Source organism: Glycine max, chromosome 19, assembly GCF_000004515.6.
Source record: "Glycine max cultivar Williams 82 chromosome 19, Glycine_max_v4.0, whole genome shotgun sequence".
Taxonomy (NCBI): domain Eukaryota; kingdom Viridiplantae; phylum Streptophyta; class Magnoliopsida; order Fabales; family Fabaceae; genus Glycine; species Glycine max.
Window position 1 is genome coordinate 25,091,988 of NC_038255.2, and position 72,089 is coordinate 25,164,076.

At 35.6% G+C, this 72,089-nt stretch overlaps 2 protein-coding genes across 5 annotated transcripts; one reads left to right on the forward strand and one right to left on the reverse strand.

The window, feature by feature from the left end:
- Positions 1-16,818: 16,818 nt before the first annotated feature.
- On the forward strand, positions 16,819-23,907 carry LOC100789161 (ATPase family AAA domain-containing protein FIGL1). The gene is made up of 13 exons (XM_003553798.4): positions 16,819-17,366; positions 18,775-18,913; positions 19,052-19,438; positions 19,865-20,103; positions 20,603-20,730; positions 20,830-20,948; positions 21,031-21,123; positions 21,340-21,441; positions 21,618-21,720; positions 22,565-22,648; positions 22,728-22,823; positions 23,220-23,347; positions 23,429-23,907. Exons 1-13 carry the CDS (start codon positions 16,963-16,965, stop codon positions 23,528-23,530), a joined length of 2,124 nt encoding a protein of 707 aa, XP_003553846.2. The 5' UTR covers positions 16,819-16,962; the 3' UTR covers positions 23,531-23,907.
- A 706-nt stretch (positions 23,908-24,613) lies between these two features.
- LOC100306007 (uncharacterized) lies at positions 24,614-30,512 on the reverse strand. Of its 4 annotated transcripts, none has more exons than NM_001369230.1 (7): positions 30,356-30,512; positions 29,952-30,131; positions 28,387-28,450; positions 27,532-27,616; positions 27,383-27,430; positions 25,980-26,080; positions 24,614-25,111 (listed from the first exon to the last, which is right to left on the reverse strand). In NM_001369230.1, the coding sequence occupies exons 2-7, from the start codon at positions 30,115-30,117 to the stop codon at positions 24,970-24,972; spliced, it is 606 nt and encodes a 201-aa protein (NP_001356159.1). In that variant the 5' UTR covers positions 30,118-30,131; positions 30,356-30,512; the 3' UTR covers positions 24,614-24,969. The 4 variants fall into 4 exon arrangements, with proteins under 4 accessions (NP_001356159.1, NP_001356157.1, NP_001356156.1 ...); NM_001369228.1 differs by having other exon boundaries at positions 28,387-28,522; NM_001369227.1 differs by having other exon boundaries at positions 28,387-28,522; positions 29,952-30,134.
- Positions 30,513-72,089: the final 41,577 nt, after the last annotated feature.

The window sequence follows — 72,089 nt, forward strand, 5'->3', positions numbered from 1 at the left end:
AGGGCAAATGCTTTCCAAGAAGGAGGGAATGATGAGAATCCTAAAACTGTCCAAATACAGGGACCTATGACTAGGAGTAGGACCAAATAGTTAGTGGATACCCTCCAACAAATGGTAGCAGACATACTTAACAAGGCCCAAGTGGAGAAGGATGAAGACCCAGAGGCAGAGGCACTACTAAGAATATTAATTGTTGCTGAAGGCCCAGACTATTTGAAGGCCCATGCCAAATATGTTCTTTTTTATATTTCTATTTTTTTGTTATCGTTTTAGCCCAAATTGATTTGAAGGCCCATGTCTATGTCTATTTTTTGTTTTGATACGCTATATGTATTGATTTCATTTTTAATAAAGGGATTTTTGGCATTTTCCAAATATTTTGTGAGAGCTTCTCTCTGGGTTCCTTGTTGAACCATTCTTAGACTTATCATGGTAATCCTTGTGGGGTCTACCCTGACTTATCTTCCCTCTCTGGAAGTAGCGTCATCCAAAATCTGTGACTTGTATCAAGTGATCTGCTCCTAGTAAGGATCACATCACTACACCACCATTGAGAAGGAGATTATAGCTATTGTTTTTGCTTTAGATAAATTCATATCTTATTTGCTTTGCTCCATGTCAATGTCTTTACTGACCATGGAACTTTGAGGTACTTATTGAAGAAGTCTGATGCTAAACCTAGATTGATCAAGTGGATGCTTCTTCTTCAGGAGTTTGATATTGAGATTAAAGACATGAGTGATGAAAAAAAAATTGGTTATTGATCATTTGAGAAGGATTGAGGGACTTCTTGATTCCTTTCCTATTAGGAATAATTTCCCTGATGAGCATTTGATGCATTTGCATTCATCACATGTTACACCTTGGTTTGCTGACATTGGGAATTTGTTGCATTTGTTGTCCCACCTCATGCATCTAGGTCTCAAATAGATAAACTTAAGAGTGATGCTAAATATTATGTGTGGGATGATCCTTATCTGTGGAGGTTTGGTAGTGACCAACTAATCTGTAGGTGTGTGCCAGATCATGAGATTCAATCTATTCTTCAGTTTTGTCATGGCACACCTACAGGCGGTCATTTTTGTCCTCAGCGGACCGCTAGAATAGTGTTAGATTGTGGGTTCTATTGGCCCAATATTTTTAGAGATGCTCATCTTTTTTCCACCACTTGTGAGTAATGTCAATGAGCGAGAGGGACCATTACACATAGGCCTGAGATGCCTCAACAACCCATTATTTTCTATGAGATTTTTTATGTATGGGGTATTCATTTTATGGGTTCATTTCCTATTTGTCATGGTTTTTCATATATCTTGCTTGCTATTGATTATGTTTCTAGATGGGTTGAAGCTAAGGCCACTAGAACTAATGATTCTAAAGTTATTGTAAATTTTGTGAGATCTAACATTTTTTGCAGGTTTGGTGTGCCTAGAGCGATTATTAGTTGCCAGGGGAGCGACTTCTGTAACAGGTCATTGGAATCCATGCTCAAGAAGTATGGAGTTGTGCATAGAGTTTTACAACTTATCATCCCCAAACTAATGGGCAAGTGAAAGTTTTTAATAGAGAGATCAAACATGTGTTGTAGAAGGTAGTGTAGCCCAACATAAAGGATTGGAGCAAGCTACTTGAAAATGCTCTATGGGCTCATAGGACCGCTTATCAAACCCCTTTGGGGATGTCTCCCTGTAGGGTGGTTTTTGGTAAGGCATGCCACGTTCCGATGGAGATTGAGCATCGTGCTTATTGGGTTGTGAAGAGTTGTAACATGGCATTTGATGAAGCGGGTATGGAAAGTAAGCTTCAATTATAAGAACTTGAGGAGATATGCTTAGAAGCCTATGAGAACTCCAAGATTTACAAGGAGAAACTGAAGAGGTTTCATGACTCTAAGATTCTTAGGAAGGAGATCCATATTGGCCAAAAAGTGATCTTGTATAACTCTCGCTTCAAGCTTAATTTTGGTAAACTTCGATCTATATGGGATGGACCTTTTTTTATTACTAATGTTTTCCCCATGGCACAATTGAGATTAAAAATGAAGTTATTAGCAAAGTCTTCAAAGTGAACGGTCACCAACTCAAGCTTTTTCATGAGAGCCCCAAGTGGTGGAGCAGTTTGTGGCGGACCTCTCTTTGATCTTGCCAATTTTATGTGATGATGTCCCTTGAATGGAACTTGAGGAGTTTCCATCCCCTTCTTTTGTATGTTGTCACTTTGTTTGCCTTTCATTGCATGCTCACATTGAGAACAATGTGCACTTCAAGTGTGGGGGGAAGGGTTTACAAAATTTGTTTGTTGTTTTCTCTATTTCCTGTTTTTTGTATTTGTTATTGTCTATTGTTTCTGTATTATGTTTTAGTTTTTATGTTTATATATGTTTTCTGTTTATGTTTAGTTGTATGTCGTTTCTGTCTATTTTTTGTATCTGTGTGTTTTTTTGTCTATTTTTTTGTATCTATATGTTGTTTTTGTTTTTTTGTTGTTGTCTGTTTTCTATTTTGTTGTATTTGTTTTGTTGTTTTACTGTTTTTACATATAGAAAAATTAAGAAAATTGTTGAATTTAGGCACTTTTTCATATTTTTCATGGGATTTCTAGCTTGTATAAATTGTGAGAGATGTACCATTTTTAGTTGAGAGGTTTCGTGCTTGATGTGAAACCATTGTTGCAATTGTTTAAGTGGTAAGTAGGCTTGGAAAATAAAAATGTAAGGTGGATCATGTGTGATAGAATTATGCCTTGTGAGTTTTCGGGCTTTTGTGGAAGGATTGCACTATTCCATTCATGCTCTTTCATGTATGATTTCACCCTTGTGCTAGATTACTCTAGGTTTTGCCTTGCCTCTCTTGTTATTCCTTGTTGCACATGCATTGATTGAGATGATTTAGGCCTTCTTTCTTTTAGCCACTAGCCAAATAAACCTACCTTGCACTGATATCCATTGTCACCCTCTTTGAGCCTTTAATCCCTTCTTTCATTTTGTAGCTCATTATAGGCCAAAAAGTGGAAAACCATGTTGTCCTAAACTTTATGGAGAAAAGGGGCATTGGAATTGTTTTGGGATTTGGTTTCAAACAAGTGAGGAGGATTTGTATTTTGTTTTTATGAAAGTTCCTTTGTTTTCATCATTTCATTTTCTTGTGACTTGTTGAAAAAAAGAAAAACAAAGAAAAAAAAAAGAAGAAAACAATAAAAGAAAAGAGAAAAAAATGGGAGTATAAAAAGAAAAAGTTCAAAGAAAAAAAATGTACAAACAAAGAAAAGAAGAAAAAAATGCAATAAAAGTATGTTGTGGTTCATTTTCATTCTTACCTGTAAGTTCTTTTTAATTTTAATTTTGTTCTCCACTTTGTTTCTTTGCAAACACAAACCCATACATATTTCATGAGGTTGAGTGTTGTTATTTGAGAGATTTCTATCACCATGGTACATTCTTAATTTTGACTTGACTACTTTTCCACTTTGCATTTTGTGATCATGTGTTCATGGATTGCTTGTTACCTTGATACCACTCTTCCATTTTCCATCTTTTTCACTTTTATTCATTGTTAGGATCCATTGAAAAATATGTGTGTTTTTTTCATTCCTTTCTTTTAGTTGTGGTTTTACTTTAGTTTAATTTTTCTTAGTCTTTCTTTTTGTTTTGCCCAGAGTGCAAAAGATAAAGTGTGGGGGAATTTGATTGAGCATTTTTAGTTTAGTATTTTTCTATTCTTGTTAGCTTATTTGACCTCTTTTGATTCTTATTTTCTCACCTTAACTCAATTTTGGTCTTAGGCAAATGATTGGGCTTAATTGATAATTGTTACTTATTTTCATATTTTTGTGCTTACTTGACCTATCTTCCTTGTGCAGGGCCAATAGGATACTATAGAACTTCAAATGAAGCGTATGAGTAGTCCTGAGAAAGCTAAGAAAAGGAGCTACAACTTTGTTAGAAATAAGCGTGAGCCAGTTCTGCTTTTTTTAGGGTCATTTTAGGCTTGGGAGTCAAAGGCTCTACATTTGAATTTTGGGCTGCGAAATTAGGCTTTGCTTTGTGTAATTAGTTTAATTAGATAGATTAGATAGGCCTAATCAAGGCCCATCCTTCCCTTCTGATTAGTCATAATATATATTAGTGTAGTTAGTTAGTTAGTTAGCTACTTCATTTTGTACAAAAACAAAATTTAGAATCTTGTTGTGTAAGTTTTAGGATCAAACTCTTTTATCTCTTTTTCTCTCAAATGTTCTTCATTTTTCTTTCTCTCTTCAATTTTGTTCTTCTCCTTTCTTGCACGAATTTTGTTGCTCTTCCACTGGTGATGATCATTGAAGCTAAACACTCAATGAATCCAAGGATCCAGTCCAAGGAAGTCTGAATTTGAGTTCTGGTTTAGTATTTCAATCTTTTTTGAATGTTCATCTTCTTCTTCAATCCTATTTTCAATTTTCATGAATATGAATGTGTTTAGTATTGAAAATGAATTAGATTATGGATTCATTACCTAATTTCAAATTTAATCATAGATTGTGTGGAAGATATTTCAATCTGATTTGTGATTTCAATGAATTTAAGGATTAATTTGATTGAACTACCGTTAATGACATTAACTGAACATTCACAATATAATTGTCATTTGTAGAATTGTGATAATTCAAATTGTTTGGTTTGGTGAATTGAATTAATGCTCTTGAATATGTTTCAGAACCTATTTCATAAACTGTCAGTTTCTGCATTTTTGTGTGTTTCTACAATTTTTCATTTATTGTCTGCAAATTGTTTGGAAATTCCTCCTGCTATTTATAAGTGGATTGAAGTCTGAACCAAATGGAACTGTATCTCTAAGTCGGCCTAAGTTATTCCTGTACTGGAGAATTAATCCTAATTTTATTTTGTTGTGGAATGATTCGGCAATCGTTATCAATAGGTTGTTGTTTGTGATGTGCGCAGTTGCACATTGTTAACTCACATGCATTGACAACCACATTAATGCAGATCTCAATAATCCGCATGGGCTCAGTAAGTGATGAGAATCATGAAACTGGCCAAATACAGGCTAAAGGCCCAAGTGGAGAAGGACGAAGGCCCAAGTGGAGAAGGACAAAGCCCCCGAGTGGAGAAGGATGAAGGCCCAGAGGCAGAGACACTATCAAGACTATTAATTGTTGCTGAAGGCCCAAGTTAAATATGTTTTTTAGTTATAATTTTTATTTATTGTAATTTTGGCCCAAACTATTTAGAAGGCCCATGTCTATTTTTATATTTTTGTTCAGATACACTATAAGTATTTGTTTTTGTTTTCAATAAAGGAACTTTTGGGCATTTGATAAAATTTGGTGAGAGTTTCTCTCTGGGTTCCTTGTTGAACCAATATCAGACTTATCAAGGTAATCCTTGTGGCGTCTACCCTGACTTATCTTCCTTCACTGGAAGTAGCGTCTACCCTGACTTATCTTCCTTCACTGGAAGTGGCGTCTACCCTGACTTATCTTCCTTCACTGGAAGTGGCGTCTGCCCGGACTTATCTTCCTTCACCGGAAGTGGCGTCTACCCTGACTTATCTTCCTTCACCGGAAGTGGCGTCATCCAAACCTTCGTAGCCTGTATCAAACGATCCGCTCCTACTCAGGTTCACATCATCTGGTATCAGAGCTTCGGCTCTTGATACAGGTTCTATCCTATCCTATTATTTTTCTTTATAATTTGTCCAGGTTCGTGTTTTGTCCTTGTTCTATTATTTTTTTTTTGTTTGTGTCTTTGTTTCGTTCTTGTTCTTGTTCTTGTCACGTTTTTGTTCTTGTTCTTATTTCTTGTGTCTTTCAGACTTTGTGTAAAAAAAAATTTGTTTAAGTTTTGTTTCAAGTAAAAAAAAATTGCAGAAATTTAAAAAAAAAGAAAAAAAAGAAAGAAAGTGAGTGTTTGATCTTTGAACACGAAATTGAGGCATTTAGAGGTGTTTTTTGGGAGAAAAAAATCGTGGACCAAATTCCTTATCTAGATTCTCCTTTGAATTCTGAGCGTTTTGATATATAGTGGGCCTCAAACGGACAACCGTAACAAAATTTATGAGCATTTGAAGTTTACTTGTCATAGCTATTATCTTATCTGCTATCCTATCTATTATCTTATTTGTTATCATATTTGTTATCCAAATTAAATCTAATTTGTTATCCAAATCAAATCAAATCAAAATTTGTTATCCAAATCAAATCAAGTCTAATCTGTTATCCAAATCAAATCCAATCTGCTATCCAAATCAAGTCTAATATGTTATCCAAATCAAATCTAAATCCAAATCAAGTCTAATCTGTTAACCAAAATCAAATCTGATTTGTTATCCAAATTAAATCTGCTACACAGTCTGTGATAACTAAACTGTCTTTCCTGTTATATACCTTGTGTGTCTAATTTGATTCATCCAGGAACTTAAGAGGGAGTGAGTGGTAAAAGGCAAGAGTGAAAACATCACACAAAAGCCTATATTGAAAGCATCAAACACGAGTGAACTACCATCAAAGAGAGAAACACGTGAGTAGAGTGTGGTGAGGTCCTGAATTTTTTTTTAATTTACAACAAAATTCTTTGTTCCTTAATCATGGCAAGAGCTGGTGACAATGGTGGTGTATATCATCAACTGGACGAATCTCAGCGCTTATTTCTGGACGCATGGACTACACAAATGCAACGTTTGATGAACCATAACAAAGAAGAGCCCTACAGACGAATAGCCAAATCTTCCTCGTTTACTCTTAAACCTCTATCCCATAGAGAAGTGTGTGATGACCAAATCAGAATGAGAGAAAAGAGAGAACAAGAGAAAGAAAATAGTGAGGCACCACAAAGGAATATGAAAAAGAAGAGTGATACACATAAGAGAGAGAGTGATACACATGAGAGAAAATTTAATTATTTTGCAGAGGCGAGTGAAGTGAGGAAAGTGTTACCTGCTCATGAACCACTCAATCTATAGTATTGCAAAGACAGTAAAATTTCTACAGATAATTCTAATGAGTTTACTATTTCTATTTCTCCTAGTGTTCAACCCTTATTGCAGGAATTTAAAAATGTCTTTCCTAAGAAGATTCCTCATGGACTGCATAGAACAACATCCTCACAAAAGCAATCCCCAAGAGACTCAACGTAAGGATGCACATGCCAAAGTTGAGTATGTGAAAAGATTGTATGATCAAGTGAAGGTGCAAATTGCAAAGAAGAATGAAAGCTATGCCAAGCAAGCCAACAAGAAAAGGAAGGAAGTGGTACTTGAACCCGGTGATGATCCTGGACAGTTGAGGACAAATGTTTTCCAAGAAGGAGGGAATGATGAGAATCATGAAACTGGCCAAATATAGGCTAAAGGCCCAACTGGAGAAGGACAAAGCCCCCGAGTGGAGAAGGATGAAGGCCCAAGTGGAGAAGGATGAAGGCCCAGAGGCAGAGACGCTATCAAGACTATTAATTGTTGCTGAAGGCCCAAACTAATTTGAAGGCCCAAGTTAAATATGTTTTTTAGTTATAATTTTTATTTATTGTAATTTTGGCCCAAACTATTTAGAAGGCCCATGTCTATTTTTATCTTTTTGTTCAGATACACTATAAGTATTTGTTTTTGTTTTCAATAAAGGAACTTTTGGGCATTTGATAAAATTTGGTGAGAGTTTCTCTCTGGGTTCCTTGTTGAACCAATATCAGACTTATCAAGGTAATCTTTGTGGCGTCTACCCTGACTTATCTTCCTTCACTGGAAGTGGCGTCTACCCTGACTTATCTTTCTTCACTGGAAGTGGCGTCTACCCGGACTTATCTTCCTTCACCGGAAGTGGCGTCTATCCTGACTTATCTTCCTTCACCGGAAGTGGCGTCATCCAAACCTTCGTAGCCTGTATCAAACGATCCGTTCCTACTCAGGTTCACATCAGTAAGCGATGCGGAATAGTGCGGTGAATAGTCATGATGCAACAGATAGGATGTTGTCGCAGCTGCACACTGTTCACTTACATGCACTAACTTTATTGCCTATCCCTCCCACTTAAATCTCCTACCTAATTTTCCCACCTATGTCTCCTACCTAATCCTCCCACCTAACTCTCCTACCAAACTTTCTCACCCTATATATAATCCCACCATTTGACAATGCATCACACATAACAACATCCTCACAAAAGTAACCTCTATTACTAACTCTCATAGCCTTCCCACTCACATCCCCAAACACCACCCATGGCTCCACCTAAAGAAATATCGGTTGTCATTCACCACCATAGTCAAATTGCAGACAACCTGGTTGACGGATTGACGTACTCATGTGTAAACCCAATATTTTTATACGTGAGTAGGTCTATTACGTTAACACAATTGATTTGGATAATTAACCAATATCTCCTCACTTGGGCAACTGAAATAGCTTTTTAGTTGTTATATCATGTCCCTATTTCATTTTATCATGGCCAAACATGTTTCATTTAAGTACAAATGCATGACAATGATGATCTCAGAGGCATATCGGAAACAATTGTCCAAAATCCAGAATTCAATTTTGTCAAATTGTATGCTATTACTGAGCTTATTCCTTAACCACAACCATCATCTCCACAACCACTGCAATAGACCTACTCACGTATGGAAATATTGTGTTTTCACATGAGTACGCTGATCCATGAACCAAGTCATTTGCAATCTGACCGTGGTGGTGAATGACAACCAATATTTCTTTAAGTGGAGTCATGAGTGGTGTTTGGGGGACGTGAGTGGAAAAGCTATAAGAGTTAGGAATAGAGGTTACTTTTATGGGAATGTTGTTGTGTGTGATGTGTTGTGAAATGGTGGGAGTATATATAGGATGAGAAAGTTTGGTAGGAGAGTTACGTGGGAGGGTTAGGTAGGAGAGTTAGGTGGGAGAGTCAATGCATGTCAGTGAATAGTGTGCAGTTGTGCACATCACAGACAACAACCTATCCATTGTGTCATTACTATTCACTACACTGTTATGCATCGCTCACCGAGTCCATGTGGATTATTGAGATCCCATTAATGTGCTTGTAAGTGCATGTGAGTGAACATTGTGCAGTTGCGCACATCACATACAATAACCTATTTGTTGCGTCATGACTATTGATCGCATTGTTCCGCATCGCTCACTAAGCCCAGGCTGATTATTGAGATCCACATTAATGCGGTTGTCAGTGCATGTGAGTGAACAGTGTGCAGCTCTTCACATCACATACAATAACCTGTTCATTGTGTCATCATTATTGACCGTACTGTTCCGCATCGCTCACCGAGCCTACATGGTTTATTAAGATCCGTATTAAAGCGGTTGCCAGTGCATGTTAGTGAATAGTGTGCAATTGCACACATCACAGACAATAGTTTGCCCATTGCGTCATCATTGTTGACTGCACTGTTCCACAACACTCATTGAGCCCACACGGATTATTGAGATTCGCATTAATGTGGTTTTGAAGCATTTAGGATTATATTATTAAAGTAAATTAAAAATAACAACTGAATAGCATGGAACAATGACAAATACATAATAAAGGCTAACAAATAATTAAAAGTAATATAACAAAAAAATATGTTAAATTATTCATTCTAATTTCAGGGAATTGTCTAGCTTTTGCTCCATCTCTGCCCAGCTTAGGTCATTAACTTGAGAAGGTGATGATGAATTATGAACATTAACTTTAAGTTCCATATTACACTTGTTATATTTGAAAATGTATCGAACATGAACCAAACACCTTCGTCAATAATTTGAATTGCCCTACACTCAATACGACCATTGAATTGGTATACAATACAACGATACCAAAGTGCAGTAATTATAGGTGTAGCATGGTCATCTCTAATTGATGATTGTATTGCAATGATTATGTCTGGCATTATCATTGTTGGATTCAATAGTATTGATTGTGTCTTGTCACTTCTGAAAACTTCATTTGCACATGAACAGGGGATTACCTCACCATTGATATAAACATACACACAAATTGGCTCTAAACTCATTGTGCTTGCTCTCTATGTTTTCTCACACAATTTGATTTGATGGAACTATGCAAAGTCTACGGTGATATGGTGCCTTTATATATACAATCAATCACAGGTCCATGGTTCACGTGATTTGGAATATCGATGCGTGATAGTAAGACAGTTATGTTAACGTGCTTTCGAATCTCGAGGCCTTATAATGAGACAAAGTGTAAACGTGCTTTCAATTCTCGATGCGGTTTATATTATAAATTGATGGGATGTGCATGTCAATACAACATTTTCATCGCCCAACTTCAAATTTTATATCATTTGTATCCGTTTTACCATTAAACATCATTGTCATGGCTCATATACCTCTATTGCATCATCAACATGTTCATTGTTCACGTACCACAATTAACGACTTAATCACTTTATATTACCATACAATACTTGAACCAACACCACAAATTTTACCATTATTATCGTCTACTGTGTTCCAACATATTGCCCTAATCAAATAATGCAAAATTGATCCTGCATTGATCACTGCATTGGTTGAACAACGAAGGACTGAAACACACACCTTTCACCTGCCATGGGTGAGTGCACCATCACACTCGAAAATGTTGCACTGCATCTAGGCATTAGGGTCAATGGTCATGTTGTGATAGGACCTAGCTTCTTACATTGGGATGAGTTATGCGATGAGTTACTAGTTGAAATCCCTCCAGATAATGCACCTAAAGGAGCTGCACTAAAGTTGATATGGTTGCTTAGCATCTTGCGCTCACCATTACCTGAAGAACTAACAATACACCAACTACAATGCAAGTGTAGAGCTTACATAATGTACATGATTGGTGGTGCTTTAATACCTGATAAATTTGGAAATAGAGTTCATCTAATGTATTTGAACCTATTACGTGATTTCAACAACATAAAAAAATATAGTTGTGGTTCTGCTTGTTTAGCAAACCTGTACAGAGAACTGTGTCGGACATCATTAGAGGTTTGTAAAGTTATGGGTGGTTGTGCCATACTATTCCAGTCATGGGCTTGGTACTTCATGCCTTTTATTGCACCAAGACTCCCACGACTTGAAACAACTTATTTGGTCGCTAAAAGGTTAATACAAATAATGAAATCAAAATTTTTAATTTCAATGATGCGCATTATAACATTACAATAAATAATGGTTTTGTTTTGTTTACATTTTAGATGGAGTGGTGGTAGATTAGAACATAAGGGCACACCTCATGGTGACTTGGTCGAGTATACATCTCATATAAATCATATGGAGAGCCATCAGGTACATTACTATCATCAATTGCACCATTAATATGTACATATTAACATTTACTAATGTTGCATTGTTAACATATATTTTAGTTTTCTTGGGTCCCATATAGAGGATTTAAAGAGCACCTACCAAGACATGCATACAGAGATAGGGACATTTGGTCTGCATGTACTGCAATTATTTGTTTTCCCATCATGGAATGGCATCAAACAAACTGGGTCAAGCCACAATTTGAACTACATCAAGATATCCCTGTTGATCCCAAGAATCTTGATCGACTTCACTAGATTGACATGCGAGGCAATCATTGTAGTGACTGAATGAAATATCATGCAGGGTGGATTAATATCTGGAAAAACAAACACAATGATGTTTTAATTGGACAGTGGGTTGAAGGGATAATGACATACACACACCATAGTATATGGAATGGTATAGGCAAAACACTATTTTGTTCTTGTCTATTGCACAACAACTAAATGGTCCACACACAACAATTTCCCATAATGTTGCAGGGACTATAGAAGAAACACATTTCCTAATCGCACATCCTCAATCAATGTTTTGTACTCCATCATCTGTTCATCAAACTTTTGGTCAGACTTGCAAGTCAGTCAATGCAACTAACCACGAATGGATGACCAATTTATTTGGTGTCAAATTGAATTCACCAAATTATGTGGCATCATATTTAGCTTCTTTACAATAGTTTGATGATCATATTCGTTTGGAAAACAAGGACAAATTTCTTAAGCTATAGCAACCCACAGTGAAAACCCTGGGATAGAACAACAACATCATCATCATCATGAGGGAGAACCAGCGATCTAGGAGAGAAGAAATTTGCGACGTAATTGATGTCCACTGTCCTGTGGGACTGGTCATCATCTTGGTCATTAAAGTATAAAATATTGTGATAATGAGATCAACTATGTTTAAGTACCCTTCTAATGTAGTTTTCAAAATTATGTTAAAGTGGTCATGCCATGCTATGTTATGTTTAAGTGATCATGTTATGCAATTTATAAAATTTATGTCAAATACATTAAGAATATATATGCCAAATTTATTTCATAGTTTTCAAGTCAAAGAATAAAGGAAATGGCGTGTAACAGTTTCATGAAGAAGGACCCCAAATTAATAGCAAAAAATTAAAAAAAAAACCTTGTTTTGGACCCTTAAAAAAATTTTAAGTGGCCATGTTGTGCAATTTATAAAATTTATGTCAAATACATTAAAAATATATACGACAAATTTATTTCACAGCTTTCACGTCAAAGATTTTAAAAAAAATAATATCGTGTAACAGTTTCATCAAAAAGGACCTCAAATTAATAGAAAAAATTGTGTTTTCAACCCTTAAAATAATTTTTAAGTGGTCATGTTATGCAATTTATAAAATTTATGTCCAATACATTAAAAATATATTTGCAAATTTATTTCATAGTTTTCACGTCAAAGAATCTAAAAAAATATACCGTGTAATAGTTTCATCAACAAGGACGTCAAATTAATAGCAAAAAAAACATGTGTTTCCACCCTTAAAACAATGTTTAAGTGGTCGTGTTATGCAATTTATATAATTTATCTCCAATACATTAAAAATATTTATGACAAATTTATTTTATATTTCTCACGTCAATGAATCCAAAAAGCATGTGCGAACGATTCTAACTGCTTTTTTTATTATTACTGCTCAACGCACTGACCCTAATCACATCTCGAGGCCATGTGCCGAACAAGCTTAAATGACACCAATGCATGTGACTGCATAGTGAACACCTGCATGCAACCGACAAATTCTACAAATGTCACTGCCAGCTGAAGACATTGGTTGAACCCCTACCACTATGTGTCACCCAATTGCATATGTTTGTTTTTACTACAATGACCAAATCTGCAACACTAATGAGGGCACCACCTTCATTAGTAACAATACAAAAACTTTCATGGTCAACAAGGCCATAAACCTTACACAATTGGTTGAACTTGTTCAACAAAAAATAAACATTGAACCACACCAACATTTCCACTTTTGATGCCCCATATTTGAGCCAAGACAACCAAATATGTACACATGTTTTATTCTAGGAAATGATCATGATGTTCGACAAACGTTCAACATTTTTTACAACAACCCAACACTACCATTTGTGGAGTTATTTACCAAAATTTGTAACAACAATAACCCACCAAACAACCAACATGACTCAACCTCCAATCTTGAGGACTTATTGGATGAATACAAGAGCAGTGCAGATTGTTGGGTTAAAAACCATTGTAATAATAGTGATAGTGATAGTAACATGCCTCATTTCCATGAACCAATATTCTAACGAGGTTGGTAATTTAGGGATGATTTGTGTGTTATTTGTTTCTGCTTTGAGATTTTCCCGTGGTGTGTTATGTCGATGTTCATTGCTTTAACATTATGTCATTGTGAATTTGCATTGCCTACTTCGTTCTGTTGTTGTTGTTTGTAGTAGTACTTACTTTATGTAATGAAATAAATCATTTGTTTTAGTTTACATTAACAACAAAAATAACAACTGACTAAAATGCAGACACTTGAAATTTTTAAGTCTGTGAGAATTAATCAAGTCTTTATTGTTTACAGAAAATTGACATTGAATTGACAACTCACAATTTAAATTTAAGTCTGAAAGTAATAATGGACGTCTGGTGCACCATGTACCAGAGTAAAATGACATTCGAAATTGACAACACTTTTGAAATTTACCCAAGTCTCTGAAAAAATAATAGATGATTCACCAACAAAACTGACATTGAATTGATAACTCACAATTTAAATTTGAAGTCTGAAAACAATAATGGACTGGTACACCAGATAGCAAGGTACAATCATATTTGAAATTGACAACAGTATGGCATTGTATCGATAAAAGCAAAATTGGAATAATGGCATGTCTCAATCAACATTGGATTCCAAACAAGCCTTTATAAAAAAGACAATTCTAATCTTATGAGAATCCAATACACATCAATGGGACAAATATTCAAACAACTATAAATAACATCAAACACCCTCAACACAACCACACACTTCCACACAATATACCTTCACAAACGAAATTCAATCTCAATATTATGGCATTCTTGGGAGAAACAAGCACTCAAACCATTGCTAACTCGAAATTATCATTCATTTTTCCAAATGGATCAATCAAACACAACCAAACTAGTAGTTATTTTCAATGTTCTACTACAATACCAATGCAAGTTCCTAATGAGTGTTCTTTCGAGACACTCATCTATAGAATGCACAATACCCTTCGGCTAATCAATGACCAATTTATGCTTGAAATCTACTACTAACAGTCATCCATAGATACAAATCAACAATCTTTTTTTCATTCTCTGCAATTGAAAAATGATGATGATATTTGCACAATTTTAATGTGCAATGAGCAATACCCATGTGTTGGTCTCATAGAATTATTATGTACCATCAATAGAACACCCGCTAGTATACTCAACCTACTTCAATTCACCATCACTCCTATTCATGATGCAATATTGTATTACAATGGCAAGTGAAAGATATCATGACAAGGCGATTTTTTGGGCTATTCCTTCACTGGAACAAACCCAATAAGATTTAAAATTCCTTCGGGATGTAGCATCAAAACACTCGAGGATGTCATCAAGTAAGTTGCACCTATAGAGGTTCCCCTTATGAAATTCACAAATCACAAGTGGTCAAACAATTGTTCTTTCAACAACTAGGCCATACAAATATTCAGAAAAATTAATCAAATATAAAATAATAGAGTTGAAAAACAATCAACTACCAGAAACATTTTTGTCAAATAGAAATTTTAGCTATTTTTAACAACCAAGTAATCTAACTCTTGAAAGAAGACATGTCTGCTACAAAACACCTTTCAAACTATGACTATTTTTGTCATTTTCATGTTTCAATTGTTATTGTTAGTACATTTCATTACTTTCGTTTTATTATGTTTCCGTTATTTGAGTGTTTTAATTTCTTCATATAAAATAACTAAGATGTGATAATTATATATTCATTATGTTTTTAATCAATCTATTTTTTAATTACTTTACCTTTTTTATTTATTTTAAGACCGTTAATTAATCATTTTAACACTATTAGTAAATTATTAAACCAAAAAAATTCCATTATTTAAAAAAATTTCAAAATATTAAACAAAATTAATTATTCTTCTTAAAAAAATATTTAAAAACAAAGTTTGAAAGAAAGTCGGGTTCTTAACTTAAATTTTCTTCTAAAAAAATAATATAAATAAATTTTTTAATATTATACAAACAAAAATTAAATAATATAAACAAAAAAATTTAATATTATCAATTTTTTAAAAAATAAATAATATAAATAAAAAATTATATTTAATAAAATAATAATATTAAAACATGTAATTATTTTTTAATGCCAAAATAATATTTTGAAAAAAACAAAAGTTTGGAAGTCGGGTTTGCCAACCCTAACTTCTTAACTTTGCGAAAATAATATTTAATTTTTTTTAAAATAGGAGGAGTTGGAAATTGGGTTTTCCATCCCCCACTTCTCTCCTCACTTCAAAATAAGAGTAATTTAGGAAATACTTTTAAAATAGATGTATTTTGTAAGAAAAATGAGGAAAGATATAATTTAGTCTAGGAAAAAAAATCCGACTTCTCTCCTCAATAAAATAACAGTTATAGTTGAGAAAATATTTTTAAAACAGGTCTAATCAGAAAATATTGATGAGAGAGCGTCTGTAGTTGAGTAACAAAAAACATTGAATCAGATGTTACTGACCAGTATTAGTGTATTACATAGTCAAAACCAGTCAAAAAATCAAAATCAATCGGTATAAATCGTATGAGGAGACAGATTTTTAAAAAAATAAAATTGAAGACTCCTAAATATGATGTTCAGTTTAAAATTTCTCCTATATTCTCAAGTCCCGTGCGCGCCTGAGCTGGAACTTTTGTCTCACGCAAGTTGCTATTGCCAACAACTGTTTAACACAAATAAAAAATTAACACCAACCAGAATAGACCTTGGTCATTGGTCCTTGAATTCTCATAGGAGATACTTAACCATTGGGTTATTGTAATTATTTTATAAATATGCTAATATATATATATATATATATATATATATATATATATATATATAATTATTATAATTATTTTATTGCTTACAACAGCTCAAATTATTTAACTAGTGATTTATTGGTTTGATGAGTGACTTAATGATTCATTGTTTCAACAAAATCGATAACAATATGAAATTTATAATTATGATTTTTATGTTTATTTACAATTTACTTTTCTTCTAAATTTATTTTTTCTTTTTAAAACTATTGGATTTATAATACGTAAATATACCTATGTGTCATTTATTGCTTTTATTATCCATTTCATTCAATTTTAATGTTTCGCTTAGCATCATTAGATATCCTTTTTGTTTTTTTTTTAGATATTCACTAGATATCCTAGAATACTAGTTGACATCTTTCTTTTTTGCTCATGTTAAAAACTAATTTTACTAAAAATTAATTTACTAAAAGGTGATTGAATATGATATTTGAATGTTATAAACTCTGATTTCGTGTTTAATTTCGAGGAATAAAAATAAAAGAAAGCTAATCTTGGAATTTAGTAGTAATTTACTATTCTCTCCCGCGGGAGAACACGGAAAAAATGGCGGGAAATGATGGATATCCTAAATCAAATAGAAAAAAAAAAAAAAAAAAAACGCATCCAAAGAAATAACACATCTTCCACCACATTTCATTTTCTTCACGGTGGTTTTTACTTGTTATCGCTGTGCGAAGGTGAAAGAAAAAGAAGAACGATGGAGGAAGCGAAGGAAAAGTGTTGGAGAATGGAAGTGGAGGAGAAGCTGAAGAGGCTGCAATCTCTTCTCTTCGGCGCTGAGCGCGCTCTCGAGAACAATGACTTCTCCTCCGCTTACGTCCTCGCGCTTCGCCTCCTCGGATTCCTCGACGCGAATTCCCACTCCGACGTCGACGAAGCCTTCGTGCAACCGATTCGTCGCGACGCTCTCGCCAAACTCCACTTCGCTCGCCAATCCCTCGCTCCTCAATCTGATCGGTGCGCTGCTTTGATCACACTCTTGAACTTTGGAGTGATTTGGTTGTGAATTTGATGATTTTTGTTGTTATTTTTTAGACTTTAGAGTAATGCTGAAAAAGTTGAAAAAATTAGGTCGAAATTAAATGGTTTCATTAAGAAATTTATCATGTGAGAAGGTTTTGAATTGTGGATGTAGCAGTATCCACAACCGCGTCACACTACAATTGTGGAGTGATTTCTGTTCAAGTGTTACCGCCGTTACGGATAGATGTTGCAACTGCATCAGATTAAGATAAATTGGGTTTCTTTAGTAAGCTAAAGTTTTGCACTTCAGCTTTTGGAGAAGTTAGTGGAGAGAGTTTCTGTAAAAATTAAGTGCATAAGAGGATTTTAGTTTAGAGAGAATCTCACTTTATTTTTCTTTCTTAATTTATTATACTTTAAGTGTGATATGGAGAAGTTTATCAAATAGAGCCTATATCTTTGTTTTAGAATCTTCTGAACTTAAAAATCACAGTTATATTGGTGAAAAGATAAAATTATTTTGCATTGCAATGGCTGCAATTCGTGTTATGCAGCAATTGCAACAGAATTGGCAATTGCAGCCACAATTGAAATAAGGCGATAAGAGTTTGGAGAATGATTATGAGTGACTTTCGTAAGTCCTTAAGTTGTATAAAATTGAAAGAATGCGGTTAGAAATTATTGAGATTTGAGGATAGTTGTTGGATGAATGGATGAGTCAATCCATGGTTAGAAATTATTAGGATTTTTGTTTGCAAAGTCCCAAGCCATGGTCAGGGCAAAACAAATTGAGAGAATTCAATCAGAATTTATCAAGATTCGAGAATTGTTGGATAAGTTAGTGCATGTTTGTTTTTTCTGTTGGTACAATCTCCAAGGAATGTTTGCTCAGAAACACCAAGAGATATGCTTCTCTATTGTTTGCAAATGAAAAATCAGACACACTTAATAGTGTGTTTGGGTTTCTGTTTGCATAGCGATGGTCTGAGCGAAAGAATTGTCTCTGGTATATTTTACTTGATTTTTGTGTTTAAGTAAAAAAACTAAATATGCTATAAGTGGTGGAAACCCATTCTTGGTTGCTTTGAGAGTTGTGATGCAATGTGTGAACTCAAATTTCACATGTTTAATCAATATTCTCAAGGTTTTTAAATCGCACTCGAGGTTGCAGTTGTAGTTTCGTTGCAATTTTTTATATTGCAGACGAATGTGTTGATGCAGCCACAATTGCGGTCACCATACCGGCGGGGAGACTCCAAAAATCTTGATGTTATAGCTGCAATTGTGGTTGCTGATAGTTTTTAAAACCTTGAATATTAGTTTACTCTCTCATCTGTTCTCTCTCGTTTTTCACTTGCTGTCTCCATTCTTCTCAACATTTTGGTTCTTCTTTTTTCTTCAGCCAAGCTTTTGAACAAGCAAAGAAATCTCCAGGACGCATTTTTGGCACTACAGGAGATATTGACATTGAGAAGATTCAGAACTCAAAGTACTTCCAAGCTCTTGTCAAGCAATCTAAAGAAAAAGATGAGAATCAACCCGTAAGACATGCTGACAATCACACCGTATTTAAAATAAATTTATTTATTGTATAATTCAATTTTTTTATTGCTTTTCTGTTGTTCCAGATTCTTGAGTTTATGGTTTGTAAATATAAGATTTCTTAAAAATTAATTCAGGTTGATCACCTGGGGAAACAGGACAAAGCAGGCAGCAAAGCCTCAAAGCAAATGGTGCAAACTAAGTTACCATCCATGTATGGGAAAAGCAGCTTGAGAACTAGCAATGGTCCCAAGAGTTTTTTGAACATGAAAAATAATAGCTCTGAGGACTGCATGATTCTTGATAGGCCTCAATCTCATGCTAGCCATATAAAGGGTCCTGGTTTCTCTTCTATATTGCAAGTTGAAGGAGAAGAAAGAGCTTTTGGAAGCACATTCTCCGCAAAACGTGTACACATGGAAAACAATTGTCCCAGAGTTGGATTTGTGAAGTCACCTTCAAGTAAGGAGGATGTTAACCCTGATGCTTGTGGCAACGGGTTTGTTACTGCTAGAGCAAAACTGGTATAGTTATTTTACCTTATTTGTCTACTTTCTCCTGTTTCTTGTCAATGAGTATGGCAAATAAGGATGGATTGATTTGTTTACTGTTTTTTAGATTACAATTATAAGCATGTCATTTTATTCTGTCAAATTTGGTGCATGTATTCTTAATGTCTTTTTTAGTGCACTTGATTTTTTTCATGTGCACGTTATTCTCCTAATAAGAATGATGTACTTTCTAGACTTAAAACATTCATTCTTTATATGGAAACACCCTTAAAAGGACGAGCACACTCTATTATTGAGTGGCTATCAAGCAAACTTTCTAGCAAGATATATCAGATAACTTCTATCTGAGTTAATATGCCATATTTCTTTTCCTATTCCTTTCTTGTGGTAATTTCTTTGCATGTAGCAATGTTGATGCCCTAAAAATTATTGGGGCAGGAAATGGAAGCAAAGCAGAAGCGAGGAGTAGGTGGTTCACCCAGTGCCTCTGTCTCACCACAATGTGATAACAATTCTGCCAACAGGTTGTATGGTGGAAGATCATATGGTGTTTCACGACGTGGTGTCCGTGGTAATTTTGTTCCCCCCATTAAATCCAATGGGAACAATGCTGGAAATATGAGCGCACGCGTTGCTGGAAAATGTGATGATTCTTTAGATGACTCTACAAAGAAATGGTTAGTACTTAGTAGTACAATCATCATATTACTTTTCAAGTTCTTGCTTCTTGCTCTCTATCTGCACTAACTCTCAAATTCATTCTTTGTGCAGTACATTCCAAAGTCCAAATGACAATATTCTTTCAATTTTTTTTTTCTTTTGTAGACATTGTCTCAAAAAGTCTTTCGATCTTACAATCTGCTCAGCTCATCTAATGGCATGTGTGTATGTTGGGGGGGGGGGGAGATCAACCCTTACCTTAAATGGCTACTCTAGTCTTTAGGTTTTATGTATATATTAAATTTGTGATGTTTTCCTTTATTCCTCATACAAATATTAACAGAATGCTTTTTTTTTCTTTTATTCTAGACTCTTTAATTGTAGATAATATGAGACTAGTCTTTTGGACTTTCCCCACTTTAAATACTCTCCTCTCTTCCCAATAAGTCGTTGATCTCAATCATGATTGATAATTGGTTGGATGATATATGCTTTCACTTGCTAATATGCTTGTAGTCTGGAAATCCTATGTGGTCCTGATGGTGAGCTTCCTGAGAAATTGAGGAATTTGGAACCACGCCTCATTGAACATGTTAGTAACGAGATTATGGATAGAGATCCCAATGTCCGGTGGGATGATATAGGTAACGTAAAAAGCTGTTCATCTTTCTGCTTAGTTCACCAAATTAAATTGGCAGTTTGCATACTTATGAAACTTAGTATGTCGTTTAATGACCATGTAGCTGGATTGGAGCATGCCAAGAAATGTGTCAATGAGATGGTTGTATATCCTCTGCAACGTCCTGATATATTCATGGGCTGTCGTTCCCCTGGGAGGGGTCTGCTTCTCTTTGGTCCCCCAGTAAGTACAAATTCGTCTTATGATGATATAAATTGCAAAGACTCTGTCTGGTCTTTAATCTCTCTTATCCTTTGAATGCTAGGGAACTGGTAAAACAATGATAGGAAAAGCCATAGCAGGGGAGGCGAAGGCAACCTTCTTTTACATATCGGCAAGTTCATTGACTAGCAAGTGGGTAAGTTTGATATGCTTATGATTTAGCTGTTTATTTTGAAAGTTTGCTGATATATTTCTGTGGAAGTTAAATATCCTGTGAATGTGAAGTTTATCAAAACATAGATTAGATGATTTTCTGTAGTTTTAGTTAGGTCGTGTAGCTATAATCCCAGAAACTATTGCAATGTTTCTCAATGCTCTGAAATGGTTCCCCTCTCTGTTATGATAATTGTAGATTGGTGAAGGTGAAAAGCTTGTAAGAGCCCTTTTTGGAGTTGCCAGCTGTCGTCAGCCAGCAGTAATTTTTGTTGATGAAATAGATTCGCTCCTGTCTCAGGTATGCTATGTTATAGACAATAAAGGCACATAAGTTTATTGCCATAGTAGGTTCTGACATTCTGAGCCATAGGCATTATCATCTACAAGGAAGTTCATAACATGCAATTTTACTCGGTGAAAATTTACTGCAACTGCGTCATGATTTTTTTTACTAATGCAAATAACTTTTTGCAGCGTAAATCAGACGGTGAGCATGAATCAAGTAGACGGCTAAAGACGCAGTTCCTCATTGAAATGGAAGGCTTTGACAGTGGTAGCGAGCAAATTCTGCTTATAGGTTATTACTGACTCATTGGTTTCAAATTCCTTTTTTATTTGGCTTTGCATATACAATCAAATTTTAGCTCACTACCTGTTTCATTCGTGATAAGTGATAAATAGGTAGCTTATGCATGGCCTTAGTTCAACAATATTTGTAATTTCATCTTTGGCAGGTGAAATGTTTTTTTAGTAAACTCAAGGCATGTTGCATTTGAGCGTGAAGACAGTTTATATCCACTATCAAGGACAATGAATCACAAAGCATAAGCTTATAATGTGATCATTGTCATACTTTCTCAAGTCCTTCCTTTTTTTTATGTATTTATTGAAAAGAAAGGAAAATTTAGGGCCTATGTGGTTTGAGAAAATGTTTCTGTTTTCATGTCCCGTTTTCACAAATTTCAAGTGGCATTTTTGTAATTATATGTGAAAATAAAAAATGAAAATAGAAAATGTTTTCTCAAAGCCCGCAGCTAGCTTATCTGTGTTCTCAATTGCTTTTGTATTTTGGAAGATGATTGATTAAATGCCACTCCTACACATTTTTCTGTTCCTATACATAATCTAACCCATTTGCATGTTTTTTAGAAATATATATTAAGGGTGTTATCTGTTGGGTCTACTCTGATGTACAATACTTCATTTTATGAACAGGAATCAAGTTTGATCTTGTTATAAATTTGGTCTATGTATCATATGTTAGAAGATATACCGTGGTATTTGTTATCCAAGTAACTTGGGTTTTTTAGGCCAACAAGATTTTCTTTCATAGCGTTTCAATTTGATGGTACTAAGTCTTTCTCACATAAACTAGTGCTCTTATTTCTTATAGAATTTGGGTAAAAATTAATACATTACAGGGGCAACAAATCGTCCCCAAGAGCTTGATGAAGCAGCACGAAGGAGACTTACTAAAAGACTTTATATTCCCCTACCTTGCTCAGGTGCTGATCTCGACTCTACATCTTTTTAAACAAACTCTTATAGTACCAGGTGATTAACATTTTTCTACTGGACATAAAGAGGCAAGAGCTTGGATTACACGTAACCTTCTAGAGAAAGATGGATTATTCAAGCTATCAAGCGAGGAAATGGATATCATATGCAAATTAACGGAAGGTGTGAACTTACATATTTTTTCAAGTTAATTACAGTATCTTCTACATAGCAGTTTGACTATCAGTTTAAATAGGGGTGTGAAAAAAAAAAAAAAGAACTGAACTGTTCATAAACCATACCGAACATATAAAACAACCCGAACCAAACTATAAATGAGTGTGAAATGGATAACGGAACTGAATTAAGTCAAACTGAACAAAAAAAAAAAATTCATTTTGAGAAAAAAGCAAACTGAACTACTTTATATAAACGGTTCGAACAAAACCATTTTTATAGTTGTTTGGTTTAGTTCAATTTTTTGAAAAAAAACTGTTTTTACACAGCCCTAAGTTTTAAAAAGAATTCGTTGGTTTCCGGTGATTGATTTACTTTGCTTTTACTTGGTAACTTTTCTAGGTTATTCAGGATCAGACATGAAAAATTTAGTGAAGGATGCTTCTATGGGACCCCTAAGAGAGGCTTTAGGTCAAGGTATAGAAATTACAAAGTTGAAAAAGGAGGATATGCGACCTGTAACTCTTCAGGTATACAGAATGCAGCGTGTGCCTAAACCTGAAAATTTCTCAGCTTGATTAATTATAAAATGGTTTACTCACTTTGTGTAGGACTTCAAGAATTCCCTCCAAGAGGTGAGGCCTTCTGTTTCCCCAAATGAACTTGTAACTTATGAACAATGGAACAAGCAATTTGGAAGCCTATCACTGTAGTTGCATGTGGTATCACTATATGGAGACTAAGCATATCAACAACTAGTCACAGAGATGGTAGCAACTAGCAATTACATCAGTCAGATAGAGCTGTACCTTAATACCTGCAGTATGGTAATCTTTATGTTTAAATAAACTCACATAGCGTCTTGCATAACCCATTACATATAAAATTCAATTGGTGCAAGCAAGTGGGAATATGATGACCATGTTTTTAAGAATTTAGGTCTCAAGCACAGTATTTTCTTTGTGACGTTGATTATGAACATGTTCAATGATCAGGATTAGCTAGCGAAAACATCTGCAGAACTTTATTGTATTGTTTGTATGAGCATTTGCTGCTCTTTTGCTTGAATCAGAAAATGAAATTTACTAAATACCAATAGTCTTGTTTGTAGCTTAATACTTTAGAAGGACCAAATTTATAATTAGATTGCGCTCTATAATGTTACCGTAAGGAATTGGCTCCTAAGAGATGCTCTCCACAGCTGGGTGTTTGTTTCCATTTCCTTTAAATAAAATAACTCTAAATTCATCTCAATTTTAGGAATGAAGCCAATACACCTTTTCAGGTCGGTACAAATTTTAATAAGCACATAAAGAATTTATTTCATTCTTTAAATAAAAAATAAATTTACACGATAAGAATTGAGAAAAATTTTAGTTATATTTTACATAAATAAAATGAAAATATAAGCATATAAGAACCTTGACCACCACAAGGCATGTGGACTAATCTTGTGAATTATTGGTGTGAAATTGTTGCAACTTAACACCTAATTTCGAGTTGAGTCTTCAATGTGTTAAGAGTTTTGACAACCATAATAATCCTATTCGATTTAAACATAATTATCTAACTATCTCTAATGAAAAGCATGTTGTCTAGAACAAAATAGTATAAGAACCTTGACCACATTTTAACAAAAATATAATAACTAAAAAGGCATTTTCTTTTCTTATTTCATTGGTCTTATTTCACAATTTTTGTTGGACATTAATTTCTACACTTTTATGTGCTCAAATCTCTTCACATAACTTCGTTGCATAATATCCACGACACAAACTTATTCAAAGAACTGGGCTACATGAAATCACGGATATATATTGAAAAGTAGCATCTTTCATATACCTAGATACATCGATATATGGAATTTCTAAACTCAAATTATCATATAATCAACAACACGTTTTCAAAGTCATTTAAAAAACCTTGACTTCATCGTTAATATAAAAACACATTTCAATACGAAGAAAAACCAAACTCTTCATCAACTACCAATCAACTATCAAGTGTTTTTATTCAAGGTAGCCATTTCCTTGCATCCCTTTAAACCGAAGACATTATGAAATCCAAAATTACCAAGAAAAAAGCAACTTAAACTACTCTGCACTCTATTAAAGCAGTACTATAACACTAGCGCCAGTAAGGGGCGCGTGTATTACTGGATAACTTGTATCCAAATGCGATTGTTTTGGCAAAACGTTCCATTTTTTGCAATGTATGCATTCATTGCTTGAGTCCTTGAATTGAAACGTACTGTGGCCAGTTTAATGGGATCCGCACCTGCCGTACCTCCGGGCCTGAAAAGAAGCAAAATCCAACATTTTGAGACAATCATAAAATCAAGAAGTTTATATCAAGGTATCAAGAAAAATTCTCCGAGCATATGTAGCTTGTGTTGCCTTTTCCTAGAGGTTTCAAGGCTTTAATAAATTATAAATCTTTCACCAAAAAGCAAAAAAAAATATTGGAAAAGTGTACATGAAAATATCACATTTCTCCTGTTTGGTACAAATTTTGCAAAAACATTCCTTGAAATGATTGATTCCCAAGAATATAAATGATTCATATTTGTGTTACTTCTTATTCCCGCAGTGAAAGATGGGTAATTCGTATTCTCATGAGAATAGAGGTTATTTTCTACAATACTTGCCTATCTCCACTTCATTCTTCCACATTCCTTTTTTTATTTTTTAAATTTTTTTCTTCTGAAATTATTAATATCAAACAAACATGTTCTTATAATTATAATTATAATGTAAAAATGTTTTCTTCTGAAATTCTTAGGCATAATATCCTTGGGGATGAGATTCTTGGGAATAAATTTTATACTTTCAAACAAATGTCCCCTTGGGTTAAGCAAGATCTTAGTCCTTATAATTATAATTATAATGTAAAAATATTTGCTTTGAGGCTCTCAATAAAATTATCTCTTTTTGGTCCCTCGTTTATGAAAATGTGTGAACCTTGTCCTTCACAAAAATTCTTCTTTTTTTTCACTTGTATATGGAAATAGGGACCACACATGACACATTTTCATAGATGAGACCGAAAGAAAATGATTTTATTGGGACTAAAACCAAAAATTGTCTTATTTTACAAGGACTAAAACCATATTTAACCCTAAAATTAAATATAAAATATATTTAAAGTATACTTGATGTTAACCTTAAAAACAAGCTAATGGAGGAGGAATCAAATTCAAAACCGGAGAGGATGCGTCCTATATCTTCATATGTACCTGCTCGAGGCATTCCTTGAATTAAAATCTGAAAAAATCACGCAGTTAGATGCATCAGTGGTTAATAGAAGCATAACACTAATAAAATCTTTTATGGGATTCAAACCACAATCATAGTCCTTCCATAGTGAAAATCTAATTAATCTGCTGATTTATATATAATGCATTCAATAAGTCACGAGCATAAACTGAAACAATTTGATGTTGCAACCTCATACTTTTATGTTGTTCAAACAAATGTACCGAGACTTGGAAGGTTATGAATTCAAAATTAGAACCTTAGAAAAGCTCTTGCCAGTTGCCATGCAACCGTTGTGGCATATCATACGTAAGATTGCAATTACCAGACACTTTTATTAGCAAAGAATTTTCTAAAAGCATGTTCAGCCAAGTACAATAACCTGAGAATGCATAAGAATGCAATGCCTTAAATAGCTTGGTCCTGACAAAAACATTGACAACTTCCAAAATCTGAAGGGAAGAAATTTTTGGTTTAGATGGTACATGTTTAACATTTTTAGACATTCATGAATTATTCTGATTTTCCTGTTCCACACATTCAACAAAATTACTTTCTCAGATTCTTTTTTGTTATCCTTGGTATTTTAATTTCAGAATTCTTGTAAAATGTGCACAATAAACATTCCTTAATTATATATGTCAACAAAATGATTCAAAGTTCAAACTTTTCCATTTATCCAGGGAAAAATAATTAATAAAAAAAACAATACTCCACATCTTAAGAATTAAAGTAATAAAAGTAGGTCTTCCTTAATAGATTATTTTTTTAAAGATTTTTACCTCCAAATTAGTGTGATCACTATTTATAAATCAAGCTATAACAAAATCTTATAGTTCTGGAGGAAAACTGTATTACATCATGATCCCTATTTTACTCAATCAAAATTTTCTAAATAGTTCTAATGCCTATGCATTGACGATGCAAAACAGTTTTGCATTGTCATTCAATCATAAATCACTGTTTGAATTACTTTAAGATAATTATTTAAGTCAACAAACTTATCATACATGATGGGTTGTGATGGGATGACTGTGTAAAACTTTTTACCCTGTCAATGTATAACCCTTTTTCTCTAGTTCTATATGTAAACTTTGTAAAAACAATTGGTTCCATGTTGATATAAATTTCTAAATGTGTTGTAATAAATTTGATAGAAAAAACATTTGAAACGTAGGCTTTGATTAATAGGCTTCTTAGAATTTCAATATTTGGTTATTTCAAACATATGACAAACCATCAAATTTATTACTAATTTACTACTCTTCTAAAAACAAGATAACCGAAGATAGGTAAAGAATCTGTACTGACAGTTTTTCCGTCATATGGTTTTACTTGGTCCCATTGGTGAAGATTAACCTGATATCAATAAAAAGAAACAAAATATCAAACATTAGCCAATTCAAAATAAATAAAAAACTTAGTTTTTTTGCAACAGATATACATGTAGAGCAGCATACCCTGTCCAATTTGTACAAGCGACCCTTCTTTAAAATCACTTTTACAGCATGGTCAAAGGAATCACGAGTAGGGAATTGCAACAACCTGATAATACCCAAGACTTTCATATAAATGATATCTTCAGGTATGCAGTCTAAGATGAGAAACATTTAGTCAAATACAATGATAATCCACTTACAGGATGTTAGCTATGCTAGATTACATGGAGAGAGTCATGCAGAAGAGCTGAGAATATAATGGAATGCTGATGTGGCAATTGAGGAAGAAAAAGAGAGGGGAAATAAGCTAGAATAAAAAGGGGGAGAGGGAAGGAAAGAGGAAGGCAATAATTGGATAAGGATTAAGAAGGAATACGAGCAGACCCTCAAAAGGCTACTCTCTATCTATTCGCTTTTCCTGTATTATGATTCTACCTATGCAATTGGGATTATTTCCACTTATCTTTAATGAGATACATGGACTCCGATCACAGGCCGATTATAACAAAATCTAACATTCCATATGTTGGAACCTAGCCTCCCCCAATTACAGCCTCAAAGTAGTATTTAGTCTCACATCAACTAGAGATATGACTTAAATAGAGATTATATATATTGGGAAGTCCTCACCTTAAAAGTCAGTTCTGTAGTGTTGAGTTTAAGCCCTAAGTCCAAATTCTAAGACCATGACATGTAACAAAAAAGTAAATATTGAAATTGACTTTCCCTTTAGTTCTCCCAAACATCTTCGAAAGTCAAGAAAAAGAAAATGGAATTCACTGTGATAGGCAAGAAATTCAATTGATTATTTTCTATGCTGAAATACTAAAACTTTCACAATTCCCCAAAAGCAAGACAAGAGACAGAATACATTACGTTGAAACTGGGGAAAAGCTACGGTCATAATCCATTTTAACATCCTCCAGAGTCAAATTACACCCTTCAAGAAAGTTGATGATATCAGTTTTCAGCGCATATTTACGAACACCAAGCAGATTACCATATGTCAAACCTAATATAAAAGAAAGAGAAAGGCAAACAGTCATTATATTGGATGGAAATTACTCAAACCAATAAAAGAACTATAAAGTGTTAAAAGGTATTATTAAAATTACATGGCTAGCAGTGAAAGGTCTAGACATGTCAATTAACACCTTATTTTCAAAAATCCAAATGTATTTTAGTTGGCCAAATGTCACTTGCATCAATGGTATCCTGTATGCCAAATTCCTATAATTTCATGCATTTATTATTTTCAAATTCTCAAACCAGTAAACTAATTTGGCTTTAATTTTTAGCAATATACATGAATAGACAAAAGGATTAAGCAAAAACTCAAAACACCAACAATAAAGATGATGATGATGAAATGAAGGAGGAGGATTTTGCCTGGCATCCCACTTATTTGATAAATATTCAGCAACTTATTTGAAATTAACAATTAGAGAGATAGGGATGTGGTCAACCTCTCTCTCATTCTCTTATTTCTTCTGCCCCTCGGCCATCCCCTCCGCTCCCCCTTGTAAAGCTTACCATGATGAGCCTTACCCAGGATCCCAATAAACTTTATAGAAATATATACATGGTGATTAGAAGGTTAATCTTTCATTTATTTTTACAAAACAGTATACAACTCTCTTAATTCAAAAATAAAATACCCTCTGTTTTTCTCCTCCAAAATCAATAGATTAACATACACTTGATATATTCTTACGAACATTATATAACTCTTAATTTAAAAATTGTATCTTGCATGCGTATGCAACTAAGTTAAATACTTGAACGATAGTAGTCTTACCCGACTCAGGCAGGATTGCCTCTTGTAGAGGATACCTATGAATCTCTGCCAAAAAAACAAAAATCCCCTACCCCATTTCTCCTCTAAAACCATACTCCCAAACATATCCTAAATGTACTGCTACGCTCAAAGAAACAAGGAACTTCATCCTCCAAATACTCTAATAGTAGTAGGTAGCAACAATTGATATTTCATAAAAGCTAACGCAACTTGAAGACCAACAGAAAACGGGAGAAACGAAAGGGGCTTTTTTCCTGTTTTAGTCCCTGAATTTGAGGGGTGTGCTTTCTTTAGTCCATGAAATTTTAAAATATTTTTTTAGTCCCTGAATTTTGACAAATTACTTTTTTTAGTTCTAGCATAATAAATTGACACTTTATGGTGATTTTTAGCACTTTGTGTCAATTTTTTTAGCACTCTATGGCAGTTTTAAAATGCAAATTCAAGTAGGTAAAAAATAAAAATTAATTTATGACAACTAAAAACTGTTATAAAGTGTCAATTTATTATGCCAGAAAAAAAAAAGCAATTTGTCAAAATTCATGGACAAAAAACAAACAGTTTTAAATTTTAAGGACTAAAAAAAGCACACACCCCCAAATGCAATGACTAAAACAGTAATTATGCCACTAAAAGGTAGTACCTGAATGGTCAGTCTCAAAGAACGGAGGAGGAGGGGGTGTTGAATTCAAAGGTGGCTGTTCTGCCTCAGTGGAGAAGCACCTCAATGGGAGGAGGCCATGGCTTCTCTGCACAAGTGCACAAACACTAGTGGTGGATCTCAATGCAGCCCTAACAACACCACTCATCTTCCACAACAAACCTGCTATATTTCCAAACCATAATAATAATAATAATAATAATAATAATAATAATAATAATGATAATATCACAAGAACAACAAAGAATCAAAGATAGGGTCGTAGACACCACACACCCTCTATAAATAAACGTCTTTTTATATGTAGAAATGCAGATTGTAGCCACTGTGAAAGCGAAAACGAAAATGGGTAGGGAAAAAGATGAGATTTTTGCCAAGTTTCTTACCTGTTTGGATTCTTCGAGTTTGGTCGCCAGAGAGAAGAACGAAGAAGCAGTGCAGCGAGAAGGGCACCAACACAAGTTTTCAGGGAAGTGGAGTTAGTCGGCTATAGGCTTTTAGTTTTGGGTGCCGAATTGGCCCATCACTATTCCAAACAGCCCACTTACATCTTATGTTCAAGTTTCTCTTAAGAAAATTGCTTTGCATAATAACTTGAATTGATCAATTCAAAATCAAAGAATTGATCGAGTGAAAAATTGATTTGGGATAAATTTTGATATATTTGATTTGATGTTGGAGAACAGTTTATAATTGATTCTGAATTGAAATAATTTTGAGTAATTTTTGTGTTTAATCGAAAGTTTGTTCTGAGTTTTAATTTTAACTTGATTTTATAATAAAAAAATATCTAAATATAAATTATATCACTTCAAAATCAATTTTATAAAATTAATTTCATTTAAAATTAATTTTGTCAACATTCATCAAATACAATACCATATCATTTATATTATTAGGAATGTTTTGGGAAAGATATTATAGTCTTATGTTTATTTCTCTCCTTATAACTTAGCTCTTGTTTTCCTTATGAAATAGAATTGATACTCCTTGCACCACTTATTATACAAGTTTTCCTTGCTCATCAAAAACCCATGTCATTTTTTATATTTTAAAAAACTTAAGTAACTTTTTATTTTATTCCAACGATATTAAAAAAGTTTTTTTTTAAAAAAAATAGACTTTAAAATTTATCTCATATTTTGATATTCTATTACTCATCTATATTTCAAGTTAATATTTTTCTATTTTTATTTTTTTCTAAAGTATTTTTAAATTAAATAATTTCTTTAAAAATGCATGAAAATATAGAAAAATTAAATAAATAATAAATATGTAATTCTTTTTTACAAAATTAGTGAGTTACCTTAGACTTGCAAAAACATCCCAACTATGTTGGTATCCTTTTGCAAGACAAGAACAACACACCAAATATCATTAAAAAGGAGGAAAACATAACAATTTCAACGGGGTGATCAAACCAAAATCCATTGACAAGGTCAAGAGAATCTATAAGCAAGAAGGGATGCTTTATTGCAAATGTACCCGCTCCTAACAAAAGCCAAAGTAGTATCCCACCAACAAAAGTTAGATCTATCTATGACTCTAAAATTAGCCAAAACAATTTTTACATACATATAAACAATTCACCCATCTTCTGCGAATACTCCAAGGAACAATAGAATGTTCCTTGGCAGTCACAACCACCAACTGATAATTACACTAAATCCAAAATTTTTTCCAATTCTATTGGATGAAGAGCTCAAAGGCCAAAATAACAACAAAACATTTAGCAAACAAGGAATTTTGAACCCCCAACATAGGCTGCAATCTAAGACTATACCAAACAATTAAACCCTTAAGGTTTTCATGTCAACAAAGTATAAATTTTATGTATTAACATTTCATGCTTAAGCTACAGGTTCATATATCTCTATGAGATACAATCAAAAAAGCATGAACAGAAAGGTTCTTGACGATAAGCAAAGTATCAATCATTGGATGATACTGCTTCAACATCCATCCCTAAGAAGACAAGTGCCTTAGGACTTGGCTCATAGTACAAAAGAAATGGAATAGTTACTCGATCCTCAAGTACTGAAAACAATCACAAGAAAGTAACATCCATAGGCTCAATAGGAAACACATGCCATAGTGCACAAAAGAGAAGATTTAAATTGTCTTGTCTTGACATTTTTAACTCTTTTTGTCTTATGATGTTAACATTTCTCTCGATTTGTACACTGAAAGTCAGCTCTGAGCACTATGCGACACTAACAAACTCTACTTCTCTGAAGATATGCTGCAGAATGTGTTTGTGGTCCCCACGCTCTCTCTCTACACAATATTGACCTTGTGCCAAGCGCCAAAACTATTAGGCAATGACTAGCTTGGATCTCTCAACGGATCAAAGCTTTGAAGTCTGTATAAAGCCTGAAGATGTTCGTGTTAAGGTTGTTGAATTACAAGAGAACATTCTGAGATAAAACGAACAAGTGTTGTAACACTGTCAATCCACTAGACGAAGGAAACTTGAGCAAATTGAGTGAATCTTTGCTCTACTAAGTTAACGAGTTTCTTTATATTCCATATTATTATGTAAACACACTTTGAGCGATTAAGAATACATTTTCTATCTAACATATATTGTTTGTAAAAGCCAGGAGTGGCTTAGTGACAAAGAATACTTAGGTCTTATTCTCAAGGGGAGGTTAAGTGTAGTGTTAGGATTGGCCTAGAGAGTACTCGTTGTAGCCATAACTAACTTAGAGAATACTTGATTGTAATTAAAGATTTGATTAATGGAACCTTTCAAGGTTTGAAGGAGAACTGGACGTAGTCCAAGAGTTGGGGTGAACCAGTATAAAACCTTTATTTATGTTTTCTTACTACTTTTATATAACTAGTTCTTTTCTATAAATCACTTCTGCACTACTATATCCAAGTTTTGTGAACTAGTTTTTCTAAGCACAATGTGATTTTGAACCCCTTGAATGAAACCTTCCATCCATTGATATTTGTTTGAGAAAAGCTTTTAATATTTTTCGAAAGACTAAGTTTTTATTCATCGCACTATTCAAATGCCCTTCTAGTGTGGTTCAGGTACTTCTATTGGTATTAGAGCTTGGCCTCTAAGTAGAGGAAAGAAAACTCCTGAAATGATGGAAGAAGGATATGTTTTGAACAAGCCCCCCATGCTTAAGGGAGCCAACTACAACTTTTGGAAGGAAAAAATGATTGCCTTTTTTGAATCCACTCACATCAATATGTGGGGTGTTGTAGAAAAAGACAATCACATTCCTTTAGATGCTCAAAGAAACGAGATCTCCAGGGACAGATGATGACTATTTGTTGAGGTCAGATGATGACAACCACATTGCATTTAAGAGTTGAGGTCAGGTGCATGCAACATATTGAGCATGATTGATTGGAACTATGGACTGATGATGACTATTTGTTGAGTGTGTGTTGGACTAGTGAATATTTGTGTAAGCTTATGATATTTGTTAATGTCTTCTTACTAATTGTGGTTATTTTATCTTTGTATTAATTTCTTTTATAATAAACTCACCCCTCGAAATTTTTGTACTGTGTGGTTGGTACCTGTGATGATCGCAAACCTTTGTTCGTGGGAGCAGAATGATAGCAATAGAGTACGAAAAGTGAGATTCTTTTGTGGAGCTGTCGAGCTAACGTGATGACATTGGGATTATTTTGGGAGAGAGTTTTGTTTTGTTAATAAACTCCCTTATAGCTGGTTCTGTAATTCTTTTGTTGAATTGAGGATGCAAATCACAAATTTAATTATATGTACGAACAAATTTACTTTTCATTATGTGAATGGTGTTTACTGAGTTACTATTCCTATATATATGTGTATTCACTTAAGTAATGATGTATTGTTTGGTGAATGTATATCGAGAAAAAAAAATTTACGTTCATTTTTCATAAGCAAATTAATGAAGTTTTCATTTAAATATTGAAATTCTCGCGGTTTAGAGTGGTGATATCGTAGCGATGAGGCGGGTCATTACATGGGTTACAAACCTACAATCCAAATTTGAAGGTGATCCAACGATTAACGAGTCTAGGATTGTGGTTTTATTGGAATAAGTTTGGGTAAAACTTGAAATGTCACAATTTCGACATAGGTCAATCAAACTCCACAAAACCTAACATTCATATCAAGCAATCGCACATAGCTAATTCACACAACAGCTCAACTCATCCAAATCAATCAAATAATCAAATAACACAAGAAATACATTAAACATCTATTTTTAGTTAGCGAAATATCAGGGCGTTACACAAGACTCAGAAGAAAGGGTAAAATCCTTAACCATAGCTCTTGAATATTAAGAAGAAGGGCACAAAGAAACGCTCAAACAAAAACTCTTACTCCAAAAAGAATGTACCTTGGACGAAACATTTTGTTCATTGATATCTATTTGAGAAAAGCTATTAATAGTTTCCGAAAGACTAAGTTTTTATTCATTACACTATTCAACCCCCCTTCTCGTGTGTTTCAGATACTTCACGCAAAACAACCCAAATCAGCACCGCAATGATCATTGAAAATGTGCCCACATCTAGCATGCTCAGGAGCCTTTTTTGCACCACCATCAATGTTACATTTGATAGTATCAGGTTGAGGGGGATACCAAAGAACCTTTTTAATAGCATAAGGTTTAGGAGGATGAATAGAGATAGAGAAGGATTTTAGAAGAGAGAAGTCTTCCATGGAGTGCTTGAATCTTCCATTGGAAAAATTGCTAGCAAGATTAGAAGTAGAAGATATAAGTTGGATAGCATAAAAAAAAGGAAGCTAACTTATTATCAAAATGGAGCTTGTTGCGAGAGGTCCAAATAACGCAGAAGGAGTGGACAATGAGGGATAATATGTAATGCCTTTCGTTACAATAAAATTCTCATAATAAAAACATTCTTTAATACTTAAACAACATGAATTTGTAAAAATTACAATTGTCTGGAATACCTCAAATATTATAAATAAGATTAAATCCTTACAAAGTACAATATTCTCAAATATGGACATCTAATGAGCACTAACAATATAATGGAATTAACTAAGAGAAGACTAAGTCTTCAAGTCTCCTTTGTTCCAACAACTTCTTCCTCATGCTCTAAAAACAACACTTCCAATGAGATATAATTCAGCGAGTAAAACAAGTTCTAAAAGAAGTTCAAAAATAGTGTTGTTCTCGACCGGTGTGATGATTTAGAAAATCAACCATGGTATTCGCAATGAAAATTTTTATTGAAGCAGCCACAATTCAATAAATATTTCAATAAATAACATCATCTCAAAGCACTCAAACAAATACCTCAAACACAACTAAGTGATTCCCGGAATCACTAGACTCAACTCTTTGGTTCCCAGAACCAATGTGGATCTTAGATTCTTCAAAGGGTCTATAAGCTCATATTTCATGCAATGATATCCCACTATCTTTCCCATCATAGATGGAGGTATCCAAAATTTCTTCCCCATTCCAGATGGAGGTATCTATCATCTTAATCTCTAAATAGAATGTTTACCGTCATTCCTTCCCTGAAGGTAATGACTGACTCTCACAATACTTAAACCATTTGCATCAATTGTAATTATCCTTAATATCGCCATATCAACACCATAATTTCATATCAATTAATCATGTGAAGAATACACCAATACACATGTATAATTAAATTAAATTAAAGTCGTACATAAGTTAAAATATACATGTTTATATAAATTGGTTTAAGCTCAAGCCACAACACGTTGATACATGATTCACAAACTTAATTCAAAGCACATAAACACATGTATATATATATATATATATATATATATATATATATATATAATTCAATCCTCAACTATGTACCTATACCATGGAAGTTTAGAAAAAACGTTGTTTTACTCACCTCTTGAATCACAATAATTTGTGTTCTTTGCTTATTATTCCTCTTGTCTATTAAATAGCTCAATAAGATTATTCTCTTTGTTGCTTTCTGATGCAATCCTACCCCGCAAGGGCATTGGATAGAAAACTCCAAGTAGATTGGGCCAGAGATGCAAGAGAAGGCCCTAGGGTTCTTATGAGCCTTAGGGTAGATTTCGGGCCCATGGGCTAAGTACGAGCCCACTTATCTTTTTAAATATTAGATTAAGGTTTCATTATTTTTGGGCCTTGTATTTAGGGCTCCATAATGTAGGTAGGGTACCCTAGAAATATAGGATTTTTCAGCCCTTGTATTTTAGGGCACCTAGACTAGTTTTTGTATTAGGGGTAGTTTTGTAATTTCACATGCACTAAGTGGATATTTGATGTGTGTGGTTGGAAATAAATTTAATTGAATTGGTAGAAGCCCAATCCAATTAAATTTTAGAGGGGGAGGTGAGCATTTGCTTACTACACCCCATTGCCACATCATATAGTCACACTTTGTGCATGTCCTTCATGCTTTTCATGCCTCATGACACCTAAGCACACTTAGTGGAGAATCTTGGAATTGATCTTGGATTAGTGGGCTGAACCATAACTAAAATTCACTAATCATAATTAGTGAAATTTTGGCTCCACAAATTCAATTTCAAATTCAAGTGAAATTTGAATTTCCCTCCAATTTTGTGTGACACTTAGGCTATAAATAGAGGTCATGTGTGTGCATTTTTTTCAACTTTGATCATTTGAATATTAAACTTCAGATTTCAAAGCTCATTTAGAGCACAAAATTTCGTGCTCTTCTCTCCCTCTCCCTTCATTCATCTCCTTCTTCCTCCAAGCTCTTATCCATGGCCTCCTATGGTGGTGAGCTTCTTCTAGACTCATCTTCTCCTTGAAGTGGCGTCTCCTCTCTCTCTCCCTTTCTCCATTCCGCTGCCATTCATATTCCAAGAAGCAAAGGAATCCATTGATGAAGAAGATCCTAGGCCTACAAGCTCCAATGGAGCTTGCATCATTTTCTTCTTCTTGATTCTTCTCACTCTACTAATTTTCTATTTTCTAAGAGAGAGATTGACTATAAGTTCTAGGAAAATTAAATTGTCTATCCTTATATAAGTACAAGAGTATGTGATTAAGATTAAGTCACATGAGATATATTGTTAATAGATTTGGCTAGACCAAATCCTTCTTTATCCTTTTATACTCTATTATCTAGATTTATCCAACTATTAACAATATCTAATGCTACTATTTTATTTTCTTTCAAGATATATTGAGATAAAACTTGATAAGATTTAAATCGCTCTCAAAGATCTTTAATTCAAGTATAACAAATATTTGATTCAAACTTGATATACAATATTATATTATCACTGTAATAATCATCTTTACAATAGCATTAATCTTTTAATCCTTTTAATTCAAATAAATCCTTACACTGATAATTTTTATATTAAAACTAATAACAATAATTATATTAAAATTTTAGGATGTTACATAATACAACATCCTTACCCTGGTTGCTCCATCTTCTATCGAAGATATGCAAAACATAATGAAAGTCACCAAGGATGATTAAATTTTTTTATCTTAGATTGTAATTACCCCTAAATTCTCTTAGCAAAATTGCAAGAAAGAAAAAGGTGTTTTGAGTCTTCATCATGTTGGCCACAGAGAGAGAAAATTTAAACCAAAGTGCAACCTCTTCGCCTCAGATTATCATAAGTTGGAACTTTCCTATGGAGGATCCTCCAAAGAAGGAAGGATTTGTAGGGAGGAACTGCCTGTGACAAAATAAGCTTGAACTAATGGGAAATTGGGTTGGGCTAACAAAAGTGCTTAATAGACTCATGCAACCCAGGAACCCAAGAAAAGATGAAGTCAGGAATGGCCTAACTACCATTATGCCAAAAATATGTAAATGAGGCAAAAAATTGATTACAAATAGATGGGGGAAGGATAATAGCTTCTGAGAGAAGTCACTAAAGGCACCAACAATCATTCCAAAAATTGACTTGGTCCCTAGAGCCAAGGATCCAACCCATGTTGGTCTTGGCCAGATTGAAATGAGGTCTAATGGAAGGCCATATGGAGGATTTTCTATACAGAGAAAAGTTTTCATTCCTCTTAATGAATCTAGCCCTATAAAATTGAGCCCAAGTGTCATTAGAATAGAGGAAGCTCCAACAGAGCTTGAGGGAAGCCGCTTTGTTAATGGTTATCACATCTCTAAGGCCTAGCCCCCCTTCCTCTGTTGGGGAGTAAACAAAAAACCATTTAATAGTACAAATCTTTTGTTAGTCTAGATCACCTGCCCAAATGAAGTTTTAATCCACCTATTAACAAGCTTGAGCAATTTGTTAGTCCAAGCATAAATGTGGAAGGAATACAACAACATACCATTAAAGGTGGAGTTCACCAACTAGATCCTCCCCATAATGGATGACATAGATCCTTTCCAAGAAATTATTTTACATCTAATTCTATCTGTAAGAGGTCTAAGATGACAAACTTTGGGCTTGCCAAGGAATAAGGGAACTCCCAAATAGGTGAATGGAAGACTGCTAATTTTGAATCCCAATTATTTTTTTATTTATGCAACCTTTCTAGTCGCCATATCACCCAGAAAGAACAAGCATTTCTCAAGGTTGATGTGTTGACCAGAGGCTTGAGCATAATCATTAAACAAATTCATAAGATTCGTCAAATTTATCTTGGTTCCCCTACAGAAAATAAGAATATTATTAGCATAAAGAGTGTGAGAAGGAATGGGAAATTTCATGGAACTACCCATAGGTGAAAGAGCCTTGGAGTCGATAAGAAGAGAGATCTCCTGACTTAAAACTTTCTCTGCAAGACAAAACAATAATAAGGAGATGGGGTATCCTTGACAAAATCCCGTCTTACAAGAGAGGTAACCAAATACGGAAAGCACTTTAATGAGAAAATTCCAATCCAATGTGTTGAAGACCTTCTTAACATCAAATTTAATGGCTATATTACCACCAAAAGCCTTTTGATTCAACATATTGAAGGCCTCAAAAGCTATACAAATACAATCAATGATGCTTCCTCCCTTGACAAAATCTCTTTGGTTATTAAAAATCAGCTTAGGAGTAATTTAGGCCAATCTACTTGTGACGATTTTAGAGATAATCTTAAATTGGAAATTACCCAGAGCAGTGGGTCTGAAGTTCTCTATTCTATCCTCTTATGGAAATTTAGGAATAAAGGCAAAAAATGTTTGATTTAAATCCAAGGAGAAGCCAATTCTTTTGAAAAAAGTTGAAGGACAAAATTATAGACAACCTTTGAGATAATTTCCTAGTACCTGTGGTAGAAGTGGCCTCTGAAACCATCAGGGATAGGGGAACTAGAGCTACTCATAATGAAAACTACATTTTTAATCTCACCAATAGATGGGGGGTTAGATAAAAAAAATGTTCTCTTGGGTCACCAATTGAGAGATAAGCTTGTTGATTAAATCATTGGAGGAGCATTGATTATTTCAGGAAAACAACTCTGAGTATAAAGGAGTAATGTGATGTTGAATCTAGTCCTAGGATTGAAGGATGTTGTCATATCCTAATTCTGTCTAGACAAGTTATTAAAAAAACAAAAAAAATGAAAAAAAATAAGAAAATAAAAAATGAAAAAATAAGAAGAAGAAAAAGAGAAAAAGAAAGAAAAAAAAGGAAAGAAAGAAACAAAAAAAGGAAAGGAAGAAAAAAAAAAGGAAAGTAAGAACAAAACAAAAAGCAAGAAAAAAGAAAAAAAGAAAAAAAGGAAAGAAAGAACATAAAAAGAAAATTAAAAAAAGGAAAGAAAGCAAACATAAGCAAGAAAAAAAATGAAAAAAATGAAAGGAAGAATAAAAATAATAATAAAAAGGAAAAGAATAAGGAGAACAAAAGGAGAAAGAACTCTATAAAAGGAGGAGATATGAACAAAATTACATAGAAGAAAGAATTACACAAAAATATAGAGAAAACACATAGAGAACACGCAGAAAATAAGAAAAGACATGAATCTTGAGGAGGCGAAAGAAGCTCAGTTCATTGTGTCGTCTGGCACTTGGAAAGGAGGAGAGACCTCCAAGTATCCCCTTATTCCTTTCTTCTCATCTCTTTCTATCTTTCTCTTTTATTTTCTTTCCTTCACTCTTCCTTCCCTTCTCTTCTTTCTTTTGGTCTTCTATTTGATTCGTTTTAACTCGTCGGTGAACCCTTAGCCATTGGTGAGACTCTTAGAAGTTTTTTTTTTGTAAATGTTTTGTTCCCCATCTTTTTTTATAATGATAAAAAAAACGAAAAAAGAAAAACAATAAAAATTGCTATTAACACCACCTTTTTCACATATACAGTTTTTTCTTTCATTTTGGGCCTGACCTGTTTTCAAAAAACAGCCATACATAAAATAAATACCACTAGTCACATCTCCATTTACACACACACCCTTACTCCTTTTGGGCATAGCCCATATAAAGTAAAAAATGTTATTTACACCACCTTTTTTCCGATTTGGCTATATTATTCATTTTTTATTTATAATTGTTTGGTTAGTTTATAATGTATTATAAATATTCCGTAACTTATTTATTTTCCCCATCTTTTAACCCCACACCCTTAATTATTAACTGTATTCCTCACTTCTATTATATCGCTTTCTATTCCCATTCAATTTATTTGTGTGTGTCTCGTCTATTGATTACTTAACACTACATTAATCATTTTGAAATTCTATGTTAGTACTCTTTAGTACGCGCTTACATTCTATGCACTTCATGTTGGGTCTCCGACTTGCTTGGTGGTGTTTTAATAAACGTGTGGGTAAATTTAGCGAATGTCATGCTGGGTCTCTGACTTGGTTGACTTCACAAAGTTTACCGCAAACCCGAAATCTTTTTCACATTCTATTCACTCCATTCTAGGTCTCTGACTTGCTTGGTGGTGTTTCAATATCGTGCGAGTAAATTTTGTGAATGCCATGTTGGGTCTTTGACTTGCTTGACTTTACAAAGTTTACCACAAACCTGAAATCTTTTTTTCACATTTCATGCACTCCATGTTGGGTCTCCGACTTGCTTGGTGGTGTTCCAATAACGTGTGAGTCAAATTTCGTGAAAGACATGTTGGGTCTCCGACTTGCTTGACTTTACAAAGTATACTTGAGATTCTCCCTTTTCTCCACAAACAAACAATCACTCAATGAATGTCCTGTGAATGATTAGTAGTGTATGTATGTTTTATACTTGTTACGCGCTTTGGCTTTTTGTTGATGCCAAAGGGGGAGAGAAATAGGGATTAAATCAAGAACTCACATAAGTAATTAACTTAATCTCAAGTGAAGCTTAAACTCAAAAACAAAGGGGGAGAATATGGAAAATTAAGTGAGTGATCAACTAGGAAAAAATGTGTGTATGTGTTTCTTGATTTCAAGGTTGTCATCATCAAAAAGGGGGAGATTGTAGAAGCAAGCTTCACGATGTTGAATCAAGATTGATTCAAGTTGTTTTGATGATAACAAAGATGATGACAAAAAGCCCAAGAGAATGATTTCAAGATTGAGTCAAGAACAATTCAAGAATCAAGAGAAATTTGATTTCAAGATTCAAGAAAAGATGAATTCAAGATTCAAGAGAAGAAATCAAGAAGACTTCACAAGGGAAGTATTGAAAAGATGTTTTAAAAAACAAACATAGCACAATTTTGTTTTTCAAAAGAAGTTTTCACCAAATTTTCTAAGTTACCAGAGTTTTTACTCTCTGGTAATCGATTCCCAGATTCTTGTAATCGATTACCAGTGGCAAAGTTTGTTTTCAAAAGCTTTCAATTGAATTTACAACGTTCCAATTAATTTCAAAATGGTGTAATCGATTACAAGATATTGGTAATCGATTACTAATGTGTTTGAACGTTGAAATTCAAATTCAATTGTGAAGAGTCACATCCTTTCACAAAAATGCTTTGTGTAATCGATTACAATGATTTGGTAATCGATTACCAGTGATAAGTTTTGAACAAAAATCAAAAGATGTAACTCTTCCAATGGTTTTCAAGTTTTTCTAAAGGTTATAACTCTTCTAATGGTTTTCTTGACCAGACATGAAGAGTCTATAAAAGCAAGTCCTTAACTTGCATTTTCAAAAACAATCATTACAATCCTTTACAACCTTTTGAATCTCTTTGAGCATCTACTTAAATTTCTTCTTCTTCTTCCTTTGCCAAAAGCTTTCTAAAGTTTTCTGGTTTTTCCAAACCTTGAAAACAAAAGTATGCTATTCATTTTTCTTTCTCTTCTCCCTTTGCCAAAAAGAATTCGCCAAGGACTAACCGTCTGAATTCTTTTTGTGTCTCTCTTCTCCCTTCTCCAAAAGAACGAAGGACTAACCGCCTGAATTCTTTTGTGTCTCCCTTCTCCCTTGTCAAAGAATTCAAAACGACACAGTCTGAGAATTCTTTTGATTCTTCCCTTTCCCATAAACAAAAGATTTCAAAGGACTAACCGCCTGAGAATTCTTTTGTTTCCCCTTTCACAAAGTTTCGAAGGACTAACCGCTTGAGAACTTTGTCTTAACACATTGGAAGATACATCCTTTGTGGTACAAGTAGAGGGTACATCTACTTGGGTTATTGTAACTGAGAACAAGAGAGAGTACATCTCTTGTGGATCAGTTCTAGTGGAGGGAACATCCACTAGGTTGTTCAAAGAGAACAAGGGAGGGTACATCCCTTGTGGATCTTTGCTTGTAAAGGATTTGAGAAGGTTGAAAAGAAATCTCAAGGACCACAAGTCACTTGGGGATTGGATGTAGGCACGGGTTATTGCCGAACCAGTATAAAACTCTTGTGTTTGCCTTCTTCTTCCCTACACTCTTTAATTTCCACTGTGCACTTTAATTACCGCTTTTACTTTTGGTGAAGTTTATATTTCTGTTCTTTACTTTCTTAACAACATAGTAAAAGCCTAAGAAGGGTAAATTTTAATTAGTAAAGGTCCAGTAATAATTAATTCAACCCCCCGTTCTTAATTATTTTGAGGCCACTTGATCCAACACAAACCTTTTGTCGACCTAAAAAACTAAAAAAACATATAAAAATAAAATTTTTCTTTCTTTTTCTAAATAAAAAAATATAACAAACATAATTAATGTTCTCAAGGGAAGATAAATAATTAATAAGTCATTTTATTTTTAGTACACTCGATTAAAGGTTGTCGTCTTTATGACGAGGCGCGTGGGGTGCTAACACCATCCTCGTGCGTAAACAACTCTCAAATCATTTTTCTCAAATCGTAGACCATTCCTTATCTTTTTTTGTTTTTCCAATGTTTTCCTTAAATAAACATCGATGACGACTCCCCCAGTTCTCTTTTTTGGAAAACTCCCTCTCTATCTTTTCTTTATCATCGTCCCTTTGTGGCCTACGTTGCGACATATGGTGACTCCACTGGGGACTAGTAAGAGAGTTAAGCCATTTAATCGAGTGTGCAATTTTATCGTGACTTTTTCTTTATTTATTTTCCCTTCTTTTATCTTTTCGTCGTGCTCCTGTTCGTTGTCGTTTCATTTTACAACCGTTCTTTTCATGGTTTTGCTTTGATCTCATTTCTTTTATTCTTTGTTTCGCTCATGCTTGTATATATCCTTTGCTATGTTGTTACTTCTTTGTGTCTTTCTATCACTTTCATAGTTAGAAGTAAATTGTGCCATTGAATCCTAGGGTAGACAACATGTGCTATATTTGTTGTATCCGTCTGGGAATTTTCTGGTCGTTTTGTAGGAGGGGTTGGGTAGTTCTTAGGTTGCTTCGTTCACACATGAAACATACACTTTTTGCATACACTTTGAGATATTAGGCCTTATACTCCGGTCTGTGTGAGCCATAGGTAACGGAGGTCGATTTGTGGTCATGCTGGGTCTTTGACTTGCTTGATGACAGTTAAAAAGTGCCTGGGTCTCTGACTTACGGGTCATGTGAGCGAGCAAAATGGGAGCGTACATTCATACCCAACGACGATAAAAAGTGCAAAAGACACACATTAGAGAGAGATACAAAATAATCAATCTATATTTATTAATGTTGCAATTTATTGTTTACAATGATATCCTAAAACATGAAGATCCTAATGAGTCCTTGGGGAGGCCCAAACAACGAGCCTTTAAACTGCCCCAAGCATTATGCATAGTGTCACAACCTACCTCATGACAGGACAGTGAAGGAAAATAAATGATGCATCTTCTAAAAAAAGAAAACGAGTGGAGTCGCCATCAATGTTTATTCGAGGAAAACATTAGAAAAACCAAAAAGAGGTCTACAAATTTCGAAAATAAGGGTTCGAGAGTTGTTTATGCATGGGGAAGGTAGTAGCACCCCATGCACTCGTCACAAGGGACGACAAACTTTAATCGAGTGTGCACAATGTGACTTTAAAATTATTTATTTTCCCAAGAGCGGTGAATTACTTTTATTACATTATATTATTATATTTTTTATTTTTTTCGAGTCAACAAGGGTGTTGCCCTTGCTTCCACGTATCCCCAGGTGCGATGAGGAAATAAGACCTACGTAGTTCTTTAAGTCTGAATGTTTGTGTGTTAAATTGATTTTATGCTTTTGAAAGATTTATTTTATTTGTGAACAAAGAGTCGTTAAGGCATTGGACCTTGAAACGACGTTTTAAATTTTGAAACGCGGAGAGAATCGTTAAGGCGTTAGACCTTGAAATGATCTCAAGTGATATTTGATAAAAAGAAGTTTGGTTGTGAATTGATTTCCTTTATTTGTTTTTTTTGGTTTATTAGTCTCTAGTCTTATAATGGAAAAGAAAACGATTCCACGACACTGGGGGTCGACTAGAATTAAACCTTACAAATAAAATGAAATTACCAATGATAAAGGGGAGAAGATGAATACCCACATAATATCAGAGAGGACCCATACGGTACGTGGATTACATTCAACTCTTAAGAAAAGAAAAGAAAAGGAAGAAGAACTAACCGGCTGTTGCATAGGGTACAAGGCTAGCAAGAGGAGCGATGTAGGGAATGATCCTCAATTGCGATTCGGCAGCGCCTCAACTTCGCTTTTCTTCTTTTTCCTTCCTCTCCCTTCGTTTTTCTCCCTCTCTAAACTTTCTAAACCCCCAAAACCATTCCTCTGCATGGCTATTTATAGAAAAAGCCATTTGGGGTAGGGGCAGCTCGCCCAGGCGAGCTAGTTGCTTAAGATTGAAGGTATTTCATGGCCTAGGCGAGCTAGATGCTAGCTTGGGTGAGCTAGGGTCCAAAAAATTCCAAAAAATGACCATTTTGCCCCCTCCTGGTGGCTTTTGTTTCCGGAACTGACAAACAACCATCTAAACCCTGCATGACCCCTTGGCCTTGCTCTTTAACCGGTGCCAAACACCGTAATTTGACTAGCAATGATCAAAACATCATATTTGAATGATAAAACATCATACCTAGACGAAATTAGGGTCTGATAGCTACCCCTCTTCACTTATCTTTTATTGAAAATAAAAGGTAAGTAAAGATAAGGTAAGGACCCTAATTTCATACTAGCGATCTTGCTTTTCAAAATCGAACGCCAGAGAAAAAAGAAGTGAAACCAAAAAAACAAAAGGACATTGAAGTCCTATAACACTAAACAGAGGACCTTGAAGTCCTATAAAACATAAAATGGAGGACATTGAAGTCCTGTAGAGCATAAAAGTAAAGGACATTGAAGTCTTGAAAGTATCAAACATAAGACATTGTAGTCTTGTAAAACATAAAGCAGAAGATATTGAAGTCTCTGGAAGCGTAAAAGACTGAAGACATTGTAGTTTTTGAAAGTGTAAAAGACAAAAGACATTGAAGTCTTTGAAAGCGTAAAAGACTGAAGACATTGTAGTCTTTGAAAGCATAAAGAAAAAGACATTGTAGTCTTGGAATAATAAAACAAAAGACATTGTAGTCTTCAAAAGCGTAAAAGACAAAAGACATTGAAGTCTTTGAAAATGTAAAAGACTGAAGACATTACAGTCTTTGAAAATGTAAAAGACTGAAGACATTGTAGTCTTTGAAAGCGTAAAAGACTGAAGACATTGTAGTCTTGGAAATCATAAAGCAGAAGACATTGTAGTCTTTGAAGGTGTAAAAGACAAAAGACATTGAAGTCTTTGAAAATGTAAAAGACTGAAGACATTGAAGTCTTTGAAAATGTTAAAGATTGAAGGCATTGTAGTCTTTGAAAGCATAAAGCAAAAGACATTGTAGTCTTGGAATCATAAAACAGAAGACATTGTAGTCTTCAAAAGCATAAAAGACAAAAGACATTGAAGTCTTTGAAAGTGTAAAAGACCAAAGACATTGTAGTCTTTGAAAATGTAAAAGATTGAAGACATTGTAGTCTTTGAAAAATAAAGCAAAGGATGTTGAGTCCTACGAAAAAAGCAAAGGACATTGAGCCCTATGAATCATGCAATTGGATTTTTGAAATTGGTATATAATAAGAAATCTATGGACTCATAGCCTGATGTGAAACATGAGTTTTGGAATGTATGGACATGCAAACTTCGCCCTAAAATGAAGTAAATGTAGGTTTTGTACACAACAATGCAATGCAATGAAAAATTGTGCAATGTTCATGACATTCTTTCCTCTTTTGGTGACCTTAATTTTGTTTTCTTTTTTTACTTTTTTTTGTGTGAAAAAAAAACACAGATTGACTGTCTCTTTCTAAAAGACATGATAACTCATGTAACCTCAACCTATCTTTTGCAAATCTCCTCGGCGACTCCCTTAGAGTGTATGTTTTGATTTAATCACTTGACAGTTTTGGGCGACGACAGTGGAGTAGTTTGACATTTAATCAATCAACTGAAATATTGATCCTAAGGTTTGTCCCTTTCTTTTTTGTTTAAAAACTTTGATTATTCTGCACAACAAGAAAATATATGGCTTTGGGACCAATCACATGCACCATTAAAGGATGGCAATGGATTGTTACACTTTGGTATATGATCAAGTGAAACTTTCCTGATTTAATATCATAGAGTGATGCCTTGGGTCAGTTGATCCCGCTAAAACTTGATGACATGGGCAGATCCTGAAAGAATTTATATAACGAAGGCTACCATTGGATCCAAAAGGAATCCTAAGGAGTTTGCATGAGAGACTCACATCAGATGTACCCTACTATCACAATTATCTTTGGGCATTTGAATGATTTTTCTTCTCAAATGTGCAAGTGCGAAACCTCGAGGATTCTCTTTTTTTAATATATATATATACATACATATATATATATATATATATATATATATATATATATATATATATATATATATTTATATATATATTCAACAATCACAAGCGTGTGTGGGTTCCATTCTAGAATCCAAACTTAAAAGCAAAATTAGTCATTCCTTGATCCACAAGGGCTTTATTGGTCTTGCAACGTGGTTAGGGGTAAGAGGGCTATGAAAGAAAGGATTAGAGAGGCTCAAAGTGTGTTTAAGGGTTATATTGAGTAAGAACCTTGAGAGCGTTGCTTGTACTTTTATTTATTTCAACTTTTGGGTTGGACTCTACTCCTTTTGTCTTATACATTAATCCTTATTGCACTTTTGTGCCTTCCTTGTAAAATCTGGAGATCTTTTGTCTCTCTTTCTTTCTTCACTTGCCTTTGGTGGATTTTATTTTCTTTTTATTTTTATTGTTGCCCAACTTCATGCATGTGTTGTTTGCATTGCTCTTCCCATTGGTTTAGTGGTGGTTCCTACTCAGGGTTTTATTTTGTTTTTGTTGTTTTTAGAAAACAAACATTCTTGGCTCGGAGGGGGTAGCAAGGGATAAATTGGTGTTTGGGATGTTGAAACACGACCATGTGTCATTTCAAATCTTGACTAGATATTTTTGTAGTTTGGATTTTAAGACCAAACCTCTGATAAACACGCTCCTTATTCTTTCTTCTTTTTATTTTTTTATTACCCTAATTTTTGCCTAGGCTGTCCTTTCGGGTTTTCAACCTACCGGGTGAGAACTTCTGATCTGCCCCTAGGTTCGCTCGAGGCTCATGCTGTTGGACCTTGTTGCCTCAATAATCTTAAGAGGGATAGGCTTAGAATGCAGAAGAAGCAACAACAATCAGTTTAACAATGTTCTTTAAACATGCAAGACACAATTGATTGCAACAAAATAAACAAGATAAGGGAAGAGAGAATGCAAACACAGTTTTATACTGGTTCGGCCACAACCTGTGCCTACGTCCAGTACTCAAGCAACCCACTTGAGATTTCCAGTATCTTTGTAAAATCCTTTACAAAGTCTGAACCACACAGGGACAACCCATCCCTTGTGTTCAGATGCTTTACAACAAGAGACTCATAGTTTCTTAGTCAATCTCATTGAATAAGAAGAATGGAAGAAGAATTCTCTGTTCAAGAGAAGAATATTACAATGAAGATCATGTAAGAATCCTTATAGATTTTGCAAGTGTTTGGCCAAGAATTTCTTTTGAGAGAGCATTTGACAATGAAGTTCTTTTGGAATCTCTCTCATTGTCTTTTGAGAGGATAAGACATTTTTGCCAAGCAAAACTCTCACTTTAAAATTCGTGCCCAAGTCACCTATTTATAGGCCTTTGATGGCCATTCACAAATCTAATGAAAAGATGTGACTGTTGGCAGATTTTTTGAAAACTTTCCACTGGTAATCGATAACAATGTTTGTGTAATCGATTACACAATTATAATTTGAAGGGTTATGACTTTTGAATTTGAATTTCCAAAGTTCCGTTGCTGGTAATCGATTACATGTTGAAAATTCAAATTCAAAACCTTTTTCAAGAGCTATTTCTCAACCCTGTCTTCTGGTAATCGATTACATTGCCTGGTAATCAATTACAGAGTCTTTCATGTCTTGGAAACACTTTGTTTTGAGGCAAGGCTTCATCTTAAAGAAATCTTGAAGCAAGGCTTTGTTTGTTGAAGCAATCTTGTATTAATCTTGAAGCAAATGCTTATCCTTTGAAGCAACCTTGTTTGATTCTTCTTTGGCATCATCAAAATCATGTATACATACATTCACACATGCATGGTGTCTCTCATTGCCCCAATGTAGGGCTCTGAGGTATCTATTGTTGTCTTTTGTCATGACCTTACAACAAGGAAAAATGAAAGAAACTGTGCAGGTTCTCGAAGATGAATTTTCAAGGATGAGAAATATGTAAAGGATTTTCAATTGACAGATTAAGTCGAATGACTCTTCTTGACAACTCACTTTTCTTTCAAAAAGACAACTTTTAAGAATGATAAAATAGGTCACATGAATGTCTGTACTTCTTATTTTTCATTTGAAACATAGTCAATCAAACATTTTTTTTTACTTTACTCGTCGTTCATGGCACCCTCACCGAACATGTAGAACGATCAATTTCTGATTGAACAGACTTGGAGAACAACTCAGGAGCGCAAGTCACTTGAGCAAACAAGCCAACGACGTACATTCGCATTCCAATGAATGTTAAATAAATATGCAAAGATGTAATTGTGAGAGAATGAGAGACAAGGACATCAAACTTATCCACATTATTAGCATTGTGACTGTTGTTTACAGTAATGGCATAAACTTGATAATCCTAATGAGTCATTGGAGACATCTAACAACAACCTTCAAATTTCCCCAAGTATCATGCATAGCATCACTCGACAACGTCAGAATTCATAAGCGATTATCCTCCTCAAATTTTAGCTAGCCTGCATCAATTAGACTTTGCACCTTATGTTTCAGGGTCATAAAATGCTCAATGGAATGCCCCAGAGCTCCTCCATGATAAGCACATGTTGCATTCGAGTTGTATCCTTGGGAAAATGGAGGTTGAGGAATCTTTGTTGGGATTATGGCTACCATTGTATTATTGAGTAGATATGGGAGTAAGTTAGCATACGACACCGGAATTGGGGTGAATTCTTCAGGCTTCTTTTCTGGAAAATTCCTTCCCTGATTGGTGTTTTGGTTCGTATTAAGGGTGGTGTTTTGCCTCGGATGAGCACCAGGTGGGTTTTGTGGCTGATTTAGGGGCAACCTTTATGGATGATTGGGTGTTCTTGACTGGTAGGGTGTTCTTGACTGGTAGGGTGATGGGTAATAAGAAGGACTGATATTGGTAGAGTATTGATATTGTAGAGCTAGTGGGAAATTTGGCCATGTAGGAACGATGGTCACAACATGGGTTTCTCCCTCATTCTTATTCTCTCAATTTGCCCCAGGCTTCTTATTCATTAAAGCAACATAATCAAATTTGCCTCTTCTCAGACCCACTTCGATCCTCTCGCCAGCAAACACTAAATTTGCAAAGCTTGAAGGCATGTAACCCACCATCTTCTCATAGTAGAATACCGGTAACGTGTCCATTATCATTGTTATCATCTCCCTCCCCATCATTAGGGGCGCTACTTGAGCTGCCAGATCTCTCCACCTTTGGACGTATTCTTTGAGAGATTCATGCTCCCTTTTAAACATGTTCTGCAGCTGCATTTTATCCGGGGCCATATCAGAATTGTATTAATACTACCTGAGGAAGGCAACCATTAGGTCTTTCCAGGAACGGACTTGGGAAGATTCTAGATTGGTGTAGCAAGTGATAGCCGCCCCAGCCAAACTCTTGAAAAAAATGCATCAAGAGTTTTTCATCCTTCGTGTATGCCCCCATTTTCCTGCAATACATCTTTAGGTGATTCTTGGGGCAAGTAGTCCCTTTGTACTTGTCAAAATCCGACACCTTGAACTTTGGAGGTATGATGACGTCGGGCACTAGGCACAGCTCTGCCATGTTAGCAAAAGTATAATCTCTGGCTCCGTTAATGGCCCTCAACCTTTCTTCTATATGATCAAATTTTTCCCTTTCCACCATGGCAGGAGGCACTCTTCCCCCCCGAAAATGCAGGGGTTGTGGTTGTGGGCGATACTGAGGGCCCCCGAAAGTGTTTGGCAGGGGTATGCCACAAATGCTTGCCCTTTAGTGGCTTATCCGAGGTGAGGCTTGAAATCGGCCAGAGTATGGTCTCGGGGTACTTCATGTGTCTCCCCCAAGGGTTGAGGGACTTGTGCATGACCAGATTGGGGATGTTAGCTCTCAATGGGTATGGGAGCAGAGTTACTGACATTCTCATCGGGAGCGTGTGCAACATTGGGTGGTGTATAGTTGGGAGGCAAACCATATGGTGGGAAAGAATGCTTGTTTTGGACTTACACAAAACGGGGCCCTCCCGTACTTCCCAATGCTTCGCCTCCCTGACCGACCTTATCCGAGACTGTGCGATTTAGTTGATTGAGGCCAGATGGGTGAGTCGGGTCCACCTCAATGGCGATACTTGCGGCAACGACTGTAGATGTGTTAACCTCCATCATTTTTCTCATACTCATCTTGGCTTCAGCTTCCATCATTGTGGTCATTTGCTCTTTCATGGCCTCCATGTCGGCCTTCATCTGTTCCTGTACCTCCTCTATTTCACTCATCACTCTAGCTTTGGCATGGATTCGGTAAAGGCGTCGTAAAGCACGTTCTTTCCTTTTGATTATAGTTCTGATTTTCAAGGAAAGAATGCAATGAGCAATGCAATCAATGTGAAAGGAAAAATAAGCATGGATGTAGGTGAACGATACATTGTTGAAGTATTGCAAATTTTACACAGGACATTCAATAGAACATAGGGTCGAATCAATTTAGATTTTCATTAAAACAATATTGTTCATCACATCCTGTCAAAGTCAAAATGCAACTGGAAATAAAACATAGACATCAATAGTCCCTAATTTTGTAAATTATTTAGTTCAATCATGTTGTCATACCCTAATTTCGTCCAGGGACTATCATTCATTGATCTTTCGATCCTTGCCAGTCGACTTACGGTGTTGAACGCCAGTTACAGTGCAAAGCAAGGAACCATTTAGTGTTTCGATCAGGAATGCAAAAAATACCAAAAAAGAGGGAAAAATGATCTTTTCATTGAGTTTCCTAGACCCTCGCTCACCCAGGCTAGCCTCTAGCTCGTCTGGGCCCCCAAATTACTTCAGGATGAAGGAACCAGCTCACCTGGGCGAGCCAGTTACTTCAGGAGTAAGCATCATCTCGCCTGGGCGAGCAACCATTGCCCTAAGTGCCCATTTTCCTATAAATAGGTGTGCTAGGGAGGCTGAGGAGAGGTTCCAAGGTTCAGTACTTGAGGGAATTGAGAAAATTAAGAGAGAAGAATCAGAAAGAAGAGGAAACGAAGTTGAGGCGCTGCTGAATTGCGACTGTGATCAATCTCTACATCGTTCCTCCTTCGATGTTCTTTGTGCTACCGTCGGTTAGTTTTGTTTTTGAGGATTGAATGTGATCTATGTACCCTTAGGGGTCTCCCTTGTTTCTTTGTGCACATTCATCTTCTCCATCTATCATCGGCTATCTCATTTTTCTTTGTAAAGTTTAATCTTAACCGATCACTAGTGTTGTAAAGTTGTCTGTAAAGAGATTGAAAGTTAATAAACAAAACCAAGATAAAACCAACTCATAACTAACTTCTTTTTATCAAATATCACTTGAGATCGTTTCAAGGTCCAACACCCTAATGATTCTCTCCGCTTTTCAAATTTTAAAAGATCGTTTCAAGGTCCAACCTTAACAATTCTCTCTGCTTTTCAAAATGTAAAACATTATTTCAAGGTCCAACGCCTTAAATGACTTCTTGTTCGCAATTAAAATGAATCTTTCAAAAACATAAAAAATCAATTCAAGCAGAAATATTCAGACTTAAAGAACTACATAGGTCTGAATTCCTTATCGCACCTAAGGATACGTAGGAGCAAGGCAACACCCTTGTCGACCCAAAAAAAAAAATATAAAAAGGGAAAATACACAATTTTGAAGTTATGTTTTGCACACTCGATTAAAGGCTTCCGTCCCTTGTGATGGGCGCATGGGGTGCTAATACCTTCCCCATGCGTAAACAACTCCCGAACCCTTATCTTCAAAATTCACAGACCTTCTTTTTGGTTTTTCTACCATTTTCCTCGAATAAACGTTGGTGACGACTCCTACGCATTCTCCTTTTTGGAAGACGCACCTTTGCTTTTCTCCTCGCCCTCCCGTCGTAGGGTAGGTTGCAACAGATGGCGACTCCACTAGGGACGTTGTTAAAGAGTTAAGCCATTCGATCAGTGTGCAATGTTTATTGTGACTTCTTCTTTATTTATGTTCCATTTTTCTCTTTTATCTTTTATTTTGTCCATATTTGTGTACAACCTTTGCCATGTTATTGCCTTTTGGTGTGTGTCTATCCATCTATTACATTCGTTGTTAGAAATATTTTTGTTCTATGCACACATGGCACCTACACCTTTTGTTCGCTTCCGGCAAGTGCACCAGATCGCGTAAGTAGTATAAAATGGTAAGAACCGAGTATCGAACTCTCGGGAAACTTGTGTTACTTGGTAAAGCTATTTCAGTGAATAGGTGTCTAGTGTGAACAGAGATGTGTTAACTATGAACAGGTGTGTAAACTAACTATTAAAAGGGAAAATCACGTGAGTAATGATGCGTAAAGACAAGTAGATAACACGTTGGTCTTCCTAACAGGTGTCTGATGTTAGAAGGATATTCTCTACATAACAATGCTCATGCATTCTATGGTGTCTCCTGAAATGCTAAACCCCGATTCCTCATGATAGTCTAGCCTAATCCTGATCAAGCATCGTCCGCAGATTTCTCTTGTTGGACTAAACTCGGCCAGCACCGCATTAAGACAAACATACAACAACTAGGTTACCGTACCCCGATTCCTCATGAAAATACGACAAACTAGCCCCGTCCTATCAAGTTCTAAGAATCAGACCAGTTTCCACTATTGAATGATCCTAAAAACACATGCATCTACATGATCAAGGCAAAAGCATGGTAGAATGAAGTTTTGATAGCACACTGAACACACAAAACATCATTAAATAGATAAAAAAGATATTTACATCAAGTACTTACAAGGAAGATCCAACAGAGGATTTAGCTTTCCATAACTGGAAAGCTTCCTTTACAACAAAGAGAAGAGAAAGATGAAAGATTGTAGAAATACAAGTAGTGGGGATGTCTCCTCCACCTCTAGGACCTCACAATTACTCACAAACTCATCTCAAGCTCCCAGGACGGCTTCCTCTTCAAGCTCTGGTCTCTACAGATCTTCACACAACAAAATCTCTCAAACTCTTTGGAACTTGGACCTTTCTCTCTCTAGAACTCTCTAGACATGCAGAAGCTTCAAGAAAAGGCCAAACTCCACTTCAAAATCTGATTTCAAGCTTAAATAGGTGTCTTTGTTCGTGCTCGTGTGCTTAGCGCACTTCTGAACCGCTTAGCGCGTGTCATACCCTAATTTCGTTCGGGGACCATTGTTTGATGGCATGCAACCTTTGCTTGACCGCTTCGAGGTACTTGGCACCCATTGTTGCACAATACGTGAAGTTCCATAACGTGCCAGAAGTCAAAAGAAAGCATTGTTGCACGATCCGTGAAGTTCCGTAACATGCCGAAAATCAAAAGGAAGCATTGTTACACAATCCGTGAGGTTCTGTAACATTCCGAAAGCCACAAAGGGGATGATTACGTAATCCGTAAGGTTCCATAAACATTACGGAAGGAAAACAAGTATCGTTACGAAATTCGTAAAGTTCCATAACGTTACGGAAAAAGAATCAGCAAAAAAAGGCAGGGGGTGCATTTAGCAAATAGGGGGTGCAAATAGCAACCAGGCCCACTTGGGCCTTCCAGAAAGTTCCTCCAGAAGGCAGCTCGCCTGAGCGAGTTGGGTGGCAAGCTTCTCCTTCTTTTCCCTATAAATAGGGAGAGGAGGGAAGAACAAAAACGTTCAACCCTCCTGGTATCTGAGGATCACTTGAAATTAGTGAAAAAAATCATTTCCATGAGGAAAATCTGAGCCGAGGCGCTTCTGTAACGCGTCCGAAAGGTTTCCGTGGGTGATTCCGTGAAGATTTTCCGCCATCTTTCGTTCGTTCTTCGTCGTTCTTCGGTCTTCAACTGGTAAGTTCCCAAAATTGAACTTTTTAATTCATTCTATGTACCCTTGGTGGTCCCCACTTGTTTCGCGTACTTTTATTTTCATTTCATTTACTTTCCGTTCCCCCTTTTGACGTGCTTTAGTCATTTATTTACGTCATTTTTTCGCCTAATCAAAAAATAAAATAAATTTCCATCGATCATTTGAATTGTAATATCTGTTAATTTCTGTTAAAATGAAATCCGACCGTTCGGTCATGCCTTAACCACGTTGGAAACCAAAAAAGAGGTAAAATAATAATATAATAATAAAAAATATCTTTTAGTAAAATAAAACAAAAAAAATCAATCGGACGTTTCTCTTTGGGATTTTTCTTTCTTAAATGAATTGACTAATAACTAAGTGAAACTAAGGCTAAAATCAACTCACAAAATCAAGCTTTGTCCACAAAAATCACTGAAAAAATGTTTTAAGGTCCAACGCCTTAAATGACCCCCTTTCAAGTAAAAAGAATCACTTGATTCGCCCCTTTTAAAAGAACTATGTAGGTCTGATTTTCTCTTCGATGGAGGGTACGTAGGAGCAAGAGCCTCGCTTTTGTCGACCTCAAAAATAAAAAAAATAAATAAAAGTTTAGTCACATAATTTCACACAATTCTAATCTAAGGCTGTTGTCCTTTGAGACAAACGTGAGAGGTGCTAATACCTTCCTCAAACGTAAAGATAACTCCCAAATCTGGAATATTATTCATGACTGGTTTCCTTTTGTTTTTTCTAACGTTTTCCTTTCAATAAACGTTGGTGGCTACTCCGCACCTTTTCCTCCTATGGAAGACGCACCCGTGAGCCTCGCCTCGCTCTCTCGCAAAAGGGTAGGTTGCGACAACGCGCATTAGTGAATTTTGGCTTAGCGCGGCTTTTATCGCTCAGCGGATGGACTGAAGCAATGTGCTTAGTGAGATGCCCCTTCGCTTAGCGAATAGGCACAGCTCATCCTTCTTCCAGATTCTTCCTCGCGTTTTAATTATTGTAATCAAAAGGAAAGAACGCACTTTACGGCGCCCTTACCGAACGCGTGCCAGAGCTAAAGTGATGAGGAAATAGAAGAGATGCAAGAGCAGATGAAGGCTGACATGGAGGCCATGAAAGAGCAAATGACCATAATGATGGAAGCCATGATGAGTATGAAAAGGATGATATAGGTCAATGCGGCTACAGTTGTTGTCGCAAGTACCACCACAGAATTGGACCCGACTCACCCACCTGGCTTTAATCAAGTAAATTATCCAACCTCGGATACGGTAGGTCAGGGAGGCAAAGTGTTGGTACGGGCGACCCTCATTTTGTGTAAGTCCAGAGCAAGCATTCCTTCCCACCATATGGCTTGCCTCCCAACTATACACCACCTAATGTTGAACAAACTCCCGATGAGAATGTCGACAACTCTGCTCCCAAACCCATTGAGATCCAACACCCCGAGACCACAATCTAGTCGACTTCAAGCCTCACATTGGATATGACACCGAGGGGCAGGCGTTTTGCAGCGTACCCTTGCCAAACACTTTGGGGGGCCCTCAGTATCGCCCACAACCACAACCCTTGCATTTTGCGGTGGGAAAAGTTCCTCCTACAATGGTGGAAAGGGAGAGATTTGATCATATAGAGGAGAGGCTAAGGGCTATTGAAGGAGGCGGAGATTATGCCTTTGCTGACATGGCAGAACTGTGCCTAGTGCCCGATGTCATTATCCCTCTGAAGTTCAAGGTGCCGGATTTTGATAAATACAAGGGGACTACTTGCCCCAAGAATCACCTGAAGATGTACAACAGGAAAATGGGGGCATACTAGAAAAATGAAAAATTGTTGATGCATTTCTCCCAGGAAATTCTTATTGGGACAGCCGTCACCTGGTATACTAATCTGGAACCTTCCTAAGTCCATTCTTGGAAGGACCTAGTGAGTGCCTTCATTAGGTAGTTTTAGTATAATTCTGATATGGCTCCAGATAGAATGCAACTATAGAACATGTGTAAGAAGGAGCATGAATCTTTTAAAGAATACGCCCAAGGATGGAGGGATCTAGCAGCTCAAGTAGCGCCCCAAAGGATGGAGAAGGAGATGATAACAATGATAGTAGACACGTTACCGGTATTCTACTATGAGAAGATGGTGGGTTACATGCCTTCAAGCTTTGCTGATTTAGTTTTCGATGGTGAAAGGATCGAAGTAGGTCTGAGAAGAGGAAAATTTGATTATCCTGCTTTGATGAATAGGAAGCTTGGGGAAAATGGAGAGAATAAGAAGAAGGGAGAAACCCATGTTGTGGCTGCCGTTCCTACATGGCTAAATTTCCCATTAGCCCAACAATATCAATACTCAGCCAATATCAGTTCTTCTCATTACCCACCACCCTACTAGCTAAGAACGCCTAATCATCCACAAAGGCCATCCCCAAATTGGCCACAAAATCCACCTGATGCACGTCCAAGATCAAACACCACCCCTAATACCAATCAAAACACCAACCAGGGCGTTAGACATGTGGCCTCAGAAATCTTAAGAAAGGGTGAATTAATTTCCCACTAACAAACTTTTAACCCCCTTCTAAAAGAGATAGGCTCAAAATGCAGAAGAAGCAACAATCAATTTAATAATGTTCTTTAACCATGAAAGACAAAATTGATTGCAACAAAATAAATGAGATAAGGAAAGAGAGAATGCAAACACAGTTTTTATACTGATTCAACAAAGTCCATGCCTACGTCTAGTACTCAAACAACTCACTTGAGATTTTCCACCCCCTTTGTAAAAATCCGTTTACAAAGTCTGAACCACACAGGGACAACCCATCCCATGTGTTCAGGAATTTTTACAACTTAAGAGACCCTCATTCCCTTAATCAATCTCTTTGGATAAGAAGAAAGAAAGAATAATTCTCTCTTGAAGAGAAGGATATTACCATTGAAGTCCATGGAGAAACTCTTAATGGATTTGCAAGTGTTTGCCCAAGAGTTTCTTTTGAGTGAGCATTTGGCAATGAAGTTCTCTTGGAATCTCTCTCATTTAATTTTGAGAGAATAAAACATTTTGAACAAGCAAAACTCTTTCTTCAGAATTCGTGCCCAAGTCACATATTTATAGGCTTTTGATGGCCATTCACAAATCCAATCAAAGGATGTGACTGTTGGCAGATTTTCTAAAAACTCTCCACTGGTAATCGATTACAATGTTTGTGTAATCGATTACATAGTTATAATTTGAAGGGTTATGACTTTTGAATTTGAATTTCCAGAGTTCCATTGCTGGTAATCGATTACAAACATATGGTAATCAATTACATGTCCTGAAATTCAAATTCAAAACCCTTTTCAACAACTCTTTTTCAACCTTCCCTTTTGGTAATCGATTACCAGAGCCTTGCATGACTTTGAAACCCTTTGTTTTGAGGCAAGGCTTGATCTTTAGTGAATCTTGAAACAAGGCTTTGTTTGTTGAAGTGATCTTGAATTAATCTTGAAGCAAATGCTTATCCTTCGAAGCGGCCTTGTTTGATTCTTCTTTGGCATCATCAAAATTCATGTATTCATACATTCACATTCTCCCCCATTTGATGATGACAATCAAGTGATTTCATTTCGACATCATCAAGATATGCATGATTCACATTCTCCCCCTTTATCAAGCAAATTCTTTTTTACATCATCGAAACCTGCATGATTTACATTCTCCCCATTTTTGATGATGAAAATCATTATCCAAGGCTTGATCTTTTTGACATCATCAAAATCTTCATGATTTACACAGGGAAGGAATTTTTCAGAAAAGAAGCCTGGAGAATTCACCCCAATTCCAATGTCGTATGCTTACTTACTCCCCTATATGCTCGATAATGCAATGGGATTTATAAGACTAGAAAAGATTTCTCAACCTCCGTTTCCCAGAGGATACAACCCCAACGTGACATGTGCTTACATGGGGGAGTTACGGGGCATTCCATAGAGCATTGTATGACCCTGAAACATAAGGTGCAAAGTCTGACTGATGCAGGCTGGCTGAGATTTGAGGAGGAAAATCGCTCGTAAGTTCTGATGTCATCAAGCAATACTTTGTATGATGCTTGGAGCAATTTGAAGGTTGTTGTTAGATGTCTCCAATGACTCATTAGGATTTTCAGGTTTATGTCATTACTGTAAACAACAGTCACAATGCTAATAATATGCATAAATTTGATGTCCTTGTCTCTCATTCTCTCACAATTACATCTTTGCTTATTTAACTTTCACTGGAATATGAATGTAAGCCGTTGGTTTGTTTGCTCAAGTAACCTACACTCCTGAGTTGATCTCCAAGTCTTTTCAATCAGAAAAGTGAGTTATTTAACTTTCACTGGAATGTGAATGTAAGTCGTTGGTTTGTTTGCTCAAGTGACCTGTTGTTAGATGTCTCCAATGACTCATTATGATTTTCAGGTTTATGCCATTACTATAAACAACAGTCACAATGCCAATAATATGAATATATTTGATGTCCTTGTCTCTCATTCTCTCACAATTATATCTTTGCTTATTTAACTTTCACTGGAATGTGAATGTAAGTCGTTGGTTTGTTTGCTCAAGTGACCTGTGCTCCTAAGTTGATCTCCAAGTCTGTTCAATCAGAAATTGCTCGTTCTCCATGTTTGGTGAGGGTGCTGTAAACGACGAGTAAAGTTAAAAGTTAAAAAAAAATATGTTTGATTTGCTGTGTTCCAAATCAAAAATAAGAAGTGCAGACATTCATGTAACCTCATTTTATCATTCTTAAAAGTTCTTTTTGAGAGAAAAGTGAGTTATTAGGAACATGAGTCATTTGACTTAATCTGTCAATTGAGAATCTCTTAAATACTTCTCTTCCTTGAAAATTCATTTTCGAGAACCTGTATAATTTCTTTTATTGCTACAAGGTCATGACAAAAGACAACAATAGATACCTCAAAATGGTGGCCTAGGAAAACATTAGGGTTAATAAAAAATAAAAAAGGGAAAAATAACTAGGAGTGTATTTATTAGGGGATTGGTCCCGAAATCCAAACTGCTAAAGGATCTAAGTCAAGATTTAAAATGACATATGGCCGTGTTTCAACATCCCAAACACTAATTGATGCAATCCTACCCCCCAAGGGCATTGGATAGAAGACTCCAAGAAGATTGAGCCAGATATGCAAGAGAAGACCCTAGGGTTCTCATGGGCCTTAGGCTAGATTTTGGGCCCATGGACTCAGTATGAGCTCACTTATCTTTGTACATATTAGATTAGGATTTCATTATTTTTGGGCCTTGTATTTAGGGCTCCATAGTGTAGGTAGGGTACCCTAGAAATGTAGGATTTTTTAGCCCTTGTATTTTAGGGCACCTAGACTAGTTTTTGTATTAGGGGCAATTTTGTAATTTCACATGCATTAACTGAATATTTGATGTGTGTGTTGAGAAATAAATTTAATTGAATTGGGAGAAGTCCAATCCAATTAAATTTTAGAGGGGGGGGGGGGGAGGTGAGCATTTGCTTACTACACCCCATTGCCACATCATAAAGTCACACTTTGTGCATGTCCTTCATGCTTTACATGTCTCACGACACCTAAGCACACTTAGTAGAGAATCTTGGACTTGATCTTGGATTAGTGGGCTAAGCCATAGCTAAAATTCACTAATCATAATTAGTAAAATTTTGGCTCCAAAATTTGGCTCCACAAATTCAATTTCAAATTCAAGTGAAATTTGAATAGAAATTCTAATTTCCCTCCAATTTTGTGTGACACTTAGGCTATAAATAGAGGCCATGTGTGTGAATTTTTACAATTTTGATCATTTGAGAATTACACTTCAAATTTTAGACCTCATTTGAGGCACAAAATTTTGTGCCCCTTCTCTCTCTCCCTCCACTCATCTTCTACTTTCAATCTCTTATCCTTGGCTTCCTATGGTGGTGAGCTTCTTCTTGACTCATCTTCTCCTTGAAGTGGTGTCTCCAATCATCTTTCTTCCTTCTCCATTATGCTGCCATGATTTTCAAGAAGCAAAGGACTCCATTGATGAAGAAGATCCAAGGCCTACAAGCTCCACATGGAGCTACATCATGTGGTATCAAGAGCATCTTCGTCTAGGTGATGTTCTTTTGCTTCCTCTATCTTTTTGTTCGGTCAATTCACTTTAATTCCTTGTTCTTCATCTTATTATCCATGCATATCCTCCATTGTCTTGTGGTTTGATTCTGTTTATAGTAGATTCAAAAAAATAAACCGATTAAATCTTAGATCTACACTTGTTCTTGCATTTCTATGGTTCAAATTTTATAGATCTACTCTTGAATCATGTTTTTGTGTTGATTTTAGATTTTATCATTTTTCAGTCATAACCTTCTTGTGCTGAACCTTTAGATCTAAATTTTTTTCCAAAATGTTGAATAGAAAAAAGAACACAAAAATCTAAGTGTAAATCACTTAATCCTTGTTGTCTTAGAGTCATGTTTAGTCATAATAATTGTCACATTATGTTCTAAGTTTGTGTTGAATTGTGATTTTCTTGATTGAATTCTAGATACATTTGTTCATGTATTCTCGTCATTCTTAGCCTATCTTTTTAATTTTGAGTCTAATTCATGCATGTTATTGAGTTCATAACATGTTCTAAATCAATTCCTAGAAGTAGTCTTGTTGTTGAACTTTTTTTTTGTTTTCTAAGTTTCCTATATTATGCCTATGAAGAAATTGAGTTGTGGTGCTGAGTTGTGGCTAAATTTGTGAATCAAAATAATTCTTAAGATCTCTTGAATTGTGTTATTCAAGACATTTGAGCATAAGCTAACACAAATTGTAATTATCTAAGCCTTAAGCAACATAAACACTACTCTTGATTTCTAGGTTGAAAACGCTGGTGCTGGCAGCTTGAACATACGAACTTGTAAAATTTACTGCGAATTTTGAGCTGAAATTTTTTCTAAATTTTCTATACATCTGGAACAAAATTAGAAAAAAATAACAAAGTTATTTGGATGAAAGAAAAAAATACGAAAAATCACACAATTTGGCAGGAAAATCAATGTCCAGGAAAAAAAAAGTGAAAGGGAAGTGTGCTTGTTGTTTTGGTTATAAATTTATTCTATAATTGGTGCCAATTTTATACCAATCTTAGTTATGACATTTTAATTTAAAATTAGTGTGAAAGAAATTTCCAAAACTAGAGGTTTCTTGAGTCTTATTGTTATAGTTTTTTTTTACTCTAGAGCCATTCTAGGTTTCTCTTTGAGTCCTAGCTTGCTTTTGTGTGCTTTTCATTGCTTAAATTGTTGAATAATCCTTGAAAATTTGTCTTGTTAAAACTCTATTGGTTTAGCTTTCATTTCATTTTTTGTTCTTTGTTTATTGCTTGTCTCTTTGTTTCCTTGTTTATGAGTTGCCATATAGGGAATTGGAAAGGAGGATTGGTGTCATCCCTTGAAGAATTTGAGTCAAGAAGCAAGGGGCCAACCACCGTAAGAGCTATTGGACTAAGAAACACTCCAAATTGAGTGAATCACCAAAGAGAGAACAACCACCAAAATTGAGGACTGTTTTGAAATTTTGAAATTGACAATTTACTTACCTTCATTGCTTTCAAGTTTTGTAACAAAAAGGTCTTTCATTGGAAGTTTGTTGGGAGCCTCCAATAGGTTACCAAACATCCATTTGTGTGTAACAATTTTAGGCAATTTTTCCTTAGGATAGTGAGTGTTTTGTTGGGAACCTTAAATGTGGTCATCCATACACTCCTAGGATCCGCCTAGTTTACATTTCTTGCACTTTGATTTCTTGCTTACTTTCATAGCTTATTTTCTTTACTAGTCACGCCTAGTTTATCTTGTTATTGCATAATACTTTCTTCTTGCATATCACACTTATCTTGAGTTCATTTGGAACCCTAGCTTTTACCTTTTTGCAAACCCCCAACAAGAAAGAACCAAAACTTAGGAACCAACATGAGTCATCATTCATCTAGTGATAATAGTGAGGGTACTAGTCATAAGGACCCTTTATCTAGAATCTTAGATGAGTTGAGTTCCCTCAAGTTATGGAAAGAAAAACTAGAAAAAAAAGAAAAAGGAAAGGAGAGGGTAGAAATAAATTAAGATGAGAGGGAAAAATAAGGGAAGAAGAAAGAAGGAAAATACTAAAAGAGTTGAGAAAAGAAAAACATGTCACTTATAGTAGTCATAACTTTTGTAAGAGCCTAAGTGAAGAACTTCATGACTATTACGAAGGAAGGCATAGGTCACATCTTAGACCTCACTCCAATAGGAGATAAAAGGAAAGAAAACCTCAAGAGGCTAACATTAACCTCCCATACTTCCATGGGAAGGAAAATGTAAAGGCTTAATTAGATTGGGAAATAAGGGTAGAGGAAAACCTTAAAAGAAAGTCTACTTTAAAATCTTATGGTCTCACTCTAATGTAAATGCTTACTTAGATTGGGAAATAAGGGTAGAGCAACACTCTTTGGGCCTCTCTGATCTTTTCTTTCATAGTCTTCTTACCCCTGACCACGTTACAAGCCCAATAAAGCCTATGTGGATCAAGGAATGACTAATTTTGCTTTTAAGTTTGGATTCTGGAATGGAACCCGCACACACTTATAATTGTTTATATATATATATATATGAAAAAAAACACCGAGGTTCACACTTGCACGTTTGAGAAGAAAACTCATTTGACCAGGAGCTCATGGAAGATGCCCAAAGACAATTGTGATAGTAGGGTACATCTAATGTTAGTCTCTCATGCAAACTCTTTGGGATTCCTTTTGAATCCAAGGGTAGCTTCGTTATATAAATTCTTTCATGATCAGCTCATGTCATAAAGTTTCAGTGGGATCGACAGACCCTTGGCATCACTCTATGACCTTAAATCAGGAATGTTTCACTTGGTCACATACCAAAGTATGACAATCCATTGCCATCCTTCAATGGGGCGCATGATCGATCCCAAAGCCTTATGTTTCCTTGCTGTGCAGAATAATGAAGGTTTCAAACAAACAAAGAAAGGGACTAAATCAAACATAACATACACTCTGAGGGAGTCCCCAAGGAGATTTGAAAAAAGATAGGATGAGGTCTCATGAGTTATCACGTCTTTCAGAAAGAGATAGTCAATCTGTGTTTTTCACAAATAGAAAAAAAAGCAAAAAAGAAAATCAAATCAAAATCATAAAAATAGGAAAGAATGTCATGAGCATTACAAAATTTTCATGATTCAAAACCTTTTACATTTTGCTGCATTTTAAGATGAAGGTTGCATGCATCTGCATCCCAAAAATCATGTTAGGTTATAAGTGCATAGATTTCTCTTTATATACCCCATTCCCAAATCATGTTAGGTTAACCTCTTGCTTTCTCATAAGGTTAAGCCCTTTGGTACTAGTACCTATTGGCTTGTTTCATAGGACTCAACGTCCTTTCCTTTATCTTTCATAGGACTCAAAGTCATCGCTTTTATCTTTCACATGACTCAAAGTCCTCATTTTTATCTTTCATAGGACTCAAAGTCCTCACATTTATCTTTCACAAGACTCAAAGTCCTCGCCTTTATCTTTCACAGGACTCAAAGTCCTCACCTTTATCTTTCATAGGACTCAAAGTCCTCGCCTTTATCTTTCATGGGACTCAAAGTCCTCGCCTTTATCTTTCATGGGACTCAAAGTCCTCTATCTTTATGCTTTCATAGGACTCAAAGTCCTCTATCATTTACATTTCAAAGACTTCAATATCTTCAGTCATTTACGCTTTCAAAGACTACAATGTCTTCATGTACATTTCAAAGACTCCAATGTCTTCTGTCTTTTACATTTCATAACACTTTAATGTCCTCATGTTTTTTCGGTTTCACTTCCTTGGTTTTTGCCAGTTGCTCGGTCGAATAGCAAGATCGCTCGAACGAAATTAGTTTCCTTATCTTTAATTCCCCTTTATTTCCAATAAAAGGTAAGTAAAGAAGGGCAACTGTCATTCACTAATTTCATCCGGGGACTATCATTCATTGATCTTTTGATCCTTGCTAGTTGACTTATGGTGTTGAACGCCAGTTACAGTGCAAAGCAAGGAACCATTCAGTGTTTCGATCAGGTATGCGAAAAATACCAAAAAAAAAGGGGCAAAAGGGTCTTTTCATTGAGTTTCCTGAACCCTAGCTTGCCTAGGCTAGCCTCTGACTCGCCTGGGCCCCCAAATCGACTTACGATGTAGAACGCTAGTTACAGTGCAAAGCAAGGAACCATTCCATGTTTCGATTAGGAATGCGAAAAATACCAAAAAAAGAAGGGCAAAAGGGTCTTTTCATTGAGTTTCCTGGACCCTAACTCGCCCAGGCTAGCCTCTAGCTCGTATGGGCCCCCAAATTACTTTAGGGTGAAGGAACCAGCTCAATTGGGCGAGCCAGTTACTTCAGGAGTAAGCATCAACTCGCCTGGGCAAGCTGCCATTGCCCTAAGTGCCCATTTTCCCATAAATAGTCATGCTAAGGGGGTTGAGGAGAGGTTCCAAGGTTCAGTACTTGAGGGAATTGAGAGAAATAAGAGAGAAGAAGAAGAAAGAAGAGGAAACGAAGCCGAGGCGCTGTTGAATCGCTACTGTGATCAATCTCTACATCGTTCCTCGTTTGGTGTTCTTAGTGCTACCGTCGATTAGTTTTGTTTTTGAGGATTGAATGTGATCTATGTACCCTTAGGGGTCCCCCTTGTTGCTTTGTGCACATTCATCTTCTCCATCTATCATCGGTGATCTCGTTTTTCTTTGTAAAGTTCAATCTTAACCGATCACTAGTATTGTAAAGTTGTTTGTAAAGAGATTGAAAGTTAATAAACAAAACCAAGATAAAACCAACTCATAACTAACTTTTTTTTTTTATCAAATATCACTTAAGATCATTTCAAGGTCCAATGCCTTAACAATTCTCTCCGCTTTTCAAATTTTAAAAGATCGTTTCAAGGTCCAACGCCTTAACGATTCTCTCTGCTTTTCAAAATTTAAAGCATCGTTTCAAGGTCCAACACCTTAAATGACTTTTTGTTCGCAATTAAAATGAATTTTTCAAAAAACATAAAAAATCAATTTAACCACAAACATTTAGATTTAAAGAACTACGTAGGTCTGAATTCCTCATCGCACCTAAGGATATGTAGGAGCAAGGGAAACACCCTTGTCGACCCAAAGAAAAAATATAAAAAGGGAAAATACACAATTTTGAAGTCATGTTTTGCACACTCAAATAAAGGCTGTCGTCCCTTGTGACAGGCGCGTGGGGTGCTAATACCTTCCCCATGCGTAAACAACTCCCAAACCCTTATCTTCAAAATTTGCAGACCTTCTTTTTGGTTTTTGTAATGTTTTCCTCGAATAAACATTGGTGGCGACTCCCATCCATTCTCCTTTTTAGAAGACACACCTTTGCTTTTCGCCTTGCCCTCCCATCGTAGGTAGGTTGCAACACATGTGTTGGCAGTAGCCAAAGAAGCTATGTAAACTCGATCCATCTTCTGCCCCAACTTTTGTAAGTTGGTTACTTTCACACTTGACCTTGACTTGATGAAAACCTTTTCTTAAAAGCATGTGCTTGGTTCGACCCCATAATCCAAGGAATAGAAATTTTGATTGTCAATACTTTGACAACCTATCATAGAGATGAATGATTAGGGCATACTTATGCTATGCATGACAAATGTAATTATGAGATCGACATGAGACGTTGAAGAACCATTATTTCCTAGTTAACAATGCATTAGGTACCATGTTCACGTGATTTTCAATCATTCTTCAAGAGAAATGAGTGTATAATCCCAACATGGTCTGTTTATAGTTATCTGTTAAACAAGTGGCCTCAATAACTTAAGAAAGGGGGGTTGAATTAAATTTAAAAAATTTCCCCTAATCAAATTTTAATTCTCTCTTGAAATAGAATATGCAGACTTAATATGAACGAAGTAAAGAACAAATCAATTCATACTTCTTTAAAATAAGCAAAGCAAAAATAAAATGCAATAAATTAAAGAAGTTTAGGGAAGAAAGAAATGCAAACTCAATTTTATACTGGTTCGGCCACACCCTGTACCTATGTCCAGTCCTCAAGAAAATCACTTGAGATTTCCACTAACTTGTAAGTTCCTTTTACAATTTCTGAACCAGATAGGGACACCCTTCCCTTGTGTTTAGAGAACATTACAAATCAAGAGACCCACTGTCTCTTGAATAACAATTGTTTTCTTTGAAGTAAGAAGAATAATATTTCTCTCTTATAGAGAAGAATGTTACAAGATGAAGATCTTATAAGAATCCTTAATGATTTTGCAAGTGTTTGGCCAAAGGTTTTCTTTTGAGAGGATAGGACAATTATTGTTCTGAAAAAATCTGAATAATTTCGAACACAAGCCACATATTTATAGGCCTTTGGTGGCTTTTCAAAAACTTATGAACAGTTGTGACTTTTCAGAGTTATTTTCAAAATTTCCTTACTAGTAATCAATTACATATATGTGGTAATCGATTACACAGTTAATTTTGATGAGTTATAACTCTTCAGATTTGAATTTCAAAATTTTGTGACTGGTAATCGATTACACAATTTAAAATTTAAATTTAAAACTTTCTGAAAGTTGTTTTAAAATAGTTTTACCTCTGGTAATCGATTACACATTCAAAATTTAAATTCAAATTTTCTAAAATTGTTTAAAACTTATTTTTGCTTCTAGTAATCGATTACAACCTCCGATAATCGATTACCAGAGAGAAAAACATATTTTCAAAAACAATTTTACTTAAAAACTTTTGTAAGATGTTTTGAAGAATTAACATAAGGCCAAACCTTTGTTGTCTCTTTTAAGGAATTCTTTTAATATACCATGGACTAATTTTTAATCGTTTCTCTTGAATTCTTGATCTTGACTTTGATCAATCTTGAATAGTTTTCATCTTTTTGGCATCATCAAAAGCTTCATACAACATATGCTTCTACACTATCATCATGGTATGCAACACATGTAACTAGGAATGTGGTGTAAACTTTCATGCTTCATTGTGACTCTTTTTTTGTTTTTTGTTTTTGGAAAATGCAAGGCATGAGCAACTATGTGTCAGGATCATTCATGAGTGAACATAACATGCGGATGATGAAAATAGAATGTATGCAATTGGAAGAACAAAAACATGCTAAATGAAGATCAGAGATGCCCAAAGAGTGTAACGTGGTCAGGGGTAAGAAGACTATGAAAGAAAAGATCAGAGAGGCCCAAAGAGTGTTTAAGGGTTATATTGAGTAAGATCCTTGAGAGCGTTGCTTGCACTTTTATTCATTTCAACTTTTGGGTTGGGTTCTACTCCTTTTGTCTTATACATTAATCCTTATTGTAATTTTGTGCCTTCCTTGTAAAATTTGGAGATCTTTTGTCTCTCTTTTTCTTCACTTGCCTTTGGTGGATTTTCTTTTCTTTTTTTTCATTGATGCCTAACTTCATGCATGTGTAGTTTGCATTGCTCTTGCCACTAGTTTAGCGGTGGTTCCTACTTGGGGTTTCTATTTTGTTTTTGTTGTTTTTTGTGTTGTTTTTAGAAAAAAAATATGCTTTGGCTCGGAGGGGTAGCAAAGGATAAATTAGTATTTTGGATGTTGAAACACGATCATGTGTCACTTCAAATCTTGACTTAGATCTTTTTGCAGTTTGGATTTCGGGACCAATCCCCTGATAAGCACGCTTCTAATTGCTTTTTACTTTTTTTTTTTATCTTTTTATTAACCCTAACTTTTGCCTAGGCCGCCTTTTCGGGTTTTCGACCTACCGGGTGAGAACTTTTGGTCTTCCCCTAGGTTTGCTTGAGGCTCATGCATGGTGTCTCTCATTGCCCAATGTAGGGCTCTGAGGTATCTATTGTTGTTTTTTATCATGACCTTGTAGCAATAAAAGAAACTGTGCAAGTTCTCGGAAAATGAATTTTCAAGGACGAGAAATATTTAAAAGATTTTCAATTGACAGATTAAGTCAAATGACTCATGTTCTTGATAACTCACTTTTCTCTTAAAAAGAAAACTTTTAAGAATGATAAATTGAGGTCACATGAATGTCTATACTTCTTATTTTTCATTTGGAACACAGTCAATCAAAGGTTTTTTTTTGAACTTTTTACTTTACTCGTCGTTTATGGCACCCTCACCAAACGTGGAGAACGAGCAATTTCTGATTGAACAGACTTAGAGATCAACTCAGGAGTGCAAGTCACTTGAGCAAACAAACCAATGGCTTACATTCACATTCCAGTGAAAGTTAAATAAGTAAAGATGTAATTGTGAGAGAATGAGAGACAAGGACATCAAATTTATGCATATTATTAGATGTGCATCAGGTGGATTTTGTGGCCGATTTGGGGATGGCCTTTGTGGATGGGCATTCTTGGCTGGTAGGGTGGTGGGTAATGAGAAGGACTGATATTGGCCGAGTATTGATATTGTCAGGCTAATGGAAAATTTGACCATGTAGGAATAGCAACCACAACATGGGTTTCTCCCTCCTTCTTATTCTCTCCATTTGCCCCAGGCTTCCTATTCATCAAAGCAGAATAATCAAATTTGCCTCTTCTCAGACCCACTTCGATCCTTTCACCGGCAAAAACTAAATCGACAAAGCTTGAAGGCATGTAACCCACCATTTTCTCATAGTAGAACACTGATAACATGTCAACTATCATTGTTATCATCTCCTTCTCTATCATTGAGGGCGCTACTTGAGCTGCCAGATCCCTCCACCTTTGGGCGTATTCTTTGAAAGATTTATGCTCCTTCTTACACATGTTCTGTAGCTACATTCTATCCGGATCCATATCAAAATTGTACTGATACTGGCTAATGAAGGCAACCATTAGGTCCTTCCAAGAATGGACTCGGGAAGGTTCCAGATTAGTATACCAGGTGACGGCTGCCCCAGTAAGACTTTCCTGGAAGAAATGCATCAACAATTTTTCACTTTTCGAGTATGCCCCCATTTTCCTACTGTACATCTTCAAGTGATTCTTGGGGCAAGTAGTCCCCTTGTATTTATCGAAATCCGACACCTTGAACTTCAGAGGGATAACAACGTCGGGCACTAGGCACAGTTCTGCCATGTCAACAAAGGCATAATCTCCGCCTCCTTCAATAGCCCTCGGCCTCTCTTCTATATGATCTAATATTTCGCTTTCCACCATAGCAGGAGGGACTCTTCCCACCACAAAATGCAAGGGTTGTGGTTATGGGCGATACTGAGGGCCCGCCAAAGTGTTTGGTAGGGGTACACCGCAAAACGCCTACCCTTTAGCGGCATATCCGATGTGAGGCTTGAATTCAACTAGATTGTGGTCTCGGGGTGCTTCATGTGTCTCACCCATGGGTTGAGAGACTTGTGCATGACCAGATTCAAGATGTTGGCTCTCAATAGGTATGGGAGCAGAGTTGTCGACATTCTCATCAGGAGTGTGTGCAACATTGGGTGGTGTATAGTTGGGAGGCAGGCTATACGGTGGGAACGGATGCTTGCTCTGGACCTGCGCAAAATGGGGGCCGCCCGTACTTCCCAATACTTTGCCTCCCTGGCCTACCATGTTCGGGACTAGATGACTTACTTGATTCATACCAGATGGGTGAGTCGGGTCTACCTTAGTGGTAGCACTTGTAGTGGCGACTGCAGCTGCGTTGACCTCTATCATTTTCCTCATGCTCATCATGGCCTCCATCATGGTAGTCATTTAGTCTTTCATGGCCTCCATGTCAGCCTTCATCTGTTCTTGCACCTCCTCTATTTCATTCATCACTCTTGCTCTGGCACGGGTTTGGTAAGGGCACTATAAAGCGTGTTCTTTCCTTTTGATTACTATGATTATAGTTCTAATTTCAAGGAAAGAATACAATGAGCAATGCAACCAAAAAGAAAAATAAGCATGGATGCATGTGAGTGATGCATTGTTGAAAATTGCAAATTTTATACAGGACATTGAGTAGAACATAGGGTCGAATCAATTCAGATTTTCATTAAAACAACATTGTTCATTACATCTTATCAGAGTCAAAGTGCAACTGGAAACGAAACATGGACATCGACAGTCCCTAATTTTGTAAATCATTTAGCTTAATCATGTGTTGGCAGTAGCCAAAGAAGCTATGTAAACTCGATCCCTCTTCCGCCCCAACTTTTGCAAGCTGGTTACTTCCAAACTTGACCTTGACTCGATGAAAACCTTTTCTTAAAAGCGTGTGCTTGGTTCGACCCCATAATCCAAGGAATAGAAATTTTGATTGTCAATACTTCGACAACCTATCATAGAGATGAATGATTAGGGCATACTTATGCTATGCATGACAAATGTGATTATGAGATCGACATGAGACGCCCGAAGAACCATCATTTCCTGGTTAACAATGCATTAGGTACCATGTTCACATGATTTTCAATCATTTTTAAGAGAAATGAGTGTATAATCCCAACATGGTTTTTTTATAGCTATCCTTATGGTACCCAACACATGTAACTAAGGATGTGGTGTAAACTTCATTCTTCATTGTGACTTTCTTTTTGTCCTTTCTTTTGTTTTTGTTTTTTTTTACAGAGGAAAATGCAAGGATCATGCACGAGTGAAAATAACATGCGAATGATGAAAATAGAATGTATGTAGTTGGCAAAACAAAAGCATGCTAAATGAAGATGTGTGACAATGCAATGACTTATGCAAATGCAATGCATGAATATGATAAATGATAAATGCAGGAATGATATGTCCATTACGATGCCTTGAAGAGATGCATGATGTGATCAAGGAACAAACCAGAGTGAGTTTGCTATCTGGCCCCCTAATTTAGGAACCTAATGGAAAGGATCCAAAAGTCCACTTCTAGTGATAACTCCCAAGGATACTTTTATGTAACCTTACCGGTCTTTAGAGATATCATCCTCTTAGATAATACATTGTGGCAATAGGGACTATCAGCAACAATGCATCACCAAAAGAGGAAAACTCTAGATGAGACTTCACTGCTATCAAGCAAGTCGGAGACCCAGCATGATCACAAATCGACCTCCACTCCTTATGGCTCACATAGACCTGGGTATAGTGCCTAATATCTCAATGTGCGTGCGAGGTGTAGGTGCCATGTGTGCATAGAAAAAATATTTCTAACTAT

Bases quoted from the DNA above. Each gene is read 5' to 3' on its own strand.
- LOC100789161 (XM_003553798.4), top strand. From the start codon at position 16,963: ATGATGGATATCCTAAATCAAATAGAAAAAAAAAAAAAAAAAAAACGC. The intron at 19,439-19,864 runs GTATAGTTATTT...TTATTGGGGCAG, and splicing joins TTACTGCTAGAGCAAAACTG to GAAATGGAAGCAAAGCAGAA. The intron at 21,442-21,617 runs GTATGCTATGTT...AACTTTTTGCAG, and splicing joins TAGATTCGCTCCTGTCTCAG to CGTAAATCAGACGGTGAGCA.
- LOC100306007 (NM_001369228.1), bottom strand. From the start codon at position 30,117: ATGAGTGGTGTTGTTAGGGCTGCATTGAGATCCACCACTAGTGTTTGT. The intron at 27,617-28,386 runs GTAATGTATTCT...GGGTATTATCAG, and splicing joins AGCTTTTCCCCAGTTTCAAC to GTTGTTGCAATTCCCTACTC. The intron at 25,112-25,979 runs GTTAACATCAAG...GCTTCTTTTCAG, and splicing joins TCCATTAGCTTGTTTTTAAG to GCCCGGAGGTACGGCAGGTG.